At 45.4% G+C, this 71,685-nt stretch overlaps 4 protein-coding genes across 4 annotated transcripts; 2 read left to right on the top strand and 2 right to left on the bottom strand.

Moving 5' to 3' along the window:
- Positions 1–20,030: 20,030 nt before the first annotated feature.
- On the top strand, positions 20,031–21,613 carry LOC124659575 (probable indole-3-pyruvate monooxygenase YUCCA10). Its single transcript, XM_047197424.1, has 4 exons — positions 20,031–20,642; positions 20,916–21,134; positions 21,212–21,334; positions 21,434–21,613. Exons 1-4 carry the CDS (start codon positions 20,031–20,033, stop codon positions 21,611–21,613), a joined length of 1,134 nt encoding a protein of 377 aa, XP_047053380.1.
- An 874-nt stretch (positions 21,614–22,487) lies between these two features.
- LOC124658860 lies at positions 22,488–24,233 on the bottom strand. Its single transcript, XM_047196859.1, has 3 exons — positions 24,198–24,233; positions 23,857–24,011; positions 22,488–22,674 (listed from the first exon to the last, which is right to left on the bottom strand). The coding sequence occupies exons 1-3, from the start codon at positions 24,231–24,233 to the stop codon at positions 22,488–22,490; spliced, it is 378 nt and encodes a 125-aa protein (XP_047052815.1).
- Positions 24,234–24,613: 380 nt separating this feature from the next.
- On the bottom strand, positions 24,614–27,257 carry LOC124665288 (NADH-quinone oxidoreductase subunit B 1-like). Its single transcript, XM_047202711.1, has 2 exons — positions 26,810–27,257; positions 24,614–25,141 (listed from the first exon to the last, which is right to left on the bottom strand). The coding sequence occupies exons 1-2, from the start codon at positions 27,181–27,183 to the stop codon at positions 24,907–24,909; spliced, it is 609 nt and encodes a 202-aa protein (XP_047058667.1). The 5' UTR covers positions 27,184–27,257; the 3' UTR covers positions 24,614–24,906.
- Positions 27,258–63,418: 36,161 nt separating this feature from the next.
- On the top strand, positions 63,419–64,647 carry LOC124666536 (inorganic pyrophosphatase 2-like). Its single transcript, XM_047203879.1, has one exon. It carries the CDS (start codon positions 63,504–63,506, stop codon positions 64,332–64,334), a length of 831 nt encoding a protein of 276 aa, XP_047059835.1. The 5' UTR covers positions 63,419–63,503; the 3' UTR covers positions 64,335–64,647.
- Positions 64,648–71,685: the final 7,038 nt, after the last annotated feature.

The following is a 71,685-nucleotide window of genomic DNA, read 5'->3' as shown; positions in this document are numbered from 1 at the left end:
CAGTTGATATTTGATAACTATACTCCGTCTTCCGCTCCTTCCAATATTTCGCCTTCTTCTTCTCGCTCGAGGAGAGCTTTTGCTGATACTGCACCTGTCGAAGATACCTTGTCGCAAGAACTGGATGAACTTCGACAACAACTTCAGTATGCGAAGAAGCAAACACTTGTGATGATGGAGAAGTCTCATAAGTCATCTGAAGCCGAAAAAATTGCACTTCAGCAAGCTCGCGAGGCCGTGGCTGCTAAGGAAATTGCTGCTTCCGAGGCTGAAAAGGCGACTACTCGAGAAAATTTCATGCTCGAGCTAATGAATGAAGCCGAGTGCGGATATGTCGGGTATGCTTGTTTCATCCTCCGATATCTTTCATCTTCATGCTATGTCTCTTAAAGGTTTCTACTTCGTTGTTTTGATAGGTTCCTTTATTGATGCTGTCGCTCGAGGAAGAGAGGGTAAATACTAGGACGAACCTCCTTGTTAACCTTTCCCTTGACCATGGTTCTCTGTTTTGGGCTACTCCGGAGAGGACCCGCCAAATCGTCAGGTTTCAGGATCGCACCTCTCAAACTCGCGACTTCCTTGACTTCTGTACCAAGACCTTGTCTATGGTTTATAACTCCATGTTTCCTCGGAACATTCAACCAAAAACTCTTCCCGAGTTAATGGAGAAATTCAAAGAAGCTCACGGGATCCATGACTTCGTCAAAGCTCAATTGGTAGGCGGCGCCGATTTGCTCTTATCATGCTTCGGATCTGCCACTCAAATCTTGACCTTACCCAAGTTGTCGCGAAAGTTCATCGAAGGTAAAACGTCGAAGAGTTGGTGTTGACCGAATTAACACGAAGGTTTCGCCCGTAGCCGAAGAAATGATTGAAGACCTTCTTCGGATGGACGCCGATTTTTTTGCCGATGGTCATTATGCTGATTTTCTTGGCGTTGCTCCTGAAGAAAACAGAGTTACCCTTGATGACATATTGAATCAAGGCTAGTTATTTTCCTCTTGTAGATAATTCTTCTTTGTGACCCATGACTATGATTATATTGTGAAGCAATCATTATATTTCTATGTTTGTCTAGCCCCGAGTGTTTTGGTGACTCTTTACTGTATTTGTATATTGCGAGGTTTTGAACCAAGGCATTTATGTATTTATGGCGAATATGAGCCCCCGAGCTTCTTTATTGAGTACTATTTTGTATTTTTATTGACTCACGAGGTATTTTAATACCAAGGCAAGGCTTTTCTTTTTCGATGAACTATATTGAAATTCGTCGGAGCGAGAGACTTTAAGCATGTCGATAAAGAAAAGGTTATATTGACACTATCTTTATTATATTGCAGCACCGCGAGCCCGCCTCATTAAAAACCTTTCCCGGCCCCACTCGGTGCCCCGAAAAAGGAAAAGAGTGCGTCTGAAAACTCGCAGGCGTTTCAGTACATTGAAGTTTTACAAGGACTATATTTCAACTCTAGGCGTAGAACCGCCTGAGTTGCGCCACGTTCCAGGGGTTTGGCTCCTCCACCCCTGTCTTCTTGTCCTTTATCCTGTATGCTCCTCCTCCGATTACTTCCGTGACAATGTAAGGGCCAAGCCATGGTGACTCGAGTTTTTCATGACTTTTTTGCGTGAGCCGAAGAACTAGGTCTCCCACCTGAAAAGATCTTGGCCGCAAACGTCGACTGTGGTAATTCTTCAAGTCCTGTTGGTATTTGGTTACCCGAGACAGTACTTCATCTCGAGCTTCATCAAGTGCGTCGACATCATCTTCTAGCGCTTTTCTCGACACTTCTTCGTCATATTCGACGACGCGTGGAGAGTTGTGCTCTATCTCGATTGGTAATACTGCTTACGCTCCATGAACCAAGAAAAACGGAGTTTCTGTGTTGCTTGTGTTTGGTGTTGTTCGGATGCTCCACAATACACTTGGTAGTTCTTACGGCCGGGTATGTCGAGCTTTTTCCAGTGGTCCTAACAAGCGTTTCTTGATGCCATTGCAGATGATGCCATTGGCTTTCTCGACTTGCCCATTGGTTTGAGGATGTGCAACTGACGCAAAGTGCAACTTGATACCCACCTCTTCGCAATAATCTTTGAATTCGTGGGATGTGAAGTTACTGCCGTTGTCTGTGACGATGCTGTGGGGCACTCCAAATCTGAAGACGAGGCCTTTTATGAATTTTCCTGCGGATGCTCCGTCTGGTGAATTTATCGGCTTCGCTTCTATCCACTTTGTAAATTTGTCGACAGCTACTAGCATATACTCCTTTCCTCCTGGCCAGGATTTGTGTAACTTGCCCACCATATCAAGTCCCCATTGGGCAAAGGGCCATGACAATGGTATTGGTGCTAGCTCTGCTGCTGGAGAGTGAGGTTTTGCGGCAAACCTTTGACACGCGTCGCAAGTTCTTACTATGTCCTTGGCGTCCTCGATTGCTTGTCAACCAGTAGAATCCTGCCCGAAAAACCTTGGCTGCAATAGCTCGACTACTTGCGTGGTGGCCACATATTCCTTCGTGTACATCCTTCAGAATTATTCTTCCTTCTTCGGGTGTGACACATCTTTGCAGGACGCCTGAAATACTCCGCTTGTACAATTCCCCTTTGACTACCGTGAAAGCTTTGGAGCGTCGAATTACTCGCCTTGCCTCAACTGGATCATCGGGTATTTCTTTCCTGAGGATGTACGATATGTACGTCTGCATCCATGGTATCTGTATCACCATGACCAGGTCCTGATCTTCTTCTTCTTCCTCTTGCTTTTCCTTGGTAACCCCCGAGGGTTTCTTCTCCTTCTTTTTTGATTTTGTCGATTTGGTGGATCTCTCTGTTATCTCTTCCCAGAATACACCTGGCGGGACCGCAAGGCATTGCGACCCGATGTTTGCAAGAACGTCGGCTTCGTCGTTGCTCAATCTACTAATATGATTTACTTCGCATCCATCGAACAACTTCTCGAGCTCGTTGTACACCTCCTTGTATGCCATCATGCTATCATTGACTGCGTCACATTGGTTCATAACTTGCTGAGCCACCAATTGTGAGTCGCCAAAGATTTTTAGTCGAGTTGCACCGCAGGCTTTCGCCATCTTCATCCCGTGTATGAGAGCCTCATATTCTGCTTCATTGTTAGATGCGTTAGGGAACGTCATCCGAAGGATGTACTTCAACTTGTCGCCTTCGGGTGATATGAGTACTACTCTGCGCCAGCCCCTTCTAGTCTTTTGGACCCATCAAAGTTCATGGTCCAGGTTCTCGACAAGTCTGGAGGTCCTGTGTTTTGCAACTCCATCCACTCTGCGATGAAGTCTGGCAAAACTTGCGACTTGATTGCTTTTCTTTTTTCATACGTGATGTCCCGAGGGGAAAGTTCTATTCCCCAAAGGGAGACACGACCCGTAGCTTCTGGATTGTTTAGTATATTTGACAAGGGAGCTTCATTGACCACTATGATCGGGTGTGCCGAAAAATAGTGGCGCAATTTTCGTGCTTGTTGTGAACACTCCATATGCTAGCTTTTGGTGCTGAGGGTACCTTTGTTTTGAGGGCGACAAAACTTCGCTCACGAAGTATACTGGCCTCTGCACTCCATGGATTTTCCCTTCTTCTTCTCTTTCAACAACTAACACCGTGCTAACCACTTGGGGTGTGGCTGCAATATACAGCAGGAGAGGTTCCTTTTCCTTTGGCGCCACCAAAATTGGTGGTGTCGAAATTGTGCGCTTCAAATCCTCGAAAGCTCTGTCGGCCTCTTCGTTCCATTGGAATTTATCTCCTTGCTTTATCAGAGCGTAAAATGGTAACGCTTTTTCTCCCGATCGGCGACGAATCTGCTCAAAGCTGCGACTCGCCCGGTTAGCTGCTTGTATCTCTTTCAACTTTGTTGGCTTCCTCATTGTTACTATAGCTTGTATTTTGTCGGGATTTGCTTCAATCCCTCTTGCTGAAACTAGGAACCCCGAAGTTCTCCTGTCTGGGACGCCAAAAGAACACTTCGTCGGGTTCAACTTCGGGCGAGAATTTGTCGAGGTTGTCAAAAGTTTCTTTGAGGTCCTCGATCAGCGTTGCCCCCTTTTTTGACGTTATGACGACATCATCGATGTATACTTGCACGTTTTTCCCGATCCGTGTCGCTAAACACTTCGCATCATCCTGCGATATGTTGCTCCCGCATTTTTTAGACCAAAGGGCATTGTCTTGTAGCGAGAACACGCCGTAAGGTGTAATAAACGCTGTTTTGGCTTCATCATCTTCTTTTAATCTGATCTGGTTATAACCAGAGTATGCATCCAAAAAGGAAAGACGTTCACAGCCTGCCGTGGAGTCGATGATTTGATCGATCCTTGGGAGGGGAAAGTGATCCTTAGGACAATGTTTATTGAGACACGTAAAGTCGACGCACATGCGAAGGACTGTCGTGTGTTTCTTCGGCACCATCACTGGGTTAGCTACCCATGTGGCTTCGTAGATATCTCTTTGATAAAACCAGCCTCCTCAAGTCGATTTATTTCGATAGCATGGCTTTGCGGTTTGGTTCCGAAAAACGCCGCAAAGGTTGTTTGATTGGTCTCGCTCATTGGATCCAAGTTTAGGTGGTGCTCGGCAAGTTCCCCGGGTACTCCTGGCATGTCGGCTGGACACCATGCGAAGATTTTCCGGTTCTCACGGAGGAACTTGACGAGCGCGCTTTCCTATGCGATATCCATGTCGTTTGCGATAGATGTCGTCTTTTTTGGGTCTGTCGGGTGAATCTGCACCTCTTTTGAATTTTTCTCGGTATTGAAAGTTGATTCTTTGTTTGGCCTTCCAACGTCTGGCGGTACGTCGTAATCAGTCATGCTTTTTGACGCCAAGTACTCAGCTTGCATCCCGAAAGTTTCTGACAGCCGGTGAAAGTCCTTATCGCACTTATCGGCTAAGGCAAAGCTTCCTTTGACTGTGATTGGTCCCTTTGGTCCAGGCAACCTCCACAGCAGGTATGTATAGTGTGGTACCGCCATAAACCTAGCATATGCTGGTCGTCCCAACAGAGCGTGGTATTGCGACGGAAAATCCACGACTTCAAATTCGAGCCTCTCGATTCTATAATTTTCTCGGGTCCCAAAGCCGAACGTCAAGATTGATCTTCCCCAATGGATAACTTGGTTTCTCCGGTGTGATGCCGTGGAACCTTGTGTCCGTTGGTTTCAAGTTTGCTAAGGATATGTTCATCTTCCTCAATGTATCCGCATACATAAGGTTTAGGCTGCTGCCGCCGTCTATGAACACTCGAGAGACATCAAATCCCGCGATAGCTGCTGGCGGAATAAGTGCTTGACCGCCCTGGTCGAGGAACTTGCTTGCGGATGATCTGCTATGGTGAAGCCAATATCTTGTCCCGACCAATTAAGATACTCAAGCTGTTGGTGGAGGCATTTTTTCTGCCATAAACACCTGTCGTGAGATTACTTTACGAGCTCTATTGGACGGCCTTCCCTTCTGAATCATCGACACCGCTCCGTTGGAGTTAGGATCAACATAAGGTGGTGGTGTAGGTGCTGCCGCTATTCTGAGCTGATGCCGATTGTCGTCTGTAATCGCGGGAGGAGGCGGCAAGTGAATCTCGCTTCTGGGTTCCCGAGGATTTCTCTGTGTTGCTCGCGCGTTAGCGTTTTCTGCATACCGCAACATTGCACGAAAATTTCGACGGTCTTCTGCGCAGGTGCCCTGACTGTCTTTTACCGTTGCTATCGAGGAAAAAGTGCATCTGACACGGTCCATTCATCATCTCTTCAGGGGACACAAAAGGCCTTGGGAATCTAGGCCCGCTATTTTGCCTGTTGCGTGAATCATCCCTGTTATCACCTCGCTGCTCATTGCTTCTCTGATAATCATCTCTGTTGCTTCCTCCTGTGTTTGCCCGAAAGCCTGCCGAAATTTGCCCTGGAGCGTCATAGTTCGGATACTGCCGAGGAAATCGTCGCCTTGGTTGATAGTTTCGACCGCGGTCCTCCTCTGGTGACCTGTGCCGTTTGTTGTGGACAGCATCTTCTCCATCTGCCCATCTGTTTGCTATCTCCATTAACGCGGATATTGTCTTTGGATTGGTCCTTCCCAAGTCCTCGACAAAATCTCCACGCCTAATTCCTGCGACAAACGCATCTATTGCTCTCTCGTCAGATATATTTTCTGCCGAGTTTTTGATGATATTCCACCTTTGGATATACTTTCTCATTGGCTCGTCTGGCTTTTGTCGACATGCTCTCAACTCCTCTAACGACGCAGGTTTTTTGCACGTGGATGCGAAGTTCTTGACGAACACATCCTCGAAACTTTCCCAGCTGTCGATGGATCCTGGAGTGAGTTTCTTTATCCAAGATCGTGCGGCTCCACTCAAATGCACCTGGATGCTTTGCATAGCTGTTGCCCTGGTTCCTCCTGTCAGCTTCACCGTCTCCAGATAGTCGACTAGCCAATCCTCCGGATCTTGGAGGCCGTCGAACTTTTTGAAATTATCGGGTAACTTGAATCCTGAGGGGACTCGAGTTTTTCGGACTCTCCTCGTGAAGCATGGTAAGCCGCACATATCTTCGTCGTTAAGCTCCGGAGATTGCCGATGATCCCTTCGCTTTGCCGCGCTCTGTCGACCCTTGCTTGTGCTGCTCTGTGTCTCTTGCTCCACTTGGTCCTTCGAGTGCTGCCGCCGTTGCTGCTCTGCAGGTCGTGGACTATTTTGCCTTGCCGCTCCTTCGGGAGGCGTTGATACAAACGCTGTCCCCATAGCTCCAACTCCTGCTACCGCCATATTGTACAATGTTTCCCTTGGATCACCTGGAGGTGGTTTAGATGCAAGGATAAAAGCATGTGTCGCCATATACCCAGCTTCTGGTGTCTTAGGGATGATGTTTCCTCTTGTATCTATCGACATGAAGGACATGTCGAGGTTTTGGACCAAGTGTTCTCTTTCTGCTTCGGGTATGTGTTGCAGCCTTGATCTTGCTCTGTTCCGCGCCTCCCTGTGGCTATCACCCGAAGTTCTAGATTGTCGACTTAGATCTGCCCTTCTCCTGCTGGATGCAGAAGCTGCCTCCTTTCTCCTGTTCAACTCAGCTGTCTGTTTTTCCAATTCCCTGGCAGCTCGTGCGAGCCTATATTGATATGCTTGTAATTCCTCCGGTGTGGCCGTGGTAGCCATTGGTTCCGTACCGTTCATAGCTCTCGCGGCTCTGTCCCACGCTGCTTGTGAAAGTTGAACTCTATCTCGCGGCTCGGCCCGACGTATTTGTTGCCCGAGGCCTTGTCGCAGATTGGAGGGATCGACGTATGGATTTCCCAGATCGTCGAAAGCCTCAGATGTTTCCTCTTGATCTTCAATGGCATAAATCTGATGATACTTTGTACTCAGATCTATGTTGGGTTTGGTGACATCATCGTTGAGATTGATGAAGACCTTGCCCACTGTGATAGATTTGTCGATGAAGTCATAGCTGTCGACATCGCTTGAGCCATCGCTTATATATGAGTCCGCAGATGACTCAAACGACATGTCGTTGAAGATCTTGGCGAGTTTCTCTCTTGCTCTGGTGCTGACGTAGCGTGTCGCCGAAGTTTCTTCTTCTCCTGACTCGGTTGACGATGCATAGCTTGAAAAATCGGAATCGACCGCCGACGATCCCGATGAATTCGGAATTTCGACACGATACGATCCCTCCTTCTCGACGCGAAAGTGAAACCTTCCGAACGTCATCTCCATGGGCTCCGCCAGATACGCATATGCATCCAAACGGGAGGGTGGGTGAGGAACAAAATCGACAAGACCAGCAGCGATCTGTTTACCTCGATCCATTGTGTTGCTTGCGGTTGACGATGTCGAAGATCTTGAACGTGCCATCGAGATCAGATCCTTACGCCTCTAGTCCCCACGGACGGCGCCAATTGACAAGGTATCAACTTGTCAATGCCTATGGATTGTAGGCTAGGGTTTAGTTGGAAGTAGAGGGTAAGTAGATCTCGAAGGTTTCAGCCGAAAAGTACTCGACGATTGTGAAAACTAGGGTTTGTAGACAATGATTCGATTATCTCTTCGTCCCTCGACTCCCCCTTTATATAGGAGGTGGAGCCGAGGGATTCGTGCTATACAAGTTACAGAGTCCGGGACGGTTTCTAACTCATCCCGCCAGATTACAAATAACACTTCCTATTACAACTCTTAACTTTCCTTAATATATCTTGGGCTCCCGAATCTTCTTATTCTTCGGGTAGTGGGCCTTCAGTAAACCCCGGGTACTATCTTCGGCAGGCCCATTTGGGATGCCTATGTCAGGTGTGTTAGATGAGGGAGAGGCTTCGGACTTACCCTCATCTACCAAACACGTGGAAGGTGATAACTTAAACACTACCAAATCCCCCATTGCATCTCCCAAGGGAACTAGTGAAAGTGAGAGCTACAATCGAGTACCTCCACCTTTCCAATCACCCGATATACCGGTTCCCCATCCTCATTTGAACATTCGGGGCGACCCACCTAAGTTTTCTATTGAAAATTTCGATACTTGGCGATTTGAGTTCCGCTCTCATGTTTGTAGTGCCTCCAATGAATTATGGAGAATCACCATGGAGGGCTTCAAGCCATACAACCCCGACAAGTTGACTAGAAGAGAAGCGGTTGATAGTCAACTCAACGTCACCGCCTTGTACATGATTCAAACTAGTGTGGGGACAAAGGAATTGCATCGTGTCCGAACTACACCACCGCCAAGGAAGCTTGGGAGGGTTTGACCTCGAGTTGCATTGGAAGTGAGAGCACAAGGAGGAACAAGTATAATGCTCTCAAGAATAAAGCCGAAGGGTTCATGAGGCTACCGGATGAAGATCATGAAGACATGTATGGAAGACTTCTCACCGTTGCCGATGCCTTCCGGCTTGTTGGTGCCACCCACATCAATGATTCTTGGATCAAGGAGAAGTACATTGAATGCATGATGCCATTTGTACCCATTGATGTCAAGACTCTTGTGGGAAGGGAATGCTATTCCTCTCTCACCTCTCAACAAGTCGTGCACGAGTTGCAAGCTCTCAAGGTGCTTGAGGAAACCTCTCATGATTCTCGCAATCGTGCTATTGGGATGGCAAAAGGCTCCAACCTTGCCTTGGTGGTCAACTCCGTTGAAGAAGTGGTTCCTCAAGAATCGTATAGAGCATCTTGGAGTATGACCTATCCGGAAGATTTGCAATGCCACTACCATGATCACATGGCCTTCCATGCAAAATCCTTTTGGGTTGATCCCTCCAAGGCCAAGGAAGACAACATCAAGAGGAACAACAAAAATGGGTTCACTAGCTTTGGTCCAAAGACAAGATCATGCTACAATTGTGATGACAAGCGCCACTTCATTGCCGAATGCCCCTATGAGAATAGAGAGCTTCATAATGGGAGGCTCATTCCCAAGGACAAGAGCAAAGACTCAAAGGGCAAATATTCAAAGCCCCTCAACAAGAAGTTCTACAACAACAAGACCAAGAAGGGCAAGAGGCCCTCAAGAGTTGTGCTAGTAACAAGGGAAGAATATTCTACCGATGAAGTTGAAAGTTCTAGTGGTGATGAAGATGAAGAAAGCTCAAAGGAATTAGCCGCCATCGTCACCACCAACACACCCTCTTCATCTCTCTTTGAATCTCCCAATGAGAACCCTCAAATCAAGAATGCACATTGCTTCATGGCAAGGTCCTCCTTGGACACACCTATTGTGCTATCAACTCAAGAAGAGTATACCTCCGGAGATGATGATGTTGATGATGAAGAAGATGCAACCTCTAATGGATTGGTCGCTCTTGCCTCCCTCTCCACCAACGCTTCATCACCAAGTGAATCCCCCAATGAGGTCATTCATGTGGAGGAAGAAAGTTGCCTTATGGCTAAATCCTCCGAGGTATCATCCCCTAACCCCTCTATGCCTAACTTATCTAGTGATCTAGGGGTTGATGATGCTAGTCTAAAAGTGAAACAAGAAATGCTAGAGTTTGATGATTTCATTCTTAACCTACAAGGTAACACTAAGAAGCATGTTTCTAGCCTCATGGTTCGTATAGCTCAACAAAGTGATATGCTTGAGAAAAAGGGTCAAATAGAGAGAGAAGACTCTCTTGAAATCCATGCTCTTAAAAATGCTCTTGAGGAAAGTCAAGAAACTATAGCCTCTCTTGAGGAGAGGCTAGAAACTCTTGAAGAGCCTCAAGATAAAATTAACAAGCTCACTAAAGCTAGAGATCTTGCTAGGGCTAAGTCTAAAGTGCTTAAAAAGGAAAAGGCCCAATTTGAGGTTGATCATGAGAAACTTGTGAAAGATCTAGATGAACTAGACAAAGCTCACAAAGCTTTGAAGAGTGAATTCACTCTCTTATCCAAGTCTTATGAGCAACTTCAAATTAGGCTTGCCTCTTATGATGTGCCTAGCTCCTCTACTCCTTCATGTGATCATGCAAATGTTATTGAGGAAAATGCTAGGTTGAAAGATGAACTTGCTAGGACCTCCTCTCCCCAAAGTAAACTTTCTTTGGATGATCTTTTGAGTAAGCAAAGATCAAACAATGGGAAGGAGGGACTTGGTTTTAATTCCAAGGCTAAAAAGGCAAACAAGAAAAAGACCAAGCCCGCACATGAGAAAGCTAATGGTGAACCCCGAAAGGGCAACACCATTAATGATGATGGTGCGGGAATAGATAATCCTCACTATGTTCTCTTTAAAGATTATTATGGTGATGTTTATGCTAAGTATGTTGGTCCATATGATGGTTATGTTGCTTGGTCTATTTGGGTCCCAAAGACCCTTGTTGCTAACAAAAGAGGACCCATTGAAAAATGGGTACCTAAATCCAAGAATTGATCTCATGTAGGACTATGCCGCGGAGGTTCAAAATGGGTACTTGATAGTGGATGTACAAGTCATATGACCGGCGGCAAGAACCTCGTCAAGGAGTTGAGGCCTAACATAAATGATATCACCGTCTCCTTTGGCGATAATTCTACATCCGAGGTATTGGGTTTTGGCAAGGTTGTGGTTGCACACAACATTACTCTTGTGGATGTCATGCTTGTCAAAACCCTTGGTTACAATTTGCTTTCCGTTTCCGCCCTTGGCAAGATGGGTTTCGCCGTCTTTATTGATAATGATATTGTGGTCCTCTTGTGGAGCAAGACTCTAAAAGTCGCATTCGTTGGGTATCGCGAACACAACTTGTATGTGGTGGACTTTTCGGGGACCACCACGTCAAGTGCGATGTGCCTATTCGGAAAGGCGGACGTGGGTTGGTTGTGGCATCGCCGCCTAGCCCATGTCAACATGAGAACTTTGCAAAGTCTTCACAAGGGGAACCATATTGTGGGACTAATGGAAAATGTGTCTTTTGCCAAAGATCGTGTTTGTAGGGCTTGTGTTGAAGGCAAAATGCATGACTCTCCGCATCCAAGCAAGACCATCATCTCTTCCAAGAGGATCTTGGAGCTCCTTCATGTGGATCTCTTTGGTCCCGTTACTCATGCAAGTCTTGGTGCGAAGAAACATTGCTTGGTGATTGTCGATGACTACTCAAGATACACTTGGGTTTACTTTCTCAAGACGAAAGATGAGACTCAACAAGTATTCATTGATTTTGCTACCGAGGTGCAACGCCAACACAACCTTCTCATTATGGCAATAAGAAGTGACAACGGCTCCGAGTTCAAGAACTACACACTCAATGATTTTCTTAGTGATGAGGGGATTCGTCATCAATATTCCGCTGCTTACACCCCTCAACAAAATGGTGTTGCGGAGAGGAAGAACCGGACTCTTATGGATATGGCAAGGTCTATGATGGCGGAGTATAAATCCCGCTATAACTTTTGGGCCGAAGCCATCTCCACCGCTTGTCACTCCTCCAACCGGCTCTATCTCCGCAAGGGCTTGAACAAGACTCCATATGAAATACTCACCGGGAACAAGCCTAATATCTCATACTTCAAGGTGTTCGGGTGTAAGTGTTTCTACAAAATCAAAGGGGTTCGTTTGTCTAAATTTGCTCCTAAAGCTTTGGAGGGTATATTTGTTGGTTACGGTGCCGAATCTCACACTTATAGAATCTTTGATGTATCCTCCGGGATTATCATTGAATCTTGTAGTGTGAAGTTCGAAGAAAATGATGGCTCCCAAGTGGGGCAAGTTGATGTTTGTGCAGGTGATGAAATACCTCAAGATGCCATAGTAAGAATGGGTGTGGGATTTTTCCGCCCCATTGAGGGACACGGTGTGGCGTCTCGGGAAGGACTATGCTCTACCACGGTGGAGCCCTCATCTTCTCAACATCAACAAACCCCATCAAGTGAAGCAAATGATGCACCAACCCAAGAACAAGAACAAAACCCTCCCCCTTGTGTGCAAGATCAAGGACAAGATCAAGGACAAGATCAACCACGGATTCATGATGGATCCGATGAATATCCTTTCAACATTCCTCTCTCACCGGATAATGTCCAAGATCAAGCACATGAGGATGAGCAACCTCAAGTAATTGAGGAAGCTCAAATTGAAGGTCAAGACGGGGACCCAAATGATCAAGTTGATCAAGTGACACCTCCAAGGCCAAGAAGAACCAAGGAGGAGATCGAGGCCCGTCGTTTGGCAAGAAGAGATAGGACCCTTGAAATTCGTGGACACACTCATGATAAGGTCCTCGGTGATGTTCGAGCAAAGGTCTCCACAAGAAGGCAATTGGCTAACTTTAGCAATCATCATGCCTATATCTCCGTAGTGGAACCCAAGAAAGTGTTTGAAGCCCTTGAAGATTCGGATTGGGTGGAAGCTATGCATGAGGAACTCAACAACTTCAAGCGCAACAAAGTGTGGACCTTAGTAGAGAAGCCAAAGGAGTGCCGCAATGTTATAGGCACTAAATGGATATTCAAGAACAAGCAAGATGAGTTTGGAAATATTGTGAGGAACAAGGCAAGATTGGTGGCTCAAGGTTTCTCTCAAGTTGAAGGGATTGACTTTGGAGAGACCTATGCTCCCGTGGCTCGTCTTGAGTCCATCCGTATCCTTCTTGCTTATGCATCGCATCATAACTTTAAGTTACAACAAATGGATGTGAAAAGTGCTTTTCTTAATGGTCCTTTGCATGAAGAGGTGTATGTTAAGCAACCCCGGGGTTCGAGGATCTCAACTTTCCTAACCATGTCTACAAGCTTGATAAAGCACTTTATGGTCTCAAACAAGCTCCTAGAGCTTGGTATGAGCACCTTAAGGAATTGTTGGTAGACCGTGGGTTTGATGTTGGGCTAATCGACCCCACTCTTTTTACTAAGAGGGTCAATGGGGAGCTTTTCGTTTGCCAATTATATGTTGATGATATTATATTTGGCTGTACTAACAAAGCTTTCAATGATGAATTCTCAAAGCTTATGACCGATAGGTTTGAGATGTCTATGATGGGAGAGATGAAGTTTTTCCTTGGTTTTGAGATCAAGCAATTGAGAGAAGGAACCTTCATCAATCAAGCAAAATATCTCCAAGACATGCTCAAGAGGTTCAAGATGACCGAGATGAAAGGTGTTGCCACTCCTATGGTTACCAAATGTCATCTTGCACTTGATCCCAATGGTAAAGAGGTGGATCAAAAGGTATATCGCTCCATGATTGGATCCTTGCTTTACCTTTGTGCATCTAGACCGGACATAGTGTTGAGTGTTGGTGTGTGTGCAAGGTATCAAGCTTCTCCTAAGGAGAGCCACATGATAGCTCTCAAGAGAATCTTTCGATATTTGGTTGATACCCCAAGATATGGTATTTGGTACCCCAAAGGCTCAAGTTTTATTCTCAATGGGTACACCGATGCGGATTGGGCGGGAGACAAGGATGATAGGAAATCAACCTCGGGGCGTGCCAATTTCTTGGTAGGTCCTTGGTGTGTTGGTCATCTAAGAAGCAAAATTGCATATCTCTCTCCACCGCCGAAGCCGAATATGTTGCCGCCGCAAGTGGATGCACTCAATTGTTATGGATGAGGCAAACTTTAAAGGAATACGGTGTCATTTGTGACAAAGTGCCTCTTTTATGTGACAATGAAAGTGCTATCAAGATTGCCTATAATCCGGTGCAACATTCAAGAACGAAGCATATTGAGATCCGGAATCACTTCATTAGGGATCATGTTGCCCGTGGTGATATTGAGCTCATCTATGTTCCTACCAAAGATCAACTTGCCGATATATTCACGAAGCCTCTTGATGAAGCAAGGTTCACTTATTTGAGGAATGAGCTAAATATCATCGATTCAAGGAGTATAGCTTGACCATCTTGCAAACACACCTTCGTCTCAAAACTTTATTTGGTTTAGATGTGGGCATGGAAATAGGGGGAGTGCGGTTTAAATTATTGAGCTATCCCTCCCCCCATAATGCCAACATTAAAGATTTCATTCTCGTTATATCATATGTTGATATGTGAGCTTAAATGATGAGTATTGGTTTGGACCCAAGATATATCTTCGCGGTGCCATACCATAACACTCATATATGGTGGCCTAGGCCACCACACTCTTCTTCATGAAGAGTTGGAGTTGTTTGGTTTTTCATTGGATTTTATTGACATCTCCATGTTCTTATGGGAAATCACTCTAGTTTGGCCTTATTTGCTCATATCTTGCAAACTTGAGTGACCATGTACCATTAACAGTTTGTATCTTCTAAAACCTAAGCCTACTCTCTCCTATAAGCCATTTCCATCTTGCTCATTTGTCATGTTTGGTAAAAACTTGGAGTTTGAGGTTTTTCGGTCGGATGATCTAGGGTGCTCCATCTTATTGGTAAATTTGCACCTTATATGTGACGTGATACTTTATTACATCATATATGGGTGTTGCAAATAACCAACGAAAGATGGGCCGGATTCCCGGTGATTCTGGAATTTTCCAGAACCCCGGATAATCCGGCCCCAGGCGACCCCGGAATATCCGGCCCGGCCGGATTATCCGCCCTAAGCTAGGGCCGGATTATCCGGCCTGGGCAGATCTTGAAAGGGTTGAGTCGAGGGCGCAGGGGGCAAAACGGTTCAGACCTTCCCCCCACGCGCCTCTCTCCTCTTTCTCCTCTCAAGGCCGCCGGATCTCCTCCTCCTCGCCGGAGACGCTCCGTCCGCCCCCTCTCGGAGTTCTTGGGTGGATCGGGTGCATCTCCTCCCTAGCTACCTTCTCCTCCAAGCGGTTTCCACAATGGATGTGGGTATGATTCACAATCTCTAACCCTAGATGTTGTGTTTTATATGTGCTATTTTCTTGGTGGAATTGGTGTCTAGTTGTTCCAAATCACGAGTAGTGTACTCCTCTTGCATGCTATGAGGCCGATCTAGTCTTAGACAAGTTTTTGATTGGAAATCTGCACATCTCGCAGGGCCGGATTATCCGGCCGGGCCGGATTATCCGCCCCCAGGGGACACCGGATTATCCGGCCTGGAGCTTCATCGCCAATGCAGTTTTGCTTCAATCTATCATGTCTAGACTTGTACAAACTTATAGCATGTTTCTCGAGTATATTACTATATCTTACATGACTTATGAGCATTACCTTCTCTTTGCTTCCCGCCTTTGCTTCTCACAGGTGGTGCTTCTCGGGGTGGTCGGAGACGCCAAAGGCATGACCGATCTAGTGACGAGTTTGCACCCAATGCACCTCGCAAGTCCGTCACCTCAAGGAGGAAGAACAAGGAAGTGAGGGAGAACTACAAGACCATGGATCCAGTGTCTTATTCTGCTATTCGCTTGAAGAACTGGTATGAAGATGTTCCAAGGGATGAAGAGATAGAGGGCAGGAGGTTCTGGTGCATGGAGCAAGTGTTCATCTACAAGGACATCTATGAGCCTATGAAGAATCTGAGACCCATGCAAGCTATCAATGTGGACATCCTGGCTGAGAACAACCACTTTGAAGATGCTATCTGGGTTGCTGGAAGAATGGGCTTGAAAGATATCATGAAGATTCAATGTGACTATAGCCCAGAGTTGGTGAAGCAATTCTTTGCCACTTTGGCAATCAAGACCGATGAGGAACGCACTATGGAATGGATGTCTGGCTCCACTCACTGCACTGCCACTCTGCGCCGCTTTGCTGGTATTCTTGGAGTTCCTATTGATGAGGGTCGTCGTCTTCATGGACCACAACAGACTGACAAGAATGCTCTTGCGAATCTCTATACCTCAGCAGGAAGGATTGGTTATACTAAGGGGCTGCTCCTCATATACAGTCAGTTGCTCCGGTTCTTTCGGGCAACCATTTGCCCAAGTGGTGGTAATAATGATGCTATCCGGGGAGTCCTTGTGGATCTTATGCACCTCAGCTTTAAGTGTGCTCGTGATGGTAATGAGGAGCGGGACTACACTCTTGATATCATGGACTTTATCTTCCATGAGATCCGTGATGCCATGGTCTCCCGGACCACCATACCTTATGCCCCCTACATCCAGCTTCTCATCAACAACTCTGTGTCTGTGAGTGAAGATTTGAGTGGGTATCCGTTGGTGAAGCACCATGTCAAGAAGGCCTACAAGCTTAAGCCAGTCTCTTCAGCTGTACCTGCACCTGACTCTTTCATGCATGATGCTCGTTCTAGTGGTGTTGCTCCTGCTTGTCATCCTGATGTCCCGGCTATGAGGAAGGAAGTGACTCGGCTTAGTTGGTTTCAGCGTCACATCCTTTGCATGAACATTGAGATTCACAAGGAGAACTATGCAGCTAGCCGTGAGCGTTCTGAGATCAAGCATACTCAGGCGGTTATTCTACACAAGCTTAGTGGTGATCAAGGTCCCCCGCCTCAGCCTCCAGCTCACCAGGGTTACAGTGGATGGCACTCTGCACAGGTTCCATGGAGTGATCTTGATGATTGCCTTCACAGGTCCAACACCTCTCGTCGTTCTCCGGATGCTCCTGACACTGAGGAAGAAGAAGAAGAAGAAGAGGCGCAAGAGTCCGATGATGATTATGCCTCCGAGTGATTCCCATGGGACGTGTAGCATCGCGCTTGTCCCCTTTTTGGCGTCTCGATGCCAAAGGGGGAGAAGTGTTCTATTAGGATTCTCGGGGATTTGCATGGTTTGGGCACAAGCATATGCGTTTATCATTCTTATATTGCTTGTGTTCCCGCTTATTTGAACTATTTGGTTTGTTTGTGTGCCGTTCAAAACTATGTGCTATGTGGTGTGAGACATTGGTATGGTTTTTGGATTTCTATTAGTTGAGATCAAGGATATTATATTATGTGTGATGCTATATCTCCGTATTATATATCTACACATGGGTATGACTTCTTACATCCTATCTCAACTTCATATGTGTCAATGTCTTTTGTTAGAGCTCATGTTGGATATTACTTGTGTTGAGGCACCATAATCCTATGTGTTGTGTATTTGTATTCAAATGCAAATTACTTATATGCACACATGTAGGGGGAGTGCCTCTATGTTTTGCCATCATGCTTGTCTCTATAGTGATTCTCTTGCAAATCCGTATATTGTCATCAAACACCAAAAAGGGGGAGATTGAAAGAACATCTCTCACATTATGTTTTGTGTGTTTGATGTCAATATATATGATACACTAATGTTTGTTTAAGTGGTACAGAGATTACATAGATATTTACTCATGTGTGTTGGATTTGATCGTCTGTCAAAAAGATTCAGAAAAAGTTGGCCAGGCCGGATAATCCGGGCCGGATATTGTTGAAATATCCGGCCCCCTGGTTTTGGCTAAGTCTTCGAGGAAATGCAGCTCTGTATGGGGGCCGGACATTTGCCCGGATAATGTCCCAGTATTGTACCAGGGCCGGATTATCCGGGCCGGATTTTTTGAAAATATCCGCCCCCCCCATTTTTGGCTAAGGACTGGAAGAAATGCTTCTTTGGCTATGGGCCGGACATTTGGCCGGACAATGTCACACTTTTGCCCCGAAGACCGGATTATCCGGGGGGGGGGGGGGCGGATTATCCGGCCCTTACTTAGGCCAGATTATCTGGCCCCCCGGAAACAGCAACGGCTCCTTTTTGAGAGGGGGTATAAATACCCCCTTCTTCCTCCTTGGTTGCTTGCTCAATCATTGCACAAGAATTCTGCCAAGCCACCTCCATTAGAGCCACCTCAAGAAAGTCAAGATTTACAAGATCTCCTTCCTCCCCCAACCAAATCTCTTGATCTTTGGAGATTCGAAGGAGAAGACACCGATCTACATCCTCACCGAAGCGTTCTTCATTTCCCCCTCTCTTGTTTGAGGGATCTCATGCTAGTGTTCCTATTTGGTTCCCTAGTTGATTTGTGTTGATGTATTGTTGTTGATTGTTGTGTTGTAACAGATTTGGGAGCCTCCAATTAGGTTGTGGATGTGTGCCCCAAGAACCTTGTAAAGGCCCGGTTTCCGCCTCGAGGAAATCCCTTAGTGGAAGTGGGCTAGGCCTTCGTGGCGTTGCTCACCGGAGATCCGAGTGAAGCCTTCGTGGCTGTTGGTTTGGCTTTCGTAGCAACCACACTCCTCCAAACGTAGACGTACCTTCTTGCAAAGGAAGGGAACTACGGGAATCATCTCCGTGTCATCGCGTGCTCCACTCTCGGTTACCTCTATCCTATTCTATCTCTATATCTTGCTTAGTTGTTATCCTTGTCATATAGGTAAATTCACTTAGTTGCATATCTAGAGAATTTACCTTTTGTGTCAAGCCTAAATTGAAAAAGAACTAAAAATTGGTTAGCACCTATTCACCCCCCCCTCTAGGTGCGGCATACGATCCTTTCAACATGATACATCTATTTTGTGTGTACTCGATGCTATTTGAAGTGTTAAAACGTATGTGTCACACAAAGGGATTTCACTATTGTTTTACAATATATACTCTATTATGTGCGGACGCTGGAATCAAGCCTCCAAGGGAATTTTGTATGTAGAATACCAAAAGCAAAGACGTGTTTGTGTCATGTACATTGGAGTTTGCACATGTACCACGAAAGTACCACATAAACACTATGTCTATCTTTTTGGCTAGGTTTGTAGGAGTGACGAGGGTTAACCTCGGCAATACCCATAAGTATGGACCTAGGTTTCAGGGAAAGGAGAATGCTAGTGGTTTCACAAACTTATCAGACAAATGAGGTATCCGACGTATGTTGATTGGAGGCAAAGTCGCCGAGATTGTATTGAATCTAGGGTTTACAAAGGTGTGTCGTATGACAAAGTTTCTGGACCCCCTCTTCGGTGGCTCCTTCTAGACATTATATGGCGGGCTAGGCCTCAGAGTCCATACCCAGGTCGGTGCCACATTACACGTCGGTTTACGCGATATGTGCCTCTACTTGCCTATTATATATAGTCACTGGGCTTCGACTTCCCTCCAGTTCTTCATGGGCCTTGCGTACTTCTTCCCGGATCTGTACCAGGGTAGCAACGTCGAGTATCCAATATGATATACCCATGTCAAGGGGTTTCTCAAATTTGTTGTGATTAGAAATCCACATGTATATCACCTGACAAGTTAGACCCTGTGATTAGGCGTAATCCATCAATCTGGCATTTAGTTCACTATGATTGCATTCACTTATATCCTATTGGTCTTTTCCGCGATGCCGATAAAAAAAGGAAAGAAAATAACTTCTGTGGAAAATCCTATTTGGATTTATAACGATGATTATAGAACAAAGAAATAAAAAGGTGTACAAAAAAATATTACTATTAGAAAGTTGTTCATGAAAAGCAACCAACCGAGATCGGGTTTCCTACCTATTATGTACCGAGACAAGATTTCACAACGAACAAGATTTTTTAGAATGTTTCAACTGTTAGTATAATAGGAAATACCGTGTTATATGTGTCATTATTTACCTTTTTTGCTTCTCGTAATTTGAAAACGTTCAAAAACACAATACACGCGCAAAAACTGTAACCATATATATGTCCCGTGTATGAGTTGTAACAACCATTCCATCTACCAAGGCAAAAAAACATCTCCACACCACTATCAGATTCTTTAACAATTATATTGCTTTTGCAATGGAGGAGGTGGTAGTTCTGATTGTTGGAGCAGGACCGGCAGGCCTCGCGACAGCAGCGTGCCTTAACCAACTGTCCATCCCCTATGTCATCCTCGAGCGTGATGATTGTAGCGCGTCATTGTGGCGCAACCGTGCATATGATCGCTTCAAGCTGCATCTTGCCAAGGAGTTCTGCGAGTTACCACACATGTCCTATCCGGTAGATGCCCCCACTTACATACCAAAAAATCAGTTTATCAAGTACTTGGATGACTACATTGAGCATTTCAATATTCAGCCAAAATATCACACTACAGTCGAGTCATGTACATATGACGAAAATAAAGAATGTTGGTCCATCGTGGCACGAGATGCAACAAAGTGCACATCAGTCAGTTACATGGCAAAATTTCTGGTCGTCGCAAGTGGTGAGAATAGTGCAGCTAACATTCCGATGATTCCTGGACTAGAAGGCTTCCCAGGTGTAGCCATCCACTCGTCAAACTACAAGTCAGGCACACAATACTCTGGAAAGAATGTGTTGGTTGTTGGCTGTGGTAATTCTGGAATGGAGATTGCTTATGACCTTGCATCTCATGGTGCCAATACATCAATCGTCATACGAAGCCCGGTATGTGCTCCTATTCCTTTTAATTTTACTGAAAAAAGTTATTTTCTAGTGTTGATAATCATAAACAGTAGGTTTTTAATCAAAATATCAGACTGGAAATTGATGGAAAAGTATAACCAAGTGTTTACTGAGTGCTCCCTATCCTCCCCAAAACAAAGAAACATATCTCAATCGTGAAAGTAAATCAATATGTACTTCTGCAAAGAAAGCTCTCTTACATTTATTTTTTACATTGCATGACGAAGGGATGTGTGACACGTTTTGTTTTTGCAGATTCATGTAATGACAAAAGAATTAATCCGATCGGGGATGACACTAGTACAATATCTCCCACTGAAGGTTGTGGATGCTCTGCTTGTGATGATGGCAAAATTCATATTTGGTGACCTATCGAGGCATGGCATCACCAGGCCAAAAATAGGTCCAGAAACCGGACGATCCGCGGTGATTGATGTTGGTACTGCTGGGTTAATCAAGAAAGGCGTTATTAAGGTGAGCATATATCTGATCATCACATAATAAATGTTGGTTTCCTATAAAGACTTACTAAGTATGCTCATTTCTTCCAGGTACTAGGAGGAATTACCAAGATCAGTGGCAAAACAGTTGAGTTTCAAGGTGGGAATGAAAGCTCATTTGATGCGATTGTGTTTTCTACTGGATACAAAAGCACGGTCAATAATTGGCTCAAGGTAGTAGCATTGAGATTTGACCCTCGCCGAGTGTAATTTCTTTGCACACAACACTTTTAAAGATATTCTAACAAAACTATATGCAACTAATGAGTGCAGGGTGGTGAGAGCATGTTGAATAACGATGGATTGCCAAACAAAGAATTCCCAAATCATTGGAAAGGTGGTAATGGGCTCTACTGTGCTGGGTTGGCAAGAAGAGGGTTGGCCGGTATTGCCATGGATGCTAGGAATATCGCCAATGACATTAAATCCACCATCGACTCTATCTTCAACTAAATTAGCCATATTTTTTTGACCTATAAGAAATATGAGCATAATTTATATGCTGTAAATCTTCGTTCATGTAAGGTCATATTATGTGATCCAGAGTATTCTTGTCTCAGGTGTTGTGCTCTTATAGTCGAGATATGGTGACATGCAGTATTTCAGTTGACTAAATGTTTGCATGAACAAATGCAAATAAGAAAGACAAAGCCAGCAGTGTCATTGATAATATGATGTGTTAGGCGACATGCAAATAAACCTCAAGAGAGGCATACTTGGATTTGCTGATGCACTGACTGTTTACATCCGACAGCATGTCGGTTCTCTGCACTTTGTTTCGATTTCCTGTTATTTCCACTAGAGTGGCTGGTTTTGCTAGCTGAACATGGGACTGTTTTGAGGCTATGTCGTTCTTGTTCTGTTATTGCAAGTTAGTGGAGATCCTCCATATGGGATAGAGATCTTGGAACAAACACCATGTAGCAAAAGGCAGACATTGAAAACCTTAACTTTGAGAGTGACTTTGAGCTATACATGTGGGACAGGTCCACATGTATGTGACTCAAACTCACATGACTTTGAAGCAGGTAAAGTCAGCCAATTTGTGGCCAGAAAAAGGTATAAATAAAAAAATCACTACCAGCATCTAGTACAAAGGACACGTACAGAATATAAAAGTTTGTGTCCGATTTTCCATCACAGGATATGACGAGGATAAAAGACATTTAGCCTGAAATCTAATCTTTTTAGTCTGTTCAGTAGCAAGATCAAAATTTAAAACAAAACTTCACATCAAGTAGGAAAAACTTGATCACCTAACATTTAACATAATATCCGATGGTAAATGTAGAATAATAATGTGGCTGCTAATGCTAGGCATCCGCGATCAGACATCGTACCCAGTGAGGGTAAATCCTCTACCTATGATCTCACCGGTGCAAAGCCATGCATACAACTCAATGCCAAACAACGCAGCAACCCCCAAATCCTCAACCTTCAGGTTCTTTCTGTTTGTCAGCAAGAGCTTTGCGCCATCAACTTCTTTCCAGAAAGACTCGTAACGGCCAGGAAGGCTGCAACAAACAAGACCTCCGTGAGTAAATGTATCAAACTTGTGACAGGAAATTGCAGAACCATAAATGAAGCTCATGTGTTACATTGTATAGTTATATGCAAATTTTTGGAAAATACAACTATGCATTGGAGTTGGTTCTTAATTTTTGTTTTTAAACCACCTGCCATTGATACATATAGGCACAGATATAATGGGCATGGACAGGTTGGAAACGAACGACTGAGATCAAACCTAATGTTGTCACCTCCTGACTCTAATACTAGTTTAGCAGTTAGCACCTAAACCTTAATTAAGAATTTCAAAATTATGCATTTAAGTTCCTATCCATATAAGCTCAATATACTACAAGCAGTGTTATTCCCAACAGACAAGGCAGCATACAGAGCTATCTTAAAAACAGGAGGTGTGCGATTTCTTAAACTTAAATTAAGCAGATTTCATTCAGCACCAAGGAATCTGACATAATTAATGAATATCCATATGGTAGAAACCGTATGATTGATCAAAAGGAAGATAATTTGAAATTAAGAAAACTGCATTATTCTTAAAGTGGTGTCTGTAAGTAACTCGTAGAAGACATGCAGGATTTACATCTGTTAGAAAAAAGCTTGATTCCTTAATATTTTGACTGATATAAATCAGCACATAAGTGATAATGATTAGGTGGGCTACAGACCATGCAGTGGTATATCTGCAAGAGGGGGCATCATGGCTGCCCTAAGATAATGCGATAATAGGATATCATTAGAAAAGTCTAAAATTGCAATTTAGGTTTTGATTCTCGAAACCTTGCTATTAAACATAAAAACAAGGAATAATTTTCTCTATTTCAGGGTTCAATAACAAACTATATACTATCGCTGCACAGCAAACCATCGTTTAGAGCCTTTTGCATCCCCAATGCCCCCTTCTGATCACTAAACCTTGCAGGCTGCAACAAGGAAAAGCACACCACAAGCTCACAAATCGAAACTGGCATACCAAGACTAAGCCCACAGTATTGGACCATGCTATGGGAACTAAATCGGAAGCTATTTGGCACATCAACAGACAGACATCAGGAAACAATCTAAACAAATACAGAAAAGACATTGGAGCACAGAGGAGTTGGATGCTATTATTGCAAGAAGTCGCGCAACAGTAGTAATCGGTCAGAAAGATCGTAGTAGGGAGTAGGTACCTGGCGAGGCGGGTGTAGAAGAGCTGCTTGGAGAGCTCCCGGCACTTCTCGACGGTGGGCGGGTCGACGACGTACTGCTTGTTCCTCTCCATGAGCGACCTGTGGTAGGCGGACCCCTGCTTGGCCGCGAACCTCGTCGCCTCGCACGCCTTGGACTGCAGCTGCTTCTGGTACGCCGACCCCTGCTCGGCGGCGAACCTCGTCGCCTCCGACGCCTTGGCCTGCAGCTGCTTCTGGTAGGCGCTCCCCTGCTCCGCCGCCTGCATCGTCGCTTCGAACGCCTTGGACTGCAGCTGCTTCCCGTGCTTGGCTGCCAACCTCGCCGCCTCGAGCGCCTGCGCCTGCAGCTGCGCCACCTTCGGCCCCAGAGTCGCCATGGATCTGCAGCGGTTTCACAGGAGCAATGCGGGCGAGAAGATTAGACAAGAGTCCTTTGGTTGGTCTGGGGAATTTGAGGAAGAGAGACGAAGAAGACGGCACGCAGAGAGGATTAAGAAGGGCTGTATGGCGGTTCGGCCTAGAGGGGAGCAGTTTTGTAGAGCTTTTGGCTTGGAGGGGAGGTTAGGGTTGATTCGCAAAAGCAGAGTCCATTATTTATACGACTGATACTAGGTAATTGGACCGTAGCTTAGAGACTTCCGGTAATAATAAAACTTGCAACGTCAGGTAATTGGACAGGTACAATAACAATCATGTGTAAATCACGGTGACCTGAACATGCACAACAGAAAAACGACATAAATCGAGTCCAATCCAATGATAATAAGTAAAGTGCTCCATTGCACTTGGGAAAAAAAAATCTTACACAACCAAGTTACGAAGGCGTATTACAATATGTAGAGCAAAACCAAGTTACAGCGCACGTCTCTGGAACAGACATCAGGTACAAGAGTCCAACGCTCATAAGCACAGCCTGGGCAGGCATATAAATCCTCCCAGGCAACAACAGTAAGTTTTGCACATCCGAGCACAACGCCCTTCTTATTTAACATGATGAGCAGGTCGAATCGAAAACAAATATAGCAAGCAAGAGCAGTAACAAACAACACTTCACTTGGTCCACCAGTGAAGGAAATCCTTGCGCCTGTTGATCTTCTTTTGGAGCTGGAGAACACCATACAGTAGCGCCTCGGCAGTTGGGGGGCATCCAGGCACGTAGATGTCCACAGGAACAATACGGTCGCATCCACGCACAACAGAGTAGGAGTAGTGGTAGTAGCCACCACCATTGGCGCAGCTGCCCATAGAGATAACCCATCGAGGCTCAGGCATCTGGTCATAAACCCTGCAGAGAAAGTTAAAAATGAAAACAGTATTAGAGAAATATGAGCTGGTGAGACTGAATGACATTAAAGCAAATCATATCCGAGTATAAACTGGTACAATAAGACCTCCATGAATTTTTATGAAGTACAAACACGTCTCTGAAAGAGAGAATGGACACAAGTATGAAGCAGCCTAAAAGCCTACAACACATCATTATAGAGCAGTCTTATTCCTTGAGGATAAACCAACCAGTGCACTTACAGTTATTACCATGTAGACCAAGACATATCACAAGTTCACAACAATATACTCCATGTGATTACTAATATAAGCAGCTTTAGCATTTATGCCAGTCAAATACTTATTATGTTTGGCCATAAATTTCTATCAAAATTACCAACATGAATAATATCAAATTGACTAGATTAGCATGAAATATATTGAATAATACTATATAATTTCTTTTGTTTGAAGCAAGCATGTTTTCTGAGAAGTTATGGTCAAATTGTTACTTACTTACTTTGAAGACTGGCAATGTCCTAAACTACATATATATACAATGTGAATCAGAGGAAGTAATTCTCAAGGTGTCACAAAACAGCATCAATGAGCTGCAAAAAAGCGACAAGAATTGAATTCTGTTCAACTTCCAGTCTTTGGGCTTAATAAAGTCCTCTGATATGCGCATGTTTTCTAGGTTTTTCTACTACTGTGTGGAGATATAGAACATTATTATCGTTATTAAGAGAACTGCAGAAATAGGAGATTGAAACTTAGCAGGACTAACTAACCTAGGTGCATGCTGTATCTAACACAGCAGTAATATCCTTCTTCAATTGTACAGTTGAGTAACTGGTAGTCTAAAGAGCCTTAGACATAGCTATGTGATTTGCTAATTCTAAAGGTGAAAACAATTTATCTTACGAAAACTGTTCAGGCATACAGGGAAGATAATTCAATATTATGGTGTTGGTAACAGGCTTCTAGTTTAAGTGAAAATCCTTCTTCACTGCATAGCCATGTGATTGGCTAAATCTAAAGCTGAAAATAACCTATCTTATGACATCTCTTCAGCCATACATGGAAGATAGTTTAAATTATGGTGTTCGTTACAGGCTTCTAGTTAAAGTAAAAATCCTTCTTCATTTGTACAGTTGAGAAACTGGCACTCTAAGAGCCTAAGACCTAGCCATGGGATTGGCCCAATCTAAAGCTGAAACCAATTTATCTTATGAAATCTCTTCAGCCACACAGCGAAATACTTAGATAATGGTGTTCTCGCAGGGTTCTAGTTTAAGTGATATGACTGCTCGACAGTATTTAGCACTATGGATGCTCCACAACGTTCCATTTTTGCAAACCATACATGAAAATATCAGGAATTGGTGTCGTTTCTGGCAGGTATTTAAACCAAATACCAGCTAGTACGAACTGGTATTCATTTTTTTGGCAGGTCTTCAAATTGAACTCAAAAATGGGGAACAAGAAATTCTTACACTATTAGCGCGTAGACAAACATTTAGAGGTCTATTTCGGTTGGAAGATCCCTACAAAACGTCTATTGAATTCAATTGGTTTCTTAATTAGATCCCTTCCGAGATCTAAGCAGGCTCGCCAGGAGTCAAATCGGCCAGGCGCATGCGAATCTAAGGAGCAGCAAGAGAGGAGAGAAAAATTGGGTACCGACTTGCGTAGTGCTGGCGCCATCTTGTTGGTGAGCGTGCCGGCGACGATCATGCAGTCGGACTGCCGCGGGGACGGGCGGAAGATGACCCCGAATCGGTCGAAGTCGTAGCGCGCGGCTCCGGCGTGCATCATCTCGACGGCGCAGCAGGCGAGGCCGAAGGTCATGGGCCAGATCGATCCGCGGCGCGCCCAGTTCATGAGGTCGTCGACCTTGGAGACGACGAACTCGGCCGCCTTGGAGCCCGCCGCCGGCGGGGGCACGCCCGCGTACGGCGCCGGCGCGGTCGGCGGGGCGCCCGCGGCGGACGCGGCGGCGGAGTAGGACCTCGGCGCGGAGAGCAGGGCCAGGCGCGCCGTGCGCGGGAGCAGCGCCATGGCCGAGGTAGGGTTTGGTTGGGTCGTGGAGGGGGAGGTGGGAGCGTGTAGGCGATTTGGGCGTTGGCTTTGTTTCTCGGAGGAGAGGAGTAGCTCTCGGAGCAGTGGGAAGCGGCTTGTGGTGTGTGTGGGGATGCGGTCGGGTCGAGGCTCGTGCCGGTCGCACGCCAGGGCCCAGGAGTGGGGATCGCCCAAGCCCAACGCTTCTGGGCTGTGTGGCCCCACGGTTGCGTGTTCAACCTGCTATGAAACTTCAAGGCCCACTCTAGGTTCCGGGCTGGTGATTGATGAATGGGCTGGGATTTTGGGTGCTCGTGTACACCGCGTGTTGCACCGCTGAAAGGAGACACCGCCCACGTCCAAGGGCATCGTGGGTTGGCCCACCCTTTTCTTCCTCCTGGAGTTCCTCTTCTTTCTCGCCTCCGACGCTAGCCAAACTGTCTGCTAACGCCACCCGTGGCACGGTGCCAAGTGGAGCGAGCGCCGCCCTGTCACCCCGCCCACATTGATCTGCCTACCCCCTGCCCTACCATCGGTCCACCACCGCCCTTGGCCTTCCATTCTGGCGAACCCTCCCACACTTGAAACCCTAAGACCTCGTCGGGGGGAAGACCCCCACCCCCACCCCTAACCCCAAGTCCGATCGGCCACCCTCACCCCTAAACCTAAGTCCGATCGGACACTCTCACCCCTAAGGTTGGCGAGCGACCCCCACCATCACCCCTAATCATAAGCTCGGCAGGTTAGACCCCCACCATCACACTTAAGAGCATCTCCAGTCGCGTCCCTAAAGGAGGTCCCAGAAGGAATTGGGGCGACACCATATAGAAAACCTCCCCTAGTCATATGCCCTAAAGACGCACGACCGAGAGGGGAGCTCCAAATATTGTTTGGGGGCGCTCAGCCCGTCCCCTGTACATCGGGGCTCTATCAGGGACGTCGACACAAATTTTACACTTGATTTTTTATTTGAAAGCCGCGTTTGGAGGCGTCCCCAAACGACTGATTGGATGCTTTTGTCAGATGTCGTTTTGGAGACACGTCTGAAGATGCTCTAAGTACGGCCAGCGAGACCCTCTTCCCTAAAGTTATTTCTCTTCCCCATCATCAGCGAGGATTGCGTCCGTGCATCTCGTCTTCCTCATCAATGTCGTAGTCGGTGGGCCCCTGGGCCGACTCACAAGTGATGCAGGAGGCACGAGTAGGTACGTGACGCGAGGCATCGGTGCAACCAGTGGTGGAGCCAGGAATATTTTTGAGCCTGGGCGAACCACAAGCTAAAAGTGTAAGGTTTTGAAAACTGTTGTCGGATAATTGAATAAGTTGTGAATAGAAACTGTGTTTTAAAGTTTTTGTCGTTATACTACAAAATTGTTTAATTTTTTGCACAAATATATTTGAAACTTGAACGGTATCCACATCTAGGAAGTTTCATACTTCTCGATCGACGGTCCTAAACATTGAATCTTGATCTGATTTTTTCCGATAAAGAGAATATATCAATTGTGTGAAGATACCAATTACACCCAGTCTCTGCAACAATTAAATGTCCTAAAGAAATTATGGATGCACGCAACCCTATTACGAAAACAAGAAGAAAAATAAAAATAAAAGATTCCACTATGGTGATCAAAACCTTGTAGCTGCAAAACTACCACCGTCACAATCTGCAACCCTAGCACCGAAGGTGCCAAGCCCGCCGCTACCACGGCCTTCACCGGCAGCAAGGGAGGCCACCAGGGATTTTGAAAGAACATCTCTCATATTATGTTTTGAGTGTTTGATGTCAATGTATGTGATACACTAATGTTTGGTTAAGTGGTACAGGGATTATATAGATACATTTGTATGTGTGTTGGATGTGGTCAGTGCTGTCAAAAAGAATCGGCAAAAAGTTCATCGAGCCGGATAATCCGGGCCGGATATTTCCAAAATATCCGGCCCCCGGTTTTCGTCTAAGGACTCGAGGAATTGCTGCTCAGTATAGGGGCCGGACATTTGCCCGGATATTGTCCTGGTTTTGTCCCAGGGCCGGATTATCCGGGCCGGACATTTCGGAAATATCCGGCCCCTTGAAAAATGGCTAAGGACCTGAAGAAAAGTGAGTCTGATGTGAGGCCGGACATTTGGCTGGACATTGTCCCGGTTTTGTGCTTGAGGCCGGATTATCCGGGGGGGGCGGATTATCCGGCCCTTACTTAGGCCGGATTATTCGGTCCCCCGGAAGGCTCAACGGCTAGATTTTGAGGAGGGGTATTTATACCCCTCTTCTTCTTCCTTCCCCCTTTGCTCAATCATTGCAAGAAATATCTGCCAAGCTTCACCACCATTAGAGCCACCTCAAGAACACAAGATTTGCAAGATCTCCTTCCTCCCCCAACCAAAGCTCTTGATCTTTGGAGATTCGAAGGAGAAGCCATCAATCTACATCCTCACCGAAGCGATTTTCATTTCCCCCTCATTTGTTTGAGGGATCTCATGCTAGTGTTCCTATTTGGTTCCCTAGTTGATTTGTGTTGATGTGTTGTTGTTGATTGTTGTATTGTTACAGATTTGGGAGCCTCCAATTCGGTTGTGGATGTGTGCCCCAAGAACCTTGTAAAGGCCTGGTTTCCTCCTCGAGGAAATCCCTTAGTGGAAGTGGGCTAGGCCTTCGTGGCATTGCTCACAGGAGATCTGAGTGAAGCCTTCGTGGCTGTTGGTTTGGCTTGCGTAGCAACCACACTCCTCCAAACGTAGACGTACCTTCTTGCAAAGGAAGGGAACTACGGGAATCATCTCCGTGTCATCACGTGCTCCACTCTCGGTTACCTCTATCCTATTCTATCTCCTATATATTGCGTAGCTATATCTTGCTTAGTTGATAACCTTGTCATATAGGTAAATTCACTTAGTTGCATATCTAGAGAATTTACCTTTGTGTCAAGCCTAAATTGAAAAAGAACTAAAAATTGGTTAGCACCTATTCACCCCCCCCCTTTAGGTGCGGCATACGATCCTTTCAATTGGTATCAGAGCCTCGGCTCTTATTTCGGGCTTAACCGCCCAAGAGTATGCCGGACGATGGGCCTTCGGAAGAGGCCGCTAAGATGGTCACCATGGAGGACATCAATTCGTTGAGATCCTCCATGGATGCTCAAATGGAAAGCATGAGAAAAATGATTTCCGAGCTTTTGACTCCGGTCCTTCCTAGGGCTTCCACCGTATAGGTAAAGGACACGGGTGCGTTAGAAGAGGGAGGTGCTTCGGCATTACCCTCCTCTACCAAACCCGTGGAAGGTGATAACTTAAACACTATCAAATCTCCCATTGCATCTCCTAGGGGAACTAGTGGAGGTGAGAGCTACAATCGAGTAGCTCCACCTTTTCTATCTCCCGATATACCGGTTCCCCACCCCCATTTGAACATTCGAGGCGACCCACCTAAGTTTTCCGTTGAGAATTTCGATACTTGGCAATTTGAGTTTCGCTCTCATGTTTGCAGTGCCTCCAATGAACTTTGGAGAATCATCTTGGAAGGCTTCAAGCCTTACAACCCCGACAAGTTGACTAGAAGAGAAGCGGTTGATAGTCAACTCAACAACACCGCCTTGCACATGATTCAAACGAGTGTGGGGACAAAGGATTTGTCTCGTGTTCGGAACTACACCACCGCCAAGGAAGCTTGGGAGGGTTTGGCCGCTAGTTGCATTGGAAGTGAGAGCACGAGAAGGAACAAGTATAATGCTCTTCGGAATCAAGCCGAAGGATTCATGAGGCTACCGGATGAAGATCATCAAGTCATGTATGGAAGACTTCTCACCGTTGCCGATTCCTTCCGGCTTATTGGTGCCACCCACACCAATGACTCTTGGATCAAGGAGAAGTATATTGAATGCATGATGCCGTTTGTACCCATTGATGTCAAGACCCTTGTTGGGAGAGAATGCTATTCCTCTCTCACGTCTCAAGAAGCCGTGCACGAGATGCAAGCCCTCAAGGTGCTCGAGCAAAACTCTCATGATTCTCGCAATCGTGCCATTGGTATGTCAAAAGGGAACAACCTTGCCTTGATGGCCAACCTCGTAGAAGAAGTGCACCCCCAAGAGCAATATAGGGCATCTTGGAGTATGTCATATCCAGAAGATTTGGAATGCCACTACCATGATCACATGGCCTTCCATGCAAAGTCCTTTTGGGTTGATCCCTCCAAGGCCAAGGAAGACAACATCAAGAGAAACCACAAAAGTGGGTTCACTAGCTTTGGTCCAAAGACAAGATCATGCTACAATTGTGATGACAAGCGCCACTTCATTGTCGAATGCCCCTATGAGAATAGAGAGCTTCATAATGGAAGGCTCATTCCCAAGGACAAGAGCAAAGACACAAAGGGCAAATATTCAAAAGCCCCCAACAAGAAATTCTACAACAACAAGACCAAGAAGGGCAAGAGGCCCTCAAGAGTTGTGCTAGTGACTAGGGAAGAATATTCTTCCGATGAAGTTGAAAGTTCTAGTGGTGATGAAGGAGAAGAAAGCTCAAAGGAAGTGGCCGCCATTGCCACTACCAACATTCCCTCTTCATCTCTCTTTGAGTCCCCCAATGAGAATCCTCATATCAAGAATGCACATTGCTTCATGGCAAGGTCCTCCTTGGACACATCTATTGTGCTATCAACTCAAGAAGAATATACCTCCGGAGATGATGATGTTGATGATGAAGAAGATGCAACCTCTAATGGATTGGTCGCTCTTGCCTCCCTCTCCACTAACTCTTCATCACCAAGTGAATCCCCCAATGAGGTCATTCATGTGGAGGAAGAAAGTTGTCTCATGGCTAAATCCTCCGAGGTATCATCTCCTAGCCCCTCTATGCCTAACATATCTAGTGATCTAGGGGTTGATGATGCTAGTCTAAAAGTGAAACAAGAAATGCTAGAGTTTGATGAATTCATTTTTAACCTACAAGGTAACACTAAAAAGCATGTTTCAAATCTCATGGCTCGTATAGCTCAACAAAATGATACTCTTGAGAAAAAGGGTCAAATAGAGAGAGAAGACTCTCTTGAAATCCATGCTCTTAAAAATGCTCTTGAGGAAAGTCAAGAAACTATAGCTTCTCTTGAGGAGAGGCTAGAAACTCTTGAAGAGCCTCAAGATAAAATTAACAAGCTCACTAAAGCTAGAGATCTTGCTAGGGCTAAGACTAAAGTGCTTAAAAAGGAAAAGGCCCAATTTGATGTTGATCATGAGAAACTTGTGAAGGATCTAGATGAACTAGACAAAGCTCACAAAGCTTTGAAGAGTGAATACACTCTCCTATCCAAGTCTTATGAGCAACTTCAAATTAGGCTTGCTTCATATGATGTGCCTAGTTCCTCTACTCCTTCATGTGATCATGCAAATGTTATTGAGGAAAATGCTAGGTTGAAGGATGAACTTGCTAAGGCCTCCTCTCCCCAAAGTAAACTTTCTTTGGATGATCTTTTGAGTAAGCAAAGATCAAACAATGGGAAGGAGGGCCTTGGTTATGGGGCCAAGACAAAGAAGGCAAACAAGCAAAAGGCCAAGCCCACACAAGAGAAGAAGAAAGATATCACTAATGGTGAAGCCCCTAAGGGCAAAACCATTAATGATGATGATGCGGGAAATGCTAACCCTCACTATGTTTTATTCAAAGATTATTATGGTGATGTTTATGCTAAATATGTTGGCCCATATGATGGTTATGTTGCTTGGTCTATTTGGGTCCCAAAGACCCTTGTTGCTAACAAAAGAGGACCCATTGAGAAATGGGTACCTAAATCCAAGAATTGATCTCATGTAGGACTATGCCGCCGGAGGTTCAAAATGGGTACTTGATAGTGGATGTACAAGTCATATGACCGGCGGCAAGAACCTCGTCAAGGAGTTGAGGCCCAATATAAATGATATCACCATCTCCTTTGGCGATAATTCTACATCCGAGGTATTGGGTTTTGGCAAGGTTGTGGTCGCACACAACATTACTCTTGTGGATGTCATGCTTGTCAAAACCCTTGGTTACAACTTGCTTTCCGTTTCCGCCCTTGGCAAGATGGGTTTCGCCGTCTTTATTGATAATGATATTGTGGTCCTCTTGTGGAGCAAGACTCTAAAAGTCGCTTTCGTTGGGTATCGCGAACATAACTTGTATGTGGTGGACTTTTCGGGGACCACCACTTCAAGTGCGATGTGCCTATTCGGAAAGGCGGATGTGGGTTGGTTGTGGCATCGCCGCTTAGCCCATGTCAACATGAGAACTTTGCAAAGTCTTCACAAGGGGAACCTTATTGTGGGACTAATGGAAAATGTTTCTTTTGCCAAAGATCGTGTTTGTAGGGCTTGTGTTGAAGGCAAAATGCATGACTCTCCGCATCCAAGCAAGACTATCATCTCTTCCAAGAGGATCTTGGAGCTCCTTCATGTGGATCTCTTTGGTCCCGTTACTCATGCAAGTCTTGGTGCGAAGAAACATTGCTTGGTGATTTTTGATGATTACTCAAGATACACTTGGGTCTACTTTCTCAAGACGAAAGATGAGACTCAACAAATATTCATTGACTTTGCTACCGAGGTGCAACGTCAACACAACCTCCTCATTATGGCAATAAGAAGTGACAACTGCTCCGAGTTCAAGAACTATACACTCAATGATTTTCTTAGTGATGAGGGGATTCGTCATCAATATTCTGCTGCTTACACCCCTCAACAAAATGGTGTTGCGGAGAGAAAGAACCGGACTCTTATGGATATGGCAAGATCTATGATGGCGGAGTATAAATCCCGCTATAACTTTTGGGCCGAAGCCATCTCCACCGCTTGCCACTCTTCTAACCGGCTCTATCTCCGCAAGGGATTGAACAAGACTCCATATGAAATACTCACCGGCAACAAGCCTAATATCTCATACTTCAAGGTGTTCGGTTGTAAGTGTTTCTACAAAATCAAAGGAGTTCGTTTGTCTAAATTCGCTCCTAAAGCTTTGGAGGGTATATTTGTTGGTTACGGTGCCGAATCTCACACTTATAGAGTCTTTGATGTATCCTCCGGGATTATCATTGAATCTTGTAGTGTGAAGTTCTAAGAAAATGATGGCTCCCAAGTGGGGCAAGTTGATGTATGTGTAGGTGATGAAATACCTCAAGATGCCATAGTAAGAATGGGTGTGGGATTTTTCCGCCCCATTGAGGGACACGGTGTGGCGTCTCGGGTAGAACTATGCTCTACCACGGTGGAGCCCTCATCCTCTCAACATCAACAAACCCCATCTCTTGAAGCTACTGATGCACCAACCCAAGAACAAGAAGAAAACCCTCCCTCTCATGAACAAGATCAAGGACAAGATCAACCAACAATTCATGATGGCTCCGATGAGTATCCATTTGATATTCACTCCGCACCAAATGATGTCCAAGATCAAGCACATGAGGTTGAGCACTCTCCAGAAATTGAAGTTGCTCAAGTTGAAGGTCAAGACGGGGACCCAAATGATCAAGTTGATCAAGTGACACCTCCAAGGCCTAAAAGAACCAAGGAGGAGATCGAGGCCCGTCGTCTAGCAAGAAGAGATAGGACCCTTGAAATTCGTGGACACACACATGACAAGGTCCTAGGTGATGTTCGTGCAAAAGTCTCCACAAGAAGGCAATTGGCTAACTTTAGCAATCATCATGCTTATATCTCCGTAGTGGAACCCAAGAAAGTGTTTGAAACCCTTGAAGATTCGGATTGGGTGGAAGCTATGCATGAGGAACTCAACAACTTCAAGCGCAACAAAGTGTGGACCTTAGTAGAGAAGCCAAAGGGGTGCCGCAATGTTATAGGCACTAAATGGATATTCAAGAACAAGCAAGATGGGTTTGGAAATATTGTGAGGAACAAGGCAAGATTGGTGGCTCAAGGTTTCTCTCAAGTTGAAGGAATTGACTTTGGAGAGACCTATGCTCCCGTGGCTCGCCTTGAGTCCATCTGTATCCTTCTTGCTTATGCATCGCATCATAACTTTAAGTTACAACAAATGGATGTGAAAAGTGCATTTCTTAATGGTCCTTTGCATGAAGAGGTTTATGTTAAGCAACCCCGGGGTTCGAGGATCTCAACTTTCCTAACCATGTCTACAAGCTTGATAAAGCACTTTATGGTCTCAAACAAGCTCCTAGAGCTTGGTACGAGCACCTTAAAGAATTGTTGGTAGACCGTGGGTTTGATGTTGGGTTAATCGATCCCACTCTTTTTACTAAGAGGGTCAATGGGGAGCTTTTCGTTTGCCAATTATATGTTGATGATATTATCTTTGGCTCTACTAACAAAGCTTTCAATGATGAATTTTCAAAGCTTATGACCGATAGGTTTGAGATGTCTATGATGGGAGAGATGAAGTTCTTCCTTGGTTTTGAGATCAAGCAATTGAGAGAAGGAACCTTCATCAATCAAGCAAAATATCTCCAAGACATGCTCAAGAGGTTCAAGATGACCGAGTTGAAGGGTGTGGCCACTCCTATGGTTACCAAATGTCATCTTGCACTAGATCCCAATGGTAAAGAGGTGGATCAAAAGGTATATCGCTCCATGATTGGATCCTTGCTTTACCTTTGTGCATCTAGACCGGACATAGTGTTGAGTGTTGGTGTGTGTGCAAGGTATCAAGCTTCTCCTAAGGAGAGCCACATGATGGCTCTCAAAAGAATCTTTCGATATTTGGTTGATACCCCAAGATATGGTATTTGGTACCCCAAAGGCTCAAGTTTTATTCTCAATGGATTGGGCGGATTGGGCGGGTGACAAGGATGATAGGAAATCAACTTCCGGGGCTTGCCAATTCCTTGGTAGGTCCTTGGTGTGTTGGTCTTCTAAGAAGCAAAATTGCATATCTCTCTCCACCGCCGAAGCCGAATATGTTGCCGCCGCAAGTGGATGCACTCAATTGTTATGGATGAGGCAAACTTTAAAGGAATACGGTGTCATTTGTGACAAAGTGCCTCTATTATGTGACAATGAAAGTGTCATCAAGATTGCCTATAATCTGGTGCAACATTCAAGAACGAAGCATATTGAGATCCGGAATCATTTCATTAGGGATCATGTTGCCCGTGGTGATATTGAGCTTATCTATGTTCCTACCAAAGATCAACTTGCCGATATATTCACGAAGCCTCTTGATGAAGCAAGGTTCTCTTATTTGAGGAATGAGCTAAATATCATTGATTCAAGAAGTATAGCTTGACCATCTTGCAAACACACCTTTGTCTCAAAACTTTATTTGGTTTAGATGTGGGCATGGAAATAGGGGGAGTGCGGTTTAAATTATTGAGCTATCCCTCCCCCATAATGCCAACATTAAGAAATCATTCTCTTAATATCATATGTTGATATGTGAGCTTCAATGATGAGTAGTGGCTTGGACCCAAGATATATCTTCGCGGTGCCAAGTCACAACACTCATATATGGTGGCCTAGGCCACCACACTCTTCTTTGTGAAGAGTTGGAGTTATTTGGATCTTATCGCCATTTATTTGTCAACTCCATGTTCTTATGGGAAATCACTCTAGTTTGGCCTTATTTGCTCATATCTTGCAAACTTGAGTGATCACGTACCATTAACAGTTTGAGTCTTCTAAACCTAAGCCTACACTCATCTATAAGCCATTTCCATCTTGCTCATATAACGTGTTTTGGTAAAAACTTGGAGTTTGAGGATTTTCGGTCGGATGATCTAGGTTGCCCCATCTTATTGGTGAATATGCTTCCTATATGTGACGTGATACGTTATTGCATCACATATGAGTTTACGCAAATAACCAACTAAAGATAGGCAGGATTTCCGGCATTCTGGAATTTCCAGAAAACCGAATAATCCGGCCCCTTGGCGACCCGGAAAATCCGGCCCGGCCGGATTATCCGCCCTAAACTAGGGCCGGATTATCCGGCCTGGGCGGATCTTGAAAGGGCCGAGGACGAGGCCGCGGGGGGCAAACGGTTCATACCACCCCCACGCGCCTCTCTCTCCTCTTTCTCCTCTCAAGGTCGCCGGAGCCTCACCTCCTCGCCGGAGCCGCCCCGTCCACTCCCTCCTGGAGTTTTTGGGTGGATCGGGTGCTCCTCCCTCCTAGCTACCTTCTCCTCCAAGCGGCTTTCGCAATGGATGAGGGTATGAATCACAATCCCTAACCCTAGGTGTTGTGATTTGTGTGTGCTATTTTCTTGGTGGATTTGGTGTCTAGTTGTTCCAAATCGTTTGTAGTGTACTCCTCTTGCATACTATAAGGCCAATCTATTCATAGACAAGTTGTTGATTGCAAAATCTGCTAGATTCGCAGGGCCGAATTATCCGAACCCTGCGAGGACCGGATTATCCGGTCTGGCCGGATTATCCGCCCCCTTGGGGCACCGGATTATCCGGCCTGGAGCTTCATCGCCTCTGCAGTTTTGATTCAATCTGTCTTGTCTAGACTTGTACCAACTTATAGTATGTTTCTAGAGTACATTGCTGTATCATACATGACTTATGAGCATTATCCTCTCTTTGCTATCCGTCTTTGCTATTCACAGGTCGTGTGGGTAGGGGTGCTCGGAGACGCCCAAGGGGTGATCGTTCAAGTGATGAGTTCACAATCAACGCTCCTCGCAAGTCCTCAGCATCTAGGCAGAAGAACAAGGCTACAAGGGAAAACTACAAGACCATGGACCCTATCTCTTATTCCGCTATCCGCATGAAGAACTGGTATGAAGACCTCCCAAGGGATGAAGAGACAGAGGGCAGGAAATACTGGTGCATGGAGCAGGAGTACATCTACAAGGATATTTATGAGCCCATGCCGAAAGTGCGACCCATGCAAGCAATAAATGTGGAAGTCCTTGTTGAAAATAATCATTTTGAGGATGCCATCTGGGTGACTGGTAGGATGGGCTTGCAGGATCTGATGAAGATTAGGTGTGACTACAGTCCAGAGTTGGTTAAGCAATTCTATGCTACTCTGGCTTTCAAGAAAGATGAAGACCGCACTATGGAATGGATGTCTGGCTCCACTCATTGTGTAGCAACCATGCGCCGATTTGCTGGAATTCTTGGAGTTCCTGCAGGAGGAGGTCGTCGTCTTCATGGACCACAGAAGACAGATAAGAATGTGCTGTTTGATCTTTATACCTCAGCTGGAAAAGTTGGTTCTACCAAGGGGCTGCTTCCCATCTATAGTCAGTTACTCAGGTTCTTTCGGGCCACCATCTCTCCAAGTGGTGGTAACAATGATGCTCTCCGGGTGACATAGGCATCCCCAATGGGCATGCCAAAGATAGTACCCGGGGTTTATTGAAGGCCCATTACCCGAAGATTAAGAAGACTCGGAAGCCCAAGCTATTGTTAAGGAAAGTTAGAATTGTAATAGGAAGCATTATTTGTAATCCTGCGGGAGAAGTTAAAAACCTTCCCGAACTCTGTAACTTGTACAATACGAATCCCTCGGCTCCACCTCCTATATAAGGGGGAGTCGAGGGACGAAGAAAGGATCGAATCATTGTTTTCCAAACCCTAGTTTCATATTCGTCGAGTACTTTTCGGCTGAAACCTTCGAGATCTACTTGCCCTCTACATCCAACTAAACCCTAGTCTACAATCCGTAGGCATTGACGAATTAATACCTTGTTAATTGGCGCCGTCTGTGGGATCTAGAGGCGACAAGGAGCTGATCTCGATGGCACGTTCAAGATCGTCGACTTCATCAGTAGCAAGCAACATCATGGAAAGAGGTAAACAGATCGAAACTGGTCTCGTTGATTTTATTCCTCACCCGCCCTCCCGTTTGGATGCATATGCGTATCTGGAGGAGCCCATGAAGATGACGTTTGGAAAGTTCCACTTCCGCGTCGAGAAAGAAGGAGCGTATCATCTCGAAGTTCCGATCTCGTCGGGATTATCGGCGGTTGGTCCTGATTTCTCAAACTCAGTATCATCCATCGAGTCAACCGACAAGGAGATTTCGTCGCCACGCTTCAACGGCAGCAGGGCAAGCGAAAAACTTGCCAAGATCTTCAGCGACATGTCCTTCGAGTCATCTGCGGACTCCTATATAAGCGATGATTCAAGCGACACCGACAGCTTCGACTTCATCGACAAATCCATCTCTATTGGGAAGGTCTTCACCAATCTCTATGATGGTGTCACTAAACCAAGCAAAGTGAAAACTCCAACATATCATCAAGTTTATGCCATTGGAGAAGCAAGTCGCGATCAGGAGGAAACATCAGAGGCTTTCGACGATTTGGGAAACCCCTATGTCGATCCCTCCGATCTAAGGAGAGGTTTGGGCACTAAATATGTCGGGCCCACACCACGTGTCAGAGTTCAACTTCCACAAGCAGCCTGGGATAGAGCTGCAAAAGCGTTGGATGGCTCTGAACCAATGGAGACAACTGCTACGGTCGAAGAACTGCAAGCTTATCAATATAGACTCGCCCGAGCTGGAAGAGAATTGGAAAAACAGACAGCTGCTTTGAACAGAAGAAGGGAGGCAGCTTCCGCATCAAGCAGGCGACGAGCGGAATTAAGTCGACACTCAGAAACTTCGGGAGATAGTCACAGAGAAGCTCGGAGGAGAGCAAGTTCTCGGCTGCAAAATATACCGGAAGCTGAAAGAGAGACTCTAATTAAAAACCTCGACATGTCCTTTATGTCAATCGACACGAGGGGGAATATTATCCCAAAAACACCGGAAGCAGGGTACATGGCGACACAAGCTTTCATCTTAGCGTCCAAGCCACCTCCCGGAGATCCAAGAGAAGTGTTGTACAACATGGCCATGGCAGGATGTGGAGCCATGGGAGCAGCGTTTACAGCTACACCTCCCGAAGGAACCGCAAGGCAAAATAGTCCGAGACCTACCGCAGCAGTGCAAGATCCACCAAGAGCAAGTGGAGCCAGAGACACAACAACTCAGGCCAGAGTTGATAGAGCGCGACAAGAAAGAAGGGAACATCGACATTCACCAGAACTTGCTGAAGAGGACATGTGTGGACTTCCATGTTTCACACGACGGGTCCGAAAAACTCGAGTTCCATCAGGCTTCAAGCTACCCGATAGTTTCAAGAAATTCGGTGGCCTGCAAGACCCCGAGGATTGGCTAGTGGATTACCTCGAGACAGTAAAATTAATAGGTGGGACTAGAGCGACAGCCATGCAAAGCATCCAGATACATTTGAGCGGGGCCGCCAGATCATGGATAAAAAAGCTTCCCCCAGGATCCATCGACAGCTGGGAGAGTTTTGAGGACGTGTTTATCAAAAATTTCCGGTCAACCTGCAAGAAACCTGCGACACTAGAGGAGTTGAGGTCATGTCGACAAAAGCATGATGAATCAATGAGGAAGTACATCCAAAGGTGGAACATCATCAAAAACATGGCAGAAAATATATCTGACGAAAGAGCGATAGATGCATTTGTTGCAGGAGTTCGACGAGGAGATTTCGTGGAGGACTTGGGGAGGACAAACCCAAGAACAGTATCAGCATTAATGGAAATAGCAAACAGATGGGCAGATGGTGAAGATGCGGTACATAACAAACGACATAGGTCTCCAGAGGAAGATCGCAGTCGAAATTTTCAAAATAGACGCCGATTTCCCTGTCAATTTTCAAGGACCTAGGAGTGAGATTCACTTGCCACCTCCTCCCGCGGTTACAGATGAAAATCGACATCAGCTCAGAATAGCGGCAACACCTGCTCCACCGCCCTATGTCGATCCTAACTCTAACGGAGCGGTCTCGATGATTCAGAAAGGCAGGCCATCCAATAGAGCTCAGAAAGTAATCTCGCGACAGGTGTTTATGGCAGAGAAGATGCCACCACCAACGATCGAGTACCTAAACTGGTCGGGGCAAGATATTGGCTTCACAATAGCTGATCATCCACAAGCAAGTTCCTCGACCGTGGCGAGTCAGCACCGATCTTACCAGCAGTAATTGCGGGATTCGATGTATCTCGAGTATTCATAGATGGCGGCAGCGAGTTTAAACCTTATGTACACGGATACGCTAAGGAAGATGAATATTTCCCTCGCAAATTTGAAACCAACCGACACACGTTTCCACGGCATCACACCGGAGAAGCCAAGTTACCCACCGGGAAGATCAATCTCGACGTTCGGTTTGGGACCCGAGAAAACTACGGGATAGAAAGGTTGGAATTCGAAGTTGTGGATTTCCCGTCGCGAGTATCACGCTTTGTTGGGGCGACCAGCGTACGCCAGATTTATGGCAGTACCACATTACACGTACTTGCTTTGGAGGTTACCTGGACCTAAGGGACCAATCACAGTCAAAGAAAGCTTCGCGCTGGCTGATAAATGCGACAAAGATTTTCATCGACTATCAGAAACCTTTGGGATGCAGGCAGAGTATGCAGCGTCAAGGCTCATGACTGATTATGATGTGCTGCCAGACGTAGGGAGGCCCAACAAAGAATCAACTTTCAACACCGCTAAAGATTCTAAGGAAGTACAGATCCACCCAACCGACCCGAAGAAAACGACATCCATCGCGACAAACATGGACCTCGCATAGGAAAGCGCGCTCGTCGAGTTCCTCCGTGAGCACTGGAAAATCTTCGCATGGTGTCCAGCAGACATGCCAGGAGTACCCAGGGAACTTGCCGAGCACCACCTAAACTTGGATCCTATTGCGAGACCAATCAAGCAACCTTTGCGGCATTTTTCGGAACCAAACCACAAAGCCATGCTGTCAGAAATTGATCGACTTAGAGAAGCTGGTTTCATCAAAGAGATATCTACTGAGGCCACTTGGGTAGCTAACCCAGTGATGGTGCCGAAGAAAAACACGAAAGTCCTTCGCATGTGTGTCGACTTTACGTGCCTCAATAAACATTGTCCAAAGGATCACTTCCCCTCCCAAGGATCGATCAGATTATCGACTCCACGGCAGGATGTGAACGTATTTCCTTCTTGGACGCATATTCTGGTTACAACCAGATCAGATTAAAAGAAGACGACGAAGCCAAAACAGCGTTCATCACACCGTATGGCGTATTTTGTTACAAAACAATGCCCTTCGGGTTGAAAAATGCGGGAGCAACATATCAACGGATGATGCAGAAGTGCCTAGCAACACAGATTGGGAAAAATGTACAAGTGTACATCGACGACGTCGTCATCACATCAAAAAAGGGGGCAACATTAATCGAGGACTTGAAGGAAACTGTCGACAACCTCGACAAATTTTGTCTTAAGTTGAATCCGACGAAATGTTCTTTCGGCGTCCCTGCAGGAGAACTTCTCGGGTTCCTAGTCTCAGCGAGAGGGATTGAAGCAAATCCCGAAAAAATCCAAGCAATCGTAACAATGAGGAAGCCAACAAAGTTGAAGGAAATACAACAGCTAACTGGGCGAGTCGCAGCTTTAAGCAGATTCGTCGCCGAGTCGGGAGAAAAGGCGCTACCATTCTACGCCTTAATCAAACAAGGAGAGAAGTTCCAATGGAACGAAGATGCGGATAGGGCCTTCGAGGACCTCAAACGGAAAATTTCGACACCACCAATTCTAGTGGCGCCAAAAGAGAAAGAACCGCTCCTGTTATATATTGCGGCTACACCTCAGGTGGTCAGCACGGCGCTAGTTGTCGAAAGAGAAGAAGAAGAAGGAAAACTCCATGGAGTGCAGAGGCCAGTATATTTCATCAGCGAAGTACTATCGCCTTCAAAATAGAGGTACCCGCAGTACCAAAAGCTAGCATATGGAGTATTCACAACCGCAAGAAAATTGCGCCACTATTTTTTGGCGCATCCGATAATAGTGGTCAATGAGGCATCTTTATCCAATATACTCAATAATCCAGAAGCTACAGGCCGTGTCTCCCTTTGGGGAATAGAACTTTCTCCTCGGGACATCACGTATGAAAAAAGAAAGGCAATAAAGTCACAAATTCTACCAGACTTCATCGCAGAGTGGATGGAGTTGCAAAACACAGGACCTCCGGATTTATCAAGAACCTGGACTATGAACTTCGACGGGTCCAAAAGGTTAGAAGGAGCTGGAGCAGGGGTAATACTCATATCACCTGAAGGCGACAAATTGAAATACGTCCCGCGGATGACGTTCCCAAACGCATCTAATAATGAGGCAGAATATGAAGCCCTTATACATGGGATGAAGATGGCGAAAACTGCGGCGCAACTCGACTAAAAATATTTAGCGACTCACAATTGGTAGCTCAGCAAGTCATGAACCAATGTGATGCGGTCAATGATAGCATGGTGGCGTACAAAGAGATGTATAATGAGCTGGAGAAACTATTTGATGGATGCGAGGTAAACCACATCAGCAGGCTGAGCAATGATGAAGCCGATGTTCTTGCAAACATCGGGTCGCAGTGCCTCGCAATTCCCCCAGGTGTGTTCTGGGAAGAGATAACAGAAAGATCCACGAAGCTGAAGAAATCAACAAAGAAGGAGAAGAGCGAGAAACCCTCGGGGGCTGCGAAAGAAGCATTGGAAGAAGAAGAAGAGGAACAGGATCTAGTACTGATGGTGCAAATCCCATGGATGCAGGCGTACATATCATACATCCTAAGAAAAACAATACCCGACGATCCAGTTGAAGCAAGGCGAGTTATTAGGCGATCCAAAGCTTTCACGGTGGTCAAAGGGGAGTTGTACAAGCGAAGTATCTCGGGTGTGTTACAAAGGTGCGTTACACCCGAAGAAGGAAGGATAATTCTGAAGGACGTACACGAAGGAGTATGTGGTCATCACGCAAGCAGTCGAGCTATTGCGGCCAAGGTTTTTCGAGCAGGATTCTACTGGTTGACAGCGATTGAGGACGCGAAGGAAATAGTGCGAACTTGTGACGCATGTCAAAGATTTGCCGCAAAACCTCACTCTCCGGCAGCAGAATTAATGCCAATACCCTTATCCTGGCCTTTTGCTCAATGGGGTCTCGATATGGTGGGAAAATTACACAAAGCTTCGCCAGGAGGATACGAGTACATGTTGGTTGCTGTTGACAAATTCACCAAGTGGATAGAAGCAAAGCCGATAAAATCACCAGATGCAGCATCAGCAATAAAGTTCGTGAAGGGCATCATTTTTCGATTTGGAGTACCTCACAGCATCGTCACAGACAATGGCAGCAACTTTACGTCAAAGGAGTTCAAGGCATACTGTGCAGATGTAGGCATTAAATTGCACTTCGCGTCAGTTGCACATCCTCAAACCAATGGTCAAGTCGAGAAGGCCAATGGTATCATCTGCAATGGCATCAAGAAACGCTTGTTAGGACCACTGGAAAAAGCTCGACATACCTGGCCATAAGAGTTACCAAGTGTGTTATGGAGCATCCGAACAACACCAAATATAGCAACACAGGAGACCCGTTCTTCCTAGTCCACGGAGCAGAGGCAGTATTGCCGATAGAAATAGAGCACGACTCCCCCAGAGTCATAGAGTACAACGAAGAAGTTTCCAGGAAAGCATTGGAAGACGACGTCGACGCACTCGACGAAGCTCGAGACAAAGTATTGTCAAGGGTAACTAAATATCAGCAGGACCTGAAAAACTACCACAGTCGACGTTTGCGACCAAGATCTTTTCAAGTTGGAGACTTAGTTTTGCGACTCAATCAAGAGCGTACTGAAAAACTCGAGTCGCCATGGCTTGGCCCTTACGTCATTACGGAAGTAATCGAAGGAGGAGCATACAGGATAAAAGACAAGAAAACAGGGGTTCCCGAGAAAAACCCCTGGAACGTGGCACAGCTCAGGTGGTTCTACGCTTAGAGTTGAAATATAGTCCTCCTCTGTAAAAATATAATGTACTGAAACGCCCGCGAGTTTTCAGACGCACTTTTTTCCTTTTCGGGGCACCGAGTGGGGCCGGAAAGGTTTTTAATGAGGTGGGCTCGCGGTGCTGCAATATAATAAAATAGTGGAGATATACTTCTTATTCTTCGACACGCTCGGGGGCTCAACGTCTTCAAGTTACAAAATATATACAATATAGATAAACTAGACTTACCGAAATATTTCGCCTTGGTACAAGAATACCTCGCCAAATAGAACATCGGAAGCTAACAACTATAAATATAGTGTACTCGCCAAAATGTTATTGCTTTGGTCTGAAAACCTCGCAACAAAAATATAGAACGTCACCACCAAGATACTCGGGGGCTCGTGCCCATTGATAGCGAAATATACATACCTTCTCGCAATAAGAGAAAAATCTTCGGGATAACAAAATAGTATAAGCTCCAGCCAAAGGCTCGGGGGCTCGACGATCAAAAATAGAAACAATACATACTTACAGAGTTGACAGCTTTACAATATAGATCATGTTTACAAAGACGTATCAATGGTGAAACTACAACAAGAAAAAGGAAAAAACCCTCAATGGATACCTAGCACATGATCTATGGTTATTCGTTCATTGGAAGGACGAGTACTATGCTCGGCATAGCTACCCTTCACAAAGAACTCAGCGTCCATCCGAAGAAGTTCATCCATCATATCTTCGGCTACAGGAGTCACTCGGATCATCAATCTTGCCCATGTTTCTCTTTTTCTTCGACATTTTAGCCAAGCACGTGGGAACAATTTGATTCATGGGCAATTTTGGATAGCAAATCTTTATCATCATCATAGCAAATCTTGCGCCAGCAGAGAGTTGAGCCCGCACAAAGCCATGGATTCGAGGAGTATCTCGAAATTTTTCCATTAATGCAGGAAGAGTTTCTGGCATCTTATTGCGAGGGAACATGGTTCCATAAACTAAAAATAAAGTCTTCGTACAGAAATCAAGGAAGTCACGGACCTGAGCCGCGCGATCTTGAAATCTGACAATTTGACGGGTACGCTCAGGAGTAACCCAAAAGTTGGAACCATGTTGTGCAGCCAGTCTGAGCAGAACATTGGCTCGAGCTTCAACACGTTGATCTTCGACAGCAGTATCCAAAAAGGAGCCTGGTACATCAAATAAATTGACAAGGAAGGAAAAATAGCAAAAATAACATCCAGAATAGTTATGAACAGGAAACATACCTGTCATGTCCAGGCTGGCGTTAGTCATTAGCTGAAGCATATAATTTGCTCGAGATGAAGCTTCGGTAGCCAAAGCAACAGCAGCATCCTTTGCAGCAATGGCTTCTTTTGCCTGTTGAAGAGCAATACTCTCTCTCTCGGATGCTTGTCGAGATTGCTCCATCATCGCAAGAGTTTGTCTCTTCATGGATTGGAGCTGTTGGCGCAATTCTTGCAAATCTTGCGACAAATGTTCTCTCGAAGAACCTTCGATGAAGTTATCATTAACTAGTGTTTTCTTCGAGAAGGAGGAAGCAGGAGAAGTATCGGCAGAATGAGGAGTGGCAGAGTAGTTATCAAATACCAACTGGAAAAGAAAAACTACAATATCAAAGGATTGCACAAGACAGAATTCCATTGATCTTCAAGAAATTTACATGGAGTTCCTCAAAAGTACTAAGGTACTTGTCGCCAAAACTAGTACGGCGACAATAGCTAAAGAAACAGGAAAAAAGAAGAAGGGGCATTCAACTAGACCTCCGGCTTTGATGAGCTAGGAGTTGAAGATGGCTTGATCCCGAGATAGGACAGGATTTTCTTCGTGTTGGGCTTTGCCGCCTTGATCAACGATCGCCATTTTGTCTGCTCTATCTGTTCTGTGTCGCCTACTTTTGCCCAGTCGATAGTTTGCTGGCTATCAGCGACCAAGGCAACAGTGCTCTCAACAGCAACCTTCATATTTTCCTAGCGCACCTTCAGCCCAAGATCTTCTGGTGGATTAAAGCACTTGGCAAGAGCAAGGAAAGTTGCGGGTTCCTCTTTCTTCGGGAAGAAGTAGGGGAAGAGTCGCGACAGCCCTGCTTTAGCTTGATCAATGCCCTCGCGTGCTTCTGTTCCATGAAACTCAAGGAATGAAAGGGCGTCAAGAAGAGGATCATTGTCGGGATCTTCAAGCTCAAATTCTTGAGATGTTTTGCCTGTCAAGATAAAAACTTATTGATCAACAAACGAGTGAAGGAAAGAAAGTCCAAAGGATGTGAAGTGGTTCAGATACTTACTGACAAAGCGACGGTTTTGCGACCTTACACGTTTAACAATCGCTTCCTCGCGAGCAGATTGTGCGGCTATATGCTCGCTCAGCGAAGTCTCGGCATCGTGAAGTTTCTTCTTAAGATCTTCGACACTAGCAGCATCAGTCTTGGCCTTGTCAGCTTCTGCTTTAGCTTGAATAGCATCTGATTCGGCCTTCTTACGAGCCTCTTCACTTTGCTCTAATTTTTGAGCAAGTGTATTGGCACGCTCGTTGGCCTCCGCTAGTTTTCCTGCCAAGAAAAGATAAAATTTAGTTAAAAACATCGACAACAAAGGAGTAAGAAGGCAAGGGCAAAAAGAAGCAGCAAGGCATTACCTTCAGTCTTACTGGCATACTCACGGTACCCAATGAATTGGGCACCGATGCGAATAAGCTCTTTGATCATAGGCTGTCAAAGAAGGACAAAGAAAAAATGTCGATATGGGAAAAATATGATGGCATAAAGAAGCAAACGAGAGGAAATATAGACAAGTGACAAGAAAATTAAGAACTTACATCATCCAAGAGAGGGTTAGAGGAGCTACTCAATTGGAGAGTAGGCTCCGGGATTGTTTCAATCCTTGCCCTTTTCGGTGAAGGGACAAGGGGGCTTGAAGGAGGTGTAGGAACGCCGACGTTTTGTTGAGGAGGCGAGGATTCCTCTCCTTCAACTGGCGTCTCCGAAACAACTAGAGTATGTGACGTACTCGTTCGAGCAGCCACATCAAAAGCTGGTACTTCTTCCTCATCATCACTGCGATTAAATGTTGGCAGCGTAAAAAAACAAGATAGACAAAAAATTTCGAGTACAAGAAAAATTAAGGGTGACTTACGAACTGATGAGGGCCTCGAGGTATGGATCATAAGCTGCCCTCTGACGTGAAGGAACAGTTTCTTCGGCGTTGGAGGTGCCGGAATCTTCGACATCATTCCTTTTCCTTTTGTTCTTTGGAGAAACAGCAGGAGGAGGAGATTGTGCTGATGCAGTGCCTTCAGAGGCAGCCTCCTTTTCATAAGATCCCGCAGATTTTCGAGAATCTGCGGGTTCATTCACAAAAGAAGGGGCCTCTTGGTTGTCGTCGGTGACAACGGCCCTTTCCTCGACTTCTCCACCTTCAGGAAGGGGAGGAAGGGAGACAAGATTTGGATGGTTCTATATAAAAACAGGGGAAGATGTCAAAAAAGGAGTTACAAAAAGATAGCAAGGCAATAACAAGTCAATCGACAAAGTTTACCTTGGGAAGCGCATTGGTGGCGCTGTACGGTTTTACACGACAAGAAGAAGGGACATGATCTTTTTTGCTGAGAGAGGAGATTTTTCGGACAAGCTTTTCCAAGTCCTTGACCTCCAAATCCACTGACAACCGATCTGCGTCCTTGATGCTGTCCAGGACTGGCGCGTGGTTGACGAGGGAGGAAAGCTTGTTCCTTCAGGTCCCCGACAACGACGCCAGAAAATAGCTTGATGTCTACTTCCCCCTCCTTTTCCTGTAGACAGTGTTGGGCCTCCAAGAGCAGAGGTTTGTAGAACAGCAGCAAGTTTCCCTTAAGTGGATCACCCAAGGTTTATCGAACTCAGGGAGGAAGAGGTCAAAGATATCCCTCTCATGCAACCCTGCAACCACAAAGCAAGAAGTCTCTTGTGTCCCCAACACACCTAATAGGTGCACTAGTTCGGTGAAGAGATAGTGAAATACAGGTGGTATGAATAAGTATGAGCAGTAGCAACGGTGCCAGAAAATAGCTTGCTGGCGTGTAGTTGATGGTGGTAGTATTGCAGCAGTAGTAACGCAGTAAAACAGTAAACAAGCAGCGATAGCGATATTTAGGAACAAGGCCTAGGGATTACACTTTCACTAGTGGACACTCTCAACATTGATCACATAACGTAATAGATAAATGCATACTCTACACTCTTGTTGGATGATGAACACATTGCGTAGGATTACACGAACCCTCAATGCCGGAGTTAACAAGCTCCACAATTCAATGTTCATATTTAAGTAACCTTAGAGTGCATGAAAGATCAATTCGACTAACCAAGTACTAACATAGCATGCACACTGTCACCTTCATGCTTATGTAGGAGGAATAGATCACATCAATACAATCATAGCAATAGTTAACTTCATATTCTACAAGAGATCATGATCATAGCTTAAACCAAGTACTAACACGGATGCACACACTATCACCATTACACCGTGCAGGAGGAATAAAACTACTTTAATAACATCACTAGAGTAGCACATAGATAAATTGTGATACAAATACATTGCAATCATAAAGAGATATAAATAAGCACCTCACTATGCCATTCATCAGTGAATAAGTATTCTGTGAAATATAGCCTAAGAGACCCACACGGTGCACACACTCGTCACCTTTACACACGTGGGACAAGGAGTCTCCGGAGATCACATAAGTAAAACTCACTTGACTAGCATAATGACATCTAGATTACAAGCATCATCATATGAATCTCAATCATGTAAAGCAGCTCATGAGATTATTGTATTGAAGTACATGGGAGAGAGATGAACCACATAGCTACCGGTACAGCCCCGAGCCTCGATGGAGAACTACTCCCTCCTCATGGGAGCAGCAGCGGTGATGAAGATGGCGGTGGAGATGGCAACGGTGTCGATGGAGAAGCCTTCCGGGGGCACTTCCCCGTCCCGGCGGCGTGCCGGAACAGAGACTCCTGTCCCCCAGATCTTGGCTTCGCGATGGCGGCGGCTCTGGAAGGTTTCTGTGGGTTTCGTCGAATGTGTCAGGGTTTTCGATCCAGGGGCTTTATATAGGCGAAGAGGCGGCGTCAGAGGGTCGAAGGGGCGACCACACCATATGGCGGCGCGGCCAGGGCCTGGGCCGCGCCGGCCTATGGTCTGGGCCGCGCCGGCCTATGGTCTGGGGGCCCAGTGCCCCCCCTCTGGTCCTTCTCGTGTGTTCTGGATGCTTCCGGTGAAAATAGGAACCTGGGCGTTGATTTCGTCCGATTCCGAGAATATTTCGTTACTAGGATTTCTGAAACCAAAAATAGCGTAAAACGAGAACCGGCACTTCGGCATCTTGTTAATAGGTTAGTTCCGGAAAATGCACGAATATGACATAAAGTGTGCATAAAACATGTAGATAACATCAATAATGTGGCATGGAACATAAGAAATTATCGATACGTCGGAGACGTATCAGCATCCCCAAGCTTAGTTCTGCTCGTCCCGAGCAGGTAAAAAGATAACAAAGATAATTTCTGGAGTGACATGCCATCATAAACTTGATCATATTGTAAACATATGTAGTGAATGCAGCGATCAAAACAATGTATGTGACATGAGTAAACAAGTGAATCATATAGCAAAGACTTTTCATGAATAGTACTTCAAGACAAGCATCAATAAGTCTTGCATAAGAGTTAACTCATAAAGCAATAATTCATAGTAAAAGCATTGAAGCAACACAAAGGAAGATTAAGTTTCAGCGGTTACTTTCAACTTATAACATGTATATCTCATGGATATTGTCAACATAGAGTAATATAACAAGTGCAATATGCAAATATGTAGGAATCAATGCACAATTCACACAAGTGTTTGCTTCTTGAGGTGGAGAGAAATAGGTGAACTGACTCAACAATGAAAGTAAAAGAATGGTCCTCCATAGAGGAAAGCATCGATTGCTATATTTGTGCTAGAGCTTTGATTTTGAAAACATGAAACAATTTTGTCAACGGTAGTAATAAAGCATATGTATCATGTAAATTATATCTTACAAGTTGCAAGCCTCATGCATAGTATACTAATAGTGCTCGCACCTTGTCCTAATTAGCTTGGACTACCGGATCATCGCAATACACATGTTTTAACCAAGTGTCACAATGGGGTACCTCTATGCCGCCTGTACAAAGGTCTAAGGAGAAAGCTCGCATCGGATTTCTCGCTATTGATTATTCTCAACTTAGACATCCATACCGGGACAACATAGACAACAGATAATGGACTCCTCTTTTATGCATAAGCATGTAGCAACAATTATTTTTCTCATATGAGGTTGAGGATATTGTCCAAAACTGAAACTTCCACCATGGATCATGGCTTTAGTTAGCGGCCCAATGTTCTTCTCTAACAATATGCATGCTTAACCATAAGGTGGTAGATCTCCCTTACTTCAGACAAGACGAACATGCATAGCAACTCACATGATATTCAACAAAGGGTAGTTGATGGCGTCCCCAGGAACATGGTTATCGCACAACAAGCAACTTATAAGAAATAAAATGCATAAGTACATATTCAATACCACAATAGTTTTTAAGCTATTTGTCCCATGAGCTATATATTGCAAAGGTAGAGGATAGAAATTTAAAGGTAGCACTTCAAGCAATTTACTTTGGAATGGCGGAGAAATACCATGTAGTAGGTAGGTATGGTGGACTCGAATGGCATAGTGGTTGGCTCAAGTATTTTGGATGCATGAGAGGTATTCCCTCTCGATACAAGGTTTAGGCTAGCAAGGCTTATTTGAAACAAACACAAGGATGAACCGGTGCAGCAAGACTCACATAAAAGACATATTGAAAACATTATAAGACTCTACACCGTCTTCCTTGTTGTTCAAACTCAATACTAAAAATTATCTAGACCTTAGAGAAACCAAATATGCAAACCAAATTTAGCATGCTCTATGTATTTCTTCATTAATGGGTGCAAAGTGTATGATGCAAGAGCTTAAACATGAGCACAACAATTGCCAAGTATCACATTACCCAAGACATTATAGCAATTTACTACATGTATCATTTTCCAATTCCAACCATATAACAATTTAACGAAGAAGAAACTTCGCCATGAATATTATGAGCTAAGAACACATGTGTTCATACGAACAAGCGGAGCGTGTCTCTCTCCCACACAAGCATTTATTCAAACCAAAACAAAAAACAAAAACACACAGACGCTCCAAGAAAAGCACATAAGATGTGATGGAATAAAAATATAGTTTCAGGGGAGGAACCTGATAATGTTGTCGATGAAGAAGGGGATGCCTTGGGCATCCCCAAGCTTAGACGCTTGAGTCTTCTTGATATATGCAGGGGTGAACCACGGGGCATCCCCAAGCTTAGAGCTTTCACTCTTCTTGATCATAGTATATCATCCTCCTCTCTTGACCCTTGAAAACTTCCTTCACACCAAACTTCTCATAAACTTCATTAGAGGGGTTAGTACATAATCAAAAACTCACATGTTCAGAGGTGACCCAATCATTCTTAACACTTCTGGACATTTCTCAAAGCTACTGGAAGGTAATGGAACAAAGAAATCCACCCAACACAGCGAAAGAAGCAATGCGAAATAAAAGGCAGAATCTGTCAAAACAGAACAGTCCGTAAAGACGAATTTTTAATAAATACTTCCGTTGCTCAGATCAGAAAACTCAAAACTAATGAAAGTTGTGTACATATCTGAGGAACACGCACGTAAATTGGCATATTTTTCTGATTTTTCTACAGAGAAAACAGCCCAGATTGGTGACAGATAGAAATCTGTTTCTGCGCAGAAATCCAAATCTAGTATCAACCTTCGATTAGAGGCTTCACTTGGCACAACAAAACACAAAACTAAGATAAGGAGAGGTTGCTACAGTAGTAAACAACTTCCAAGACACAAATATAAAACAAAGTACTGTAGCAAAATAACACATGGGTTATCTCCCAAGAAGTTCTTTCTTTATAGCCATTAAGATGGGCTCAGCAGTTTTAATGATGCATTCGCAAGAAATAGTATTTGAGGCAAAAGAGAGCATCAAGAGGCAAGTATGAAACAAATTTAAGCCTAACATGCTTCCTATGCATAGGAATCTTGTAAATAAACAAGTTGAAGAAGCATAATGCAACAAGCATAGAAAGATAAAACAAGTGTAGCTTCAAAAATTTCAGCACATAGAGAGGTGTTTTAGTAACATGAAAATTTCTACAACCATATTTTCCTCTCTCATAATAACTTTCAGTAGCATCATGAGCAAACTCAACAATATAACTATCACTTAAAGCATTCTTATCATGAGTCTCATGCATAAAATAATTACTCTCCACATAAGCATAATCAATTTTATTAGTAATAGCGGGAGCAAATTCAACAAAGTAGCTATCATTATTATTCTCATCAAGTGTAGGTGGCATAGTATAATCACAACAAAATTTACTCTCCATAGTAGGTGGCACCAAAAGACCACTATCATTATAATCATCATAAATTGGAGGCAAAGTATCATCAAAGAAAATTTTCTCCTCAATTCTTGGGGGACTAAAAAGATCATGAAAACCAGCTTCCCCAAGCTTAGAACTTTCTATATTATTATCAACAATGGTGTTCAAAGCGTTCATACTAATATTACTACCAGCATGCAAATAAGATTCCATAGGTTTTTTAATTTTCGCATCAAACAATCCATGTTTTAAATCAGGAAATAGCATAAGAAGCTCATTTTTGTCCATTATGCCAAACTAGTGTAAACAAGAAACAAAAAGTTGCAATTGCAGGATCTAAAGGAAATAGCTTTGAGTACTTACGGCGCCGGAAAATAGCTTGGTAGCCAAGGTCCGAAGTGTGAGTACCTTTTACCTTTCCTCCCCGGCAACGGCGCCAGAAAATACTTGATGCTGTCCAGGACTGGCGCGTGGTTGACGAGGGAGGAAAGCTTGTTCCTTCAGGTCCCCGGCAACGGCGCCAGAAAATAGCTTGATGTCTACTTCCCCTCCTTTTCCCGTAGACGGTGTTGGGCCTCCAAGAGCGGAGGTTTGTAGAACAGCAAGCAAGTTTCCCTTAAGTGGATCACCCAAGGTTTATCGAACTCGGGGAGGAAGAGGTCAAAGATATCCCTCTCATGCAACCCCGCAACCACAAAGCAAGAAGTCTCTTGTGTCCCCAACACACCTAATAGGTGCACTAGTTCGGCGAAGAGATAGTGAAATACAGGTGGTATGAATAAGTATGAGCAGTAGCAACGGTGCCGAGAAAATAGCTTGCTGGCGTGTAGTTGATGGTGGTAGTATTGCAGCAGTAGTAACGCAATGAAAACGAGTAAACAAGCAGCGATAGCGATATTTAGGAACAAGGCCTAGGGATTACACTTTCACTAGTGGACACTCTCAACATTGATCACATAACAGAATAGATAAATGCATACTCTACACTCTTGTTGGATGATGAACACATTGCGTAGGATTACACGAACCCTCAATGCCGGAGTTAACAAGCTCCACAATTCAATGTTCATATTTAAGTAACCTTAGAGTGCATGAAAGGTCAATTCGACTAACCAAGTACTAACATAGCATGCACACTGTCACCTTCATGCTTATGTAGGAGGAATAGATCACATCAATACAATCATAGCAATAGTTAACTTCATATTCTACAAGAGATCATGATCATAGCTTAAACCAAGTACTAACACGGATGCACACACTTGTCACCATTACACCGTGCAGGAGGAATAAAACTACTTTAATAACATCACTAGAGTAGCACATAGATAAATTGTGATACAAATACATTGCAATCATAAAGAGATATAAATAAGCACCTCACTATGCCATTCATCAGTGAATAAGTATTCTGTGAAATATAGCCTAAGAGACCCACACGGTGCACACACTGGTCACCTTTACACACGTGGGACAAGGAGTCTCCGGAGATCACATAAGTAAAACTCACTTGACTAGCATAATGACATCTAGATTACAAGCATCATCATATGAATCTCAATCATGTAAAGCAGCTCATGAGATTATTGTATTGAAGTACATAGGAGAGAGATGAACCACATAGCTACCGGTATAGCCCCGAGCCTCGATGGAGAACTACTCCCTCCTCATGGGAGCAGCAGCGGTGATGAAGATGGCGGTGGAGATGGCAGCGGTGTTGATGGAGAAGCCTTCCGGGGGCACTTCCCCATCCCGGTGGCGTGCCGAAACAGAGACTCCTGTCCCCCAGATCTTGGCTTCGCGATGGCGGCGGCTCTGGAAGGTTTCTGTGGGTTTCGTCGAACGTGTCAGGGTTTTCGATCCAGGGGCTTTATATAGGCGAAGAGGCGGCGTCAGAGGATCGAAGGGGCGACCACACCATATGGCGGTGCGGCCAGGGCCTGGGCCGCGCCGGCCTATGGTCTGGGGGCCCAGTGCCCCCCTTCTGGTCCTTCTCGTGTGTTCTGGATGCTTCCGGTGAAAATAGGAACCTGGGCGTTGATTTCGTCCGATTCCGAGAATATTTCGTTACTAGGATTTCTGAAACCAAAAACAGCAGAAAACGAGAACCGGCACTTCGGCATCTTGTTAATAGGTTAGTTCCAGAAAATGCACGAATATGACATAAAGTGTGCATAAAACATGTAGATAACATCAATAATGTGGCATGGAACATAAGAAATTATCGATACGTCGGAGACGTATCAGTCCTCATCGCCAGCATACTTCCAGAGAGGGTTTTTGCGAGCCTGAAGAGGCTGCACTCTGGTTCTAAGAAAATACGCTGTGATTTGGATACCTGATAATTCTTTGCCGCGAGTATTTTGCAACTCATGGATGCGAGTCATCAAGGCCTCTGTCGACGTTTTTTCTTCCTCGGTAGCCTCTGCATCCCAGGAGCGGCGGCGAAGGATTTTCTCGGCACCATCGAAAGGAGGGATGTTGTCTTCAGCGCATCCATGGTTCTCCTCCTGAATGTACAACCACTTCTTGCGCCACCCTTGAAATGAGTCAGGGAGTTTGACGTCGAAGTAATCGACTGTGGGGCGAACAGAAATAACAACGCCGCCTATATTATAGGCGACATTGGGAGAGCCATTGCGGCGACAAAAGAAAATGCGCTTCCATAGTGCCCAGTTAGGCTGGACGCCAAGGAAGGCCTCACAGAGGGTGATGAAAATGGAGATATGGAGGATTGAGTTGGGTGTGAGGTGGTGAAGTTGAAGACCATAAACAAAAAGCAATCCACGGAGGAAAGGATGAATGGGGGCGGAAAGACCGCGGATGAGATGGTCGACGAAACTTACCCGATACCCCATTGGAGGGGTTGGGTAGCTTTCTTCACTAGGGAAGCACAGCGCCTTGGGCTTCTTGCTAATCCCTAGCTTCTTCAAGAGATTGATGTCCTAAGAGGAAATTTTGGACCTTTCCCATTCTGCGCTTCCCAGATCTGCGGCAGCCATTGACGATTCAGGCGTGCTGCGCTTGATCAACCGACGTGGTGGCATCAACAATGGCGCAGGAATACAGCTTGGAGAAGATGAGCTTAGGGAATTGTGGGGCGCAGGAGGAGGTTTTGCAGAGGAGAGTAGGAGAACGGCGCGAGCGGAAGTGCTCGAGGAAGAAGAAGGAGATCTTATATAGAGGTGCGGCAAAGCGGCGGACCGTTGGATGGAAAAGGGGTGCGGCAGATGATAACCACGTAGAAACAAGGGTAAAAAAGTATTTTAACATTGGAGAAGTTACGGTACGTGCGCTAGGAAAAACGGAGGACGTGTGTCCCCCACCTACACGACGTATCAAGATAATGGATAATTTGGGCCCGCAGGGCAGCGGGAGAAAACTTCTCGCAATTTTCGGATTCGCAATCGTGGCTATCGTCAGCAATAACGTCACCTTGTCAGAGAGAAAAATTCGACTCAACAGCGGCATAAAAAAGGCGACATGCAAAAATATTAGAGAGCCTTTGATCAAATGTTCGGGGGCTACTTTGAAAAAATGAAAAGATCAAGAAAGACAAAATAGAAATGGCATGAGCCTATGATCAAATACAAATATTTGTTCATAGCCTCGGGGGCTACTCCCATCGGGAGCGCTGTTCGCGCACCCGAGAAATTATAAAACTTCGGGAGAGAAAGAAAATATAGCGGCATAAGGCGTGGAGCCTACAACCAAGCACAAGTTCTTGGCTGTAGCCTGGGGGGCTACTCCCATCGGGAACGCTGTTCGCGTGCCCGATGAAGTTAAAAAAAAAGAAAGAAAGAATGAAAAGAAGAAAGGTAGAAGGGCAAAAGAGTATATTTCGAGTTATAAATAACTCTGCATATACTCCCATCGGGAGAGCAATATAAGTCATCTTTGACTCAATAAAATGTGCCATTCCAACAGCCGAATAAGCACTCGACAATATATTCTCAGAACGCCAAAAGTTGCGATCAATTTCTGAATGCCGCAAAACTTTGCGAAGGTAAGACCCCAGATCCGTTACGTGAGGCGTGGCGCCATCTCCGACGTCGGTTTGCTACTTTTATCCGTATCAACGAGATATGAAGAAAAATCCTAACTGACGCGTTAGGTACCCGATAAATATGACTGGGACTCGACAGAATGGTAAGACCTTAAGCGGCACCTGTCGAAGTTTACACCAGTATCCCGAGATCATGTCCGGGGACGTGATTTTGAAGTAGGTTCTTGCGGATTGCCACTAGAGCAGTTAAGTAGTACCTGATCCGTTAGATGAACTAGCCCCAATTACCATTATCCCTGCACAATATAGAAATTTATGTGAAGAAATATAGAAAAGTTTTAAATTGTCGAGTAAAAATAAACAGTGGAGATTTTCCCTGACTCTACGATTCAAGCAAAATCTCGGGGGCTACTGACATAGGCATCCCCAGTGGGCCTGCCAAAGATAGTACCCTGGGTTTATTGAAGGCCCATTACCCGAAGATTAAGAAGACTCGGAAGCCCAAGATATTGTTAAGGAAAGTTAGAATTGTAATAGGAAGCATTATTTGTAATCCTGCGGGAGGAGTTAGAAACCTTCCCGAACTCTGTAACTTGTACAATACGAATCCCTCGGCTCCACCTCCTATATAAGGGGGAGTCGAGGGACGAAGAAAGGATCGAATCATTGTTTTCCAAACCCTAGTTTCATATTCGTCGAGTACTTTTCGGCTGAAACCTTCGAGATCTACTTGCCCTCTACATCCAACTAAACCCTAGTCTACAATCCGTAGGCATTGACGAATTAATACCTTGTCACCGGGGAACTCTTGTGGATCTTATGCACCTCAGCTTTAGGTGTGCCCGTGATACTAATGAGGAACGTAACTACACTATTGATGTCATGGACTTCATTTTCAATGAGATTCATGATGCCATGGTATCCCGGACCACTATACCTTATGCACCATATATCCAGCTCCTCATCAACAACTCTGTGGCCGGGGATGGTGTATACTTGAGCGGGTACCCTTTGGTGAAGCATTCTGTCAAGAAGGCTTACAAGCTTAAGCCAGTCTCTTCTGCTGTTCCTGCACCTGACTCCTTCATGGGTGATGCTCGTTCTAGTGGTTTTGCTCCAGCTCGCCATCCTGATCTCCCGGTTATGAAGAAACAAGTAAGCAGGCTTAGTTGGTTTCAGCGTCACATCCTTTGCATGAACATTGAGATCCATAAGGAGAACTATGCGGCCAGCCGAGAGCGTTCTGAGATTAAGCATACTCAGGCGGTTATTCTGCACAAGCTCAGTGGTGAGCAAGGACCCCCGCCTCAGCCTCCAGTTCACCCAGGTTATAGTGGGTGGCATTCTGCACAGGTTCCGTGGAGTGATCTTGATAGTTGCATTCAAAGGTCCAGCCTCACTCGCCGCTCTCCGGATGCTCCTGACACTGATGAAGAAGAGGAAGAAGAAGAAGCGGCGTACGAGTCCGATGATGAAGATGCCTCCGAGTGATCCCCATGGGGCGAGTAGCATCGCGCTTGTCCCCTTTTTGGCGTTTCGATGCCAAAGGGGGAGAAGTGTTCTATTAGGAACTCTCTCGGGGATTTGCATGGTTTGGGCACAAGCATATGCGTTTATCATTCCTTTATTGCTTGTGTTCCATCTTATTTGAACTATTTGCTTTGGTTGTGTTCTGTTTAAAACTATGTGCTATGTGGTGTGAGACATTGTTATGGTTTTCGGATTTCTATATGTTGAGATCAAGACTATTATATTATGTGTGATGCTATATCTCTGTATTATATATCTACACATGGGTATGACTTCTAGCATCCTATCTCAACTTCATATATGTATATGTCTCTTGTTAGAGCTCATGAAGGATACCTCTAGTGTTGAGGCACCTCGCTCCTATGTGTTGTGTATTTGTATTCAAATGCAAATTACTTATATGCATACATGTAGGGGGAGTGCCTCTATGTTTGCCATCATGCTTGTCTCTATAGTGTTTCTCTTGCAAATCCGTATATTGTCATCAAACACCAAAAAGGGGGAGATTGAAAGAACATCTCTCATATTATGTTTTGAGTCTTTGATGTCAATGTATGTGATACACTAATGTTTGGTTAAGTGGTACAGGGATTATATAGATATATTTGTATGTGTGTTGGATGTGGTCAGTGCTGTCAAAAAGAATCAGCAAAAAGTTCATCAGGCCGGATAATCCGGGCCGGATATTTCCAAAATATCCGGCCCCCAGTTTTTCGTCTAAGGACCTGAGGAATTGCTGCTCAGTATAGGGGCCGGACATTTGCCCGGATATTGTCCTGGTTTTGTCCCAGGGCCGGATTATCCGGGCCGGACATTTCGGAAATATCCGGCCCCTCGAAAAATGGCTAAGGACCTGAAGAAAAGTGAGTCTGATGTGAGGCCGGACATTTGGCCGGACATTGTCCCGGTTTTGTGCTTGAGGCCGGATTATCCGGGGGGCGGATTATCCGGCCCTTACTTAGGCCGGATTATCCGGTCCCCCGGAAGGCTCAACGGCTGGATTTTGAGGAGGGGTATTTATACCCCTCTTCTTCTTCCTTCCCCTTTGCTCAATCATTGCAAGAAATATCTGCCAAGCTTCACCACCATTAGAGCCACCTCAAGAACACAAGATTTGCAAGATATCCTTCCTCCCCCAACCAAAGCTCTTGATCTTTGGAGATTCGAAGGAGAAGCCATCGATCTACATCCTCACCGAAGCGATTTTCATTTCCCCCTCATTTGTTTGAGGGATCTCATGCTAGTGTTCCTATTTGGTTCCCTAGTTGATTTATGTTGATGTGTTGTTATTGATTGTTGTATTGTTACAGATTTGGGAGCCTCCAATTCGGTTGTGGATGTGTGCCCCAAGAACCTTGTAAAGGCCCGGTTTCCGCCTCGAGGAAATCCCTTAGTGGAAGTGGGCTAGGCCTTCGTGGCGTTGCTCACAAGAGATCTGAGTGAAGCCTTCGTGGCTGTTGGTTTGGCTTGCGTAGCAACCACACTCCTCCAAACGTAGACGTACCTTCTTGCAAAGGAAGGGAACTACGGGAATCATCTCCGTGTCATCGCGTGCTCCACTCTCGGTTACCTCTATCCTATTCTATCTCCTATATATTGCGTAGCTATATCTTGCTTAGTTGATAACCTTGTCATATAGGTAAATTCACTTAGTTGCATATCTAGAGAATTTACCTTTGTGTCAAGCCTAAATTGAAAAAGAACTAAAAATTGGTTAGCACCTATTCACCCCCCTCTAGGTGTGGCATACGATCCTTTCAGATTTGTCTTCGACAATGCTAGGGTTTCACCCCGATGCCGCCCTGGGGGAGCGACATGAGAGGGAATTCTATCTCTGATATAATGTACTCCATTGATCTGATGGATATCCATGAAAAGGATCAAAAGAATATTTGGATCTTGGTTGGAAAACAATGATTACAGTTGAACATTTTAGCGCAAAATTAATTTTGGAAATATGAAGTGGGTATCCTAAAAATATACAACACCTAAATTTACAAGCAAAAAAAATTATACAACAAGATTCATTATATTTATGCGTATTAATTGACTTATAAATACCTATGTGCATATCAATAACATTTCTTTTGTTTTCGCTAGTGAGACGAGTTAGGATGACAGGGTTAGTTCAGGCATGCCTGTGTTGTGGGTATTCTTCATGGGTGTACCATCGACAGTGCCTGGATCCGGCAAGTCCGGGTGGCCCATAGACGGTGATGGTGGCATGAGGCCCATCGGGCGGCCCAGTTGTTGTAGATCAAGATGGATGAAGTCCAGCCCAGGAACAAGGAGCCGGATCCACCGAACCGACACTGGGAGTCGGATCCGGCCTGGCCCTTTAGGGGTAGCCGGATCCGGTACGACATGTAAGGGAAGGCGGATCCTTGACGTACACGGCAAGACAACGTACCGTAGCTAGGTAACTTGTATTCCGGCCAGGACTCTCCGTGTAAACCCTAGATCCGAGCGCCTATATAAGCCGGATCCTGGGAGCCCTAGAGGCACAACCAAAACTCATTGTAACAACGCGAAAGCGCCCAAACAAGCAACAGTAGGCCCTATCTTCGAGCAGGTGTTTCGAAGCTGGGTAAATCACGTACCACCGTCCCGAGGACTCTCCGCCCTATGGCCCCTACTTCTTCTCCCCCTCGTGAGGATCCCTCCTCCGAGGTACCGTCGATTAGGCAACGACAGCCTGGGTGTGCTTGTTCGATGTATTGTACTTAGTAGATAAGAAGTTTGATCGATCTTGCAGCTATACACAAACACGTGCAGCCCATCCCGTCCAACCAGTGTAGAGGCACTAACGCGCGGGGCTCACACTACGCCAACGAGCGAGCCTTCCTACGGCGAAGAACAGAACGCCTCCTCCCCGCACGAGCCCAGTATCCGAGATCGCCACCCTCCGCCACCAGAGATCGCCGCGCTCCACCACCAGAATCGCCGGCACCAGCCACCGAAACCCTAGCGCGAGAGGAATCTGGGATCGCTTGACGAAGAGAAGAGAAAGGAAGAGAAATGGGAGGAGAAATCGTCCGGGGAGGAAGGGATGTCTCTGAATCGACACAAAAAACAACAAAAACCCAGGTAGAGATCGATTCGGGTTCAGGTGGGAAACGGTCCGGGTCCAGGTGGGTTTGGGTCGCCAGACCCGCGCGAGACCGGTCCGTCCAGAGCGAATCCAACGGCCCACGAGCGAGTACTCGGTATGACCGGTAGCATCCAAGCACTTTTTAGCAATTGGGAAAAATAATGTAAGGCATTTTTCAAAGTGCCTCAAAAAACCTATTTTTAAAAGCATTTTCAAAAGCGCCTTAAAACATCTATTTTTAGAGGCACTTTTCAATAATGCCTTAAACGAATTTTCCCTACCCTATTTCACACAACACTTTTTTTACCTTCAAAAATTTCTAAAAGCACTTTTGCTATTTTTAAGTCGCTTTTTTGTGGGTCTTAATAATCAACTATGGTGTAGTGGAAGGAAACAAATCATATACGACTTGGGTAGTATGGCTCCCATCGGTGGACCAACTCCTGCGCTTGACCAAGCTGTAAAAACGAATCTCAAAGCAGACAAAGTGCCTTATCCCCAATTCACAGTTAGCAATTTTCTCCACGGCCATGCTCGTCGGCGGATCTGCCGGCGCTCGCTGCACTCCCCCGACGCCGTCATAAACGCTCGTTGGCTGATCTACCTGAGCTAGCACTTCTCCCCGGCGTACATGGCCACGCTTGTCCGCGGATCGACTGGCGTACGTCCACGCTCGTCGGCAGATCAACTGGCATAGCTGTTATCCCCCGGGGATCAGAGGCTCGGGAATGATGTGCTCGACGTGGGAATCGGGATTAGGTAACTAGGAATTAAGAATCGTGGCCTGATTTCTTTGAGATTCCGGCACCGCGCATGGCCGTTGAAGATGAAGCATCTCCTCGTCATGGCTGCCTGGCTTCATGGGCGGCGAGCCCCAACATCAACCACCAGATAACGTTGATCCGCCATGGCCGCTCCGGTTCCTTCAGCGTCTCCTTGCCTCACCAGGCCTTTGGCAACCGCCGCTGGAGAAGACATAACTGAATTGCTTGGGAAGAGAAACTTTGGTGCTCTGTGATACGGGGAACCCACGTGTCGCTCAAAAAATCTGGTCGTATAAGATGGGCGTACGACCAGGTCGTATAAGATTGCCCCGGCCACGAACCCGCATATGCGACGGCATCAAATCAAACGAAACCAAAACGGGGCCCAAAACCAAAACGGATTCGTTAATCGTTACACGCGTGACTTCCGGAATTAGAGGCGGCTAATCAAGACGGATCTCCAAGGCGCCGGAGAAGCAATTCCGATTCCTACCACTATTCTTAGGCATCTCGTAATATTCGCTCGGCATCTCCCCGCGTTCCAGGCGCACTATAAGCCCCGCCACCGCGTCCAGACCCTCTCCTCATCGCAACAGCTTGAGACACACGCGCGCACGCACAGTACTCGCCGCTGCAAGAAGATGGCCGGCGTCGTGGTGGTGTTCGACTTCGACAAGACGATCATCGACGTCGACAGCGACAACTGGGTCGTCGACGGCCTCGGCGCCACCGAGCTGTTCGACCACCTCCTGCCCACCATGCCGTGGAACACCCTCATCGACACCGTCATGGGGGAGCTGCACGCGCGGGGCAAGACGCTCCACGACGTCGCCGAGGTGCTCAAGGCGGCGCCCATCGACCCGCACGTCGTCAGCGCCATCAAGGCCGCCTACGGCCTCGGCTGCGACCTCAGGGTGCTCAGCGACGCCAACCGCTTCTTCATCGAGACCATCCTCGACCACCACGGCCTCCGGGGCTACTTCTCCGAGATCAACACCAACCCGAGCCGCGTCGACGCCGACGGCCGCCTCCGCATCGCGCCGCACCACGACTTCCACTCCGGCCCGCACGGCTGCGGCCTCGGCACCTGCCCGCCCAACATGTGCAAGGGCCAGGTGGTCGACAGCATCCGCGCCTCCGCTGAGGCGGACGGCGGCAAGAAGCTGTTCATCTACCTCGGAGACGGCCGCGGCGACTACTGCCCGTCGCTGCGCCTGGAGAGGGAGGACTTCATGATGCCGCGCAAGGGCTTCCCCGTGTGGGACCTCATCTGCGAGAACCCTGGCCTGCTCCAGGCCGAGGTGCACCCCTGGAGCGACGGCAAGGACTTGGAGGAGACGCTGCTGCGTCTTGTCGGGAGGGTGCTCGTCGAGGAGGGCAATCTGCTGCCGCCCATGGACTGCAAGCAAGAGTTGCTGCCGGTGGTTGCTGTCCAGGACGGCATACCCATGCCGCTCGGCGTCAAGAGCTGATCCGTTATCCGTGCATTGTGATTTGAGGATTGATGATACGTTCTCTTCTGAATTCTGATTTCGCCTGCCTCAGCTGGTGCGTACTGAGTTTGGGTAACTAATTAAGGGTCAGGTGTTCGAGCGCCAACGGCGAGCTCGAGTAAGGTGTGAGGATTGCAGTATTTTAACTTAGTATATTTATGACTAATTTTGTGCGTGCCAGTGTGTCGTTACTCGCTATTGAGCCTAGCACGGTGTATACTGTATAGGCTATGTATCTCAACTGTTGACGAAAAGAATACATGAGTTGATGCGACGCAAGTCAATTTCAGTGGATATTGTCTCAAACATGAGTATTTCGAATTAATACTTTTTTCCCCTCTGAAAATTGCTTTTTGGGCAAAAGACTACTTTATTCTTCTGATATGAGTCTGCATATGGATTTAGATTGCATATACGGAACAATCTTATATATTTTATAAGAATCGAATGTGTTTGTTTTCATGTTATTGTGCGAGGGAATGAGAACAATTCTTGATAAATTGGTTCGGGAATCATGTCAACATCTCGAGCAACTGGTTTGCTAATCATGTCTAGATCTTGAGCAAATGGAATTTTCATTGAGGATTAACACAATCCATCGGCAGACCAACCAAACATTGGTGCCATCACGGGTTCTCGCAAAGTTAGCTAATACAGTGTGTGATCCTACCTATGCATTACTCCCGTTCATGAACACTTCCGTTCTATCGTGCGGCATGCACAATCAGCTATTTAAAAACCTTGATGATGATATGAATCATGCATGTAGTAAAAAAAAGAACACTTTCATTCTAAATTAGTTGACGCAGATTTGGTTAGATTAGATGTAGATACTCGTATTTAGACGTGTTTTACTGTGGATAGGTCTTATTTTTAAAAGACTAGCGTCAACTAATTTAGAACGAATAAAATAGTTGATTAATCCCAAGTATGTTCCTTAACAGAGACATGACGTCTCAGTATTGTACCGCCTCAGTTTACTGGTTCTAGCCAATGAAACTAGCAGGACCTGGCTTGTCATGTCGGTGGAGAAGTTTGGGTGGGTTTGGTAGAATGGATGAGGCTAGATATTCTCAGCTTATGGGAGTGGATTTTCAGAACAAAGGATTTTTGAACCTGCGGTGAATAGTAAAATCTAAAAAATACTGAATGGAGTGAAAAATACGAAATAAAATTTCCACGTAGAGTATCTACTTAGGCATGTGAAACTTAAATACAAAAGTAGGCAATCTTTACTATTAAATCTTTACTATTAAATGGGAGTTGGTCGTTTGACACTCAACGCACTTTGATGGTCGTCATTGGAAGCATCTCGTCCGTCCAATCTTTCACTGGTGGATCTTGTACCTACATTTCAACTTCAAAGTGCCAAAGTGCCACCGCTGGTTCCACCCACCAATTAGGTATGATCTAAAAAAAGTCACGGCAGAAATCCAAAAAATCAGGGATTTGATACTAGACAAATTAATTAGACATGAAATTACATGTGGCCAATTAATTATCATTCTCTACATAAGAATTAGATCAGGTCCCGAGCGAGAAAAAATCGGGACACAAATTCGATCCCTTTCCTATTATGGTACCCCCATGATAGGAAATAAAAACATGACACGATCAATCTAGAAAAAATAGGGTGCAATCTTCCTGATTATATGCCACCTGCGGGGGTTCTCAAAGAGCACGCAAGACTGCCGCCATATATACTCGTTGTTACACGGCAGGGGCGGGCGAGACGCGGTCGTTCGCGTCGATGAGATTGCAGCGACTCAACTGCTGAAGATGGGGCGACGCACACCATTTCACCAATGAGAGGACCTTCCTCAACTACCTCAAGTTCCATGCAGCTCAAGTTTGCGACGAGGCGACCCGAGGTAATCCTATCCAATCCATCTGTCTCGTGCTCACGATGATTGACTGACAAATTCTTTCTACATCCTGTTCGACTTGGTCTAGCCCCTGCCGGATTATTAGCAGACAATCAAATTAAATCAAACACCCTTGTCTTGTTTCCTAAATCCTAAAGCAATCGAATCAAATATTTTATTTCCTTTTCAGCGCGTTGGGCAACCTAGAGAAATGGGAGTGGGAGTTTGGAGGAGGGAATTCGTGAAGAGATTAGCTTGAGAAATGGGAGTGTATACTGGGAATTACTACTGCGAATTCCACATAAGAGATTTTATGTTCTTCTGTTTAGCTGCTGCAATGTCCTTTGTCACCGCCACCCGTAACTGACATGCAGTTCATCTTCATCGGAAGCGTCGTGCCGTTCTCTGTAATCAGATATATGAACCACCACCACCAGCCGGAAATGCTCCTCCACCGGAAAGAGATAGTTGTCATCTGCCTAGGCCTACCAGCCATTCGTGCAGCCTGACTTGAATTCCTAGACGCGCACGGCACGGTCGATCTAAGACAAACCTGCCGTTGTACCGCGCAAAGGAGTCTGCACGACCACATCATTTTGAATGAAGGAGAACGTGGCGTTCAAGCGTCATCTGCTTGGCGATAGGGGCAAATCTCCCCTTTGGCAAGGTAGGGAAGCCACCCTACCTTGATTTTTGATGAATGCATTTAGATGCACGTGTTTTTTCTGAATATTTTGAGTGATCATACATCAAAAACGGACTTCGTATGAAAAAGTAATACTTGTTTTAATAAAAACTGCGCAAAACTGATTTCTGAAGGAGATATGCCCTAGAGGCAATAATAAAGTGGTTATTATTTATATCTTTATGTTTATGATAAATGTTTATATATCATGCTATAATTGTATTAACCGAAACATTAGTACATGTGTGATATGTAGACAACAAAGAAGTCCCTAGTATGCCTCTTAACTAGCTTGTTGATTAATGGATGATTAGTTTCATAATCATGAACATTGGATGTTATTAATAACAAGGTTATATCATTGTATGAATGATGTAATGGACACACCCAATTAAGCGTAGCATAAGATCTCGTCATTAAGTTATTTGCTATAAGCTTTCGATACATAGTTACCTAGTCCTTATGACCATGAGATCATGTAAATCACTTATACCGGAAAGGAACTTTGATTACACCAAACGCCACTGCGTAAATGGGTGGTTATAAAGGTGGGATTAAGTATCCGGAAAGTATGAGTTGAGGCATATGGATCAACAGTGGCATTTGTCCATCCCGATGATGGATAGATATGCTCTGGGCCCTCTCGGTGGAATGTCGTCTAATGTCTTGCAAGCATATGAATGAGTTCATAAGAGACCACATACCACGGTACGAGTAAAGAGTACTTGTCAGGACACGAGGTTGAACAAGGTATAGAGTGATACCGAAGATCAAACCTCGGACAAGTAAAATATCGCGTGACAAAGGGAATTGGTATTGTATGTGAATGGTTCATTCGATCACTAAAGTCATCATTGAATATGTGGGAGCCATTATGGATCTCCAGATCCCGCTATTGGTTATTGGTCGGAGTGAGTACTCAACCATGTCCGCATAGTTCACGAACCGTAGGGTGACACACTTAAAGTTGGATGTTGAAATGGTAGTACTTGAATATGGAATGGTGTTCGAATATTTGTTCGGAGTCCCGGATGAGATCCCGAACATCACGAGGAGTTCCGGAATGGTCCGGAGAATAAGATTCATATATAGGATGTCATTTTATGTGAATTAAAATGATGCGGAAGGTTCTATGGAAGGTTCTAGAAGGTTCTAGAAAAGTCCGGAAGAAACCACCAAGGAAGGTGGAGTCCCGGTGGGACTCCACCTCCATGGCCGGCCAACCCTAGTGGGGGTGGAGTCCCAAGTGGACTCCCCCTTAGGGGGCCGGCCACCCCCCATATGGAAGGGGGGAATCCCACCCCAAGTGGGATTCCCACCCTAGGTAGGTTTCCTTTTCATATGGAAGGTTTTGGTTTCGGGTCTTATTCGAAGACTTGGAGACCAACACTTGGGGTTCCACCTATATAATGAGGAGCCAAGGGAGGGGGCCGGCCACCCCAAGACCACAAGCTGGCCGCCCCATTGAAGTGGCCGGCCACCCCCTCCCAAACCCTAGCCGCCCCCTCTCCTCCATATCTCCCGCGTAGCTTTAGCGAAGCTCCACCGGAGTTCTCCACCGCCACCGACACCACGCCGTCGTGCTGTCGGATTCAAGAGGAGCTACTACTTCTGCTGCCTGCTGGAACGGGAGGTGGACGTCGTCTTCATCAACAACCGAACGTGTGACCGAGTACGGAGGTGCTGCCCGTTCGTGGCGCCGGAAGCGATCGTGATCAAGATCTTCTACGCGCTTTTGCAAGCGGCAAGTGAACGTCTACCGCAGCAACAAGAGCCTCATCTTGTAGGCTTTGGAATCTCTTCAAGGGTGAGACTCGATACCCCCTTGTTGCTACCGTCTTCTAGATTGCATCTTGGCTTGGATTGCGTGTTCGCGGTAGGAAATTTTTTGTTTTCTATGCAACGTCATCCTACAGTGGTATCAGAGCCGTGTCTATGCATAGATGGTTGCACGAGTAGAACACAATGGTTTGTGGGCGTTGATGCTCTTGTTATCTTTAGTTTGAGTACTTTGCATCTTCGTGGCATAGTGGGATGAAGCGGCTCGGACTAACTTTACATGACCGCGTTCATGAGACTTGTTCCTCGTTCGACATGCAACTTGTATTGCATAAGAGGCTTTGCGGGTGTCTGTCTCTCCTACTATAGCGAAGATTCAATTTACTCTTCTATTGAAAACATTAGTATCAACGTTGTGGTTCATGTTCGTAGGTAGATTAGATCTCTCTCGAAAACCCTAAACCACGTAAAATATGCAAACCAAATTAGAGACGTCTAACTTGTTTTTGCGGGGTTTGGTGATGTGATATGGCCATAATGTGATGATGAATATGTATGAGATGATCATTATTGTATTGTGGCAACCGGCGGGAGCCTTATGGTTGTCTTTAAATTTCATGTTGAGTAGTATTTCAAAGTAGTTGTAATAGTTGCTACATGGAGGACAATCATGAAGACGGCGCCATTGACCTTGACGCTACGCCGACGATGATGGAGATCATGCCCGAAGATGATGGAGATCATGTCCGTGCTTTGGAGATGAAGATCAAAGGCGCAAAGACAAAAGGGCCATATCATATCACATATGAACTGCATGTGATGTTAATCCTTTTATGCATCTTATTTTGCTTAGATCACGACGGTAGCATTATAAGATGATCCCTCACTAAAATCTCAAGATAATGAAGTGTTCATCCTTAGTAGCACCGTTGCCAAGACTTGTCGTTTCGAAGCATCTCGTGATGATCGGGTGTGATAGAATCAACAAGTGCATACAACGGGTGCAAGACAGTTTTGCACATGCGGATACTAAGGTGGCCTTGACGAGCCTAGCATGTACAGACATGGTCTCGGAACACGTGATACCGAAAGGTAGAGCATGAATCATATGGTTGATATGATGAACACTTTGAGTGTTCGCCATTGAAATCACACCTTGTCTCGTGATGATCGGACATAGGTGCGGTGGATTTGGTTCGTGTGATCACTAAGACAATGCGAGGGATATTGTTTTGAGTGGAAGTTCACCTAGATTTTTAATTATGTTGAATTAAAATTTGAACTCAATTTGTCATAAACTTAGTCTAAACTTTTGCAAATATATGTTGTAGAGATGGCGTCCCCAATCAATTTTAATCAGTTCCTAGAGAAAGAAAAACTTAAGAGCAACGGTAGCAACTTCACCGACTGGTTCCGTCATGTGAGGATCTTCCTCTCGGCGGAAATCTGCAATATGTGCTTGATGCACCGCTAGGTGACCCTCCTGCGAAACCGAAACCGATGAAGTAAAAGCTGTTTACGAGACTCGGAAAATTCGGTACTCTCAAGTTCGGTGTGCCATCCTGTGCGATCCGGAATCCGATCTTCAAAAACATTTTGAGCACCACGATCCTCATGAGTTGATGAAAGAGCTGAAAGCTATTTTTGAGACTCATGCGGCCGTGGAAGGCTATGAAGCATGGAAACAGTTTTTCGAGCTGTATGATGGAAGAAGGCAGCTCCGTTAGTGAGCACATGCTCGCCATGACCGGGCATGCGAAGAAACTCGGTGACTTGGGAATAGTGATTTCTAACGGATCGGGGATTAATCGTGTCCTTCAATCACTGCCACCAAGTTACAAGAACTTTGTGATGAACTACAATATGCAGAACATGAACAAGGAGTTACCTGAACTCTTTGGCATGCTAAAAGCTGCTGAGATTGAGATCAAGAAAGAGCACCAAGTGTTGATGGTCAACAAGACCACCGGTTTCAAGAAACGAGGGCAAGTCTAAGGGAAAATTCAAGAAGGGTGGCAAGAAAGCTGCCACGCCTCCTATGAAACCTAAGAACGGCCCTAAGCCCGATGCTCGAGTGCTATTACCGCAAGGAGAAGGGACACCGGAGCGTAATTGCTCCAAGTATCCGGCTGATCCGAAGAGCGGCCTTGTCAAGAAGAAGAAAGAAGGTATATCCGATATACATGTTATAGATGTTTATCTCACTCGGTTCTCGTTCTAGTACTGGGTATTTGATACTGGTTCGGTTGCTCATATTTGTAACTCGAAACAGGAACTAAAGAATAAACGAAGACTACTGAAAGATGAAGTGACGATGCGTGTTGGAAATGGATCCAAAGTCGATGTGATCGCTGTCGGCACACTTCCTCTACATCTACCTTCGGGATTAGTTTTAAGCCTAAATAATTGTTATTATGTACCCGCGTTGAGCATGAACATTATATCTGGATCTTGTTTAATGCAAGACGGTTATTCATTCAAGTCTGAGAATAATGGTTGTTCTATTTTTATGAATAATATCTTTTATGGTCGAGCACCACAAAAGAATGGCTTATTTCCGTTAGATCTCGATAGTAGTGATACGCATATACATAACATTGATGCTAAGCGAATTAAATTGAATGATAATTCTACTTATATGTGGCACTGTCGTCTTGGTCATATTGGAGTGAAACGCATGAAGAAACTCCATACTGATGGATTACTTGACTTTGAGTCACTTGATAGATGCGAAGCATGTCTAATGGGAAAAATGACAAAGACTCCATTTTCTGGTATGATGGAGCGAGCTACTGACTTATTGGAAATCATACATACCGATGTGTGTGGACCAATGAGCGTAGCATCGCGCGGTGGTTATCGTTATGTTCTAACCTTCACAGATGATCTGAGTAGATATGGTATATCTATTTCATGAAACATAAATCCGAAACTTTTGAGAAGTTTAAGGAATTCCAAAGTGAGGTAGAAAATCAACGTAACAAGAAGATTAAATTTCTAC

Source organism: Lolium rigidum, chromosome 6, assembly GCF_022539505.1.
Source record: "Lolium rigidum isolate FL_2022 chromosome 6, APGP_CSIRO_Lrig_0.1, whole genome shotgun sequence".
Classification (NCBI taxonomy): Eukaryota; Viridiplantae; Streptophyta; class Magnoliopsida; order Poales; family Poaceae; genus Lolium; species Lolium rigidum.
Note: the sequence above shows the minus strand (reverse complement) of the source record. Positions and strands in the feature narration are given on the sequence as shown.

Bases quoted from the DNA above. Each gene is read 5' to 3' on its own strand.
- LOC124659575 (XM_047197424.1), top strand. From the start codon at position 20,031: ATGGAGGAGGTGGTAGTTCTGATTGTTGGAGCAGGACCGGCAGGCCTC. The intron at 20,643-20,915 runs GTATGTGCTCCT...TTGTTTTTGCAG, and splicing joins CAATCGTCATACGAAGCCCG to ATTCATGTAATGACAAAAGA. The intron at 21,135-21,211 runs GTGAGCATATAT...CATTTCTTCCAG, and splicing joins TCAAGAAAGGCGTTATTAAG to GTACTAGGAGGAATTACCAA.
- LOC124658860 (XM_047196859.1), bottom strand. From the start codon at position 24,233: ATGGCGACTCTGGGGCCGAAGGTGGCGCAGCTGCAG. The intron at 24,012-24,197 runs GCGCAGGCGCTC...AAGCAGCTGCAG, and splicing joins CGAAGGTGGCGCAGCTGCAG to TCCAAGGCGTGCGAGGCGAC. The intron at 22,675-23,856 runs GTACCTACTCCC...TGTTTGTTGCAG, and splicing joins TTCTACACCCGCCTCGCCAG to CCTTCCTGGCCGTTACGAGT.
- LOC124665288 (XM_047202711.1), bottom strand. From the start codon at position 27,183: ATGGCGCTGCTCCCGCGCACGGCGCGCCTGGCCCTGCTCTCCGCGCCG. The intron at 25,142-26,809 runs GTCGGTACCCAA...CTTTCTCTGCAG, and splicing joins ATGGCGCCAGCACTACGCAA to GGTTTATGACCAGATGCCTG.
- LOC124666536 (XM_047203879.1), top strand. From the start codon at position 63,504: ATGGCCGGCGTCGTGGTGGTGTTCGACTTCGACAAGACGATCATCGAC.